The sequence below is a fragment of the Prorops nasuta genome, unplaced genomic scaffold (genome assembly GCF_024137725.1).
Source record: "Prorops nasuta isolate Cenicafe-Biocafe unplaced genomic scaffold, Cenicafe_Pnas_1.2 PNAS00005, whole genome shotgun sequence".
Taxonomy (NCBI): domain Eukaryota; kingdom Metazoa; phylum Arthropoda; class Insecta; order Hymenoptera; family Bethylidae; genus Prorops; species Prorops nasuta.
Window position 1 is genome coordinate 3,642,528 of NW_027116802.1, and position 57,564 is coordinate 3,700,091.

Genomic DNA, 57,564 nt, shown 5'->3' on the forward strand with positions numbered 1-57,564 from the left:
AAAAAGAAGGTGCGATTAAATCAGCCTCGTGGTATGCGCACGTGTGTCGTATATGTATGTACATACGAGTCGATCGAGAGGAGCAATTGGAAAAATGCTTGGAAAAGAAATCGACGAGCGACACGCGTGCCGCAGGAGTCACGTTGCGGGACTTCCGGGAGCGGCATTGGATTGCGTCAGCCGGTGAAACGACAAACAACAACGACGTTGCATGATCGTAATTGGTAAATAATATCGTGTCACTTTGGAAATGCAAAAACGCTGCTTTATACAAATCCCCGACCAGCTCGTCCGCCGGAAGGAAGTCCCTTCCTCGTTTTCCTCCTGATAAGCTTCTCTTGGCAAAATTTCCACGAATAATAAATCATTTCCGATACGGGCAGCTGTGAAACTACCTTATATTGTATAATGCAATATCATCATTGTTTTATCAGAATCGATAGAAACCGTCGCTCTTACCTGTTCTCGTTTTGTCTTTGCTCTGTATACAATAATCGATTTATTCAATTTATTAAACCATCTTTAATAATATTTTCTGAGAAATTACTAATGTATACTGAGAAAGAAGTTTAGTCATTAAAATAAATATCAAGTTAATTAAAAACAAATAGACAGACACCGGTATAGGCTGAAACCTTTGTAATTCCAATAAAACATATAAGTAAATGCATCTTATGGACAGGGTGTTTTTCTGTACCTCTGCTCTACATATTAATTTAGTCTCCTGAAACTTTAGAAATAGACAAATTTCATTTTCATGCAAAAAACATTTCCTGAAAATTTTACTTATTGCTCACTTAGTGGTATAGCTTTGCGAATTGGATTATTTTTAATATATTTTTGAAAGACAATAATAAAATTATATGTTTAAAGAAATAAATATTTCGTTGTAATCTTATTTTATTATTTTTCAATAGAAACACTACTTATAATCAATAATAATAATATTTCTAATCACATACAACAAACACGTGAAACCGATATAAAACTAATATTTTTGTAGAATTGAATAAGTAGTTTTTATTATTATTTAGTAGTAAAATAAGCAAATTTTTCTTTTCGTATATCTCATAAATGTAAGTATACTCCTTTGATTCAATTGATTGAATTTATATTTTACGCCAAAATATGAAAATTAGTTAGTGCAATATTGTGATTTATTGTTTTAAGATTTATATACAAAATTTCCTTGATTAAATTTATGCTTAAAAAATATATACGTTGTAAATCACTTTAATATAAAAAAAAGACATTCAGTATTTGATTAATTAATTCAATAATATATTATGTTTCATGAATTAGATATATGTTTGACCTGTTCCACTTTCTGAACTCTACGTTTCAAGCAGTATAAGAAGTGATGTTTTAACCAACGCTATTGATATCCTCTTGATCTATATAATTATTTCTTCTAACGAATATTTTAGTTAAATATAGAGAATATTTATTTCAAGGGATGGTTTTGCTGGTCAAGATAAATATTATCTTAAAACATATTAATAAAATTGTTACTACATATATAATTAAGAGATTTAATACATTACTAATGAGTTAATTTTGATAAATATATAGTCTATGCAAGTAGCTACAATATATGTGTATTAAATTCCTTTAATTTATACAACTAATTATACAGTTACTACCATGTACTACTAATATTATATCTAAAGTATAATACTGTTTATAAAATAACGTTTAATAAATCATATTTGTTATTTAGTTTGGCAAAATGTTATTAACTAAAAATTCTTAATTATTTAAATTAACAAAACTTAATCCAACATACCAACAGTACAATTATTAAATTTTTATCTTAATGTATCACTATATAGAACACTGTATATTATTCATGATAATCTATTTTCAATTAACTTTCCGGATACATTTAAATTGTACTGTTGTAATCAATTGCGACTTATATAAAGTAGATTTTTTGGAACAAGTCTCGTAAAACTTACGGTGAGATATTTTATTATTATTTATAATCGTTCCATATTTGACGAAGAGCTTCTTCATTGGTGTTCCGGATCCACAATGTATCAGCCAAAACCAAATAAACGTGGAATCGTGTCAAGAAATAATCGTATTTTTAGAGGAGTTTCAGAGGAGAGTGGAAATTTAAAGGTCTGGCGATTTTAGTCGAGGGCTGGAGCGTTGGCACCTGCGAGGATCAAAGTTGGAAGGTTTGTAAAAGGACGAGAAGAAAAAACAAGAAAGGGCCTGAAGGATGGGGATGAGAGAAAATAAAAAAGGGGGTGAAAAAGAAGAACTGGATGGAAAAAGGAGGTGAAAAAAAATCGGAGCCCTCCTCTCTCTCTCTCTCTCTCTCTCTCTCTCTAGATGGGGTAGACCGGCTCGTCCAGTCCTGCCATCCCGAACTTTATCTTGTTTCTTTCTCCACCATCTTTCTCCCTACATTTTCGAACCTTCCAATCTATCCTTCTCTCCCCCCCCCCCCCTCCCCCGCCGGTCTTCTACACTCTTTCTTCTTCGCCCTCGATCTCCTCCTAGTCGTTTCATTTTTTGAGGCGTTTCCTGCTACTGTCCGTCCCTGGACACCCGCAATTTATGCAATTTTTTTCACAATACGTAATCTTTGCGATCATATTACTTGCTCTTTTTCAACCTTCAATGACTCAATTGTACGGGTTAATAATTTAACAAAGTGCAAAACGTCTTGCAAATTCGAGAAATCGGAAGACTCGAACGTATGTGCGAATTGGCCTGAAGTTTTTGCTTTATGGAAGGATGAATGGATAAATTCAAGAGGCTCTCTCTCTCTCTCCAATTGGCCGTGAGAATCGTTTTCGACTCTCGCGCTTATTAGCGGTGACAATTAAAGGAAGCTACGTTGCAAAGAGAGAGAGAGAGAGAGAGAGAGAGAGAGAGAGAGACGCATCAAGCAATTCTTGAAAACAAATGACGGAATCGGTTTATTTCGACACGAATAATTCGTTAGCTGAATCATTAAGATCTGACAAGATACAGAAAAAATATCACCTGATCGATAACGCTATATTCTCGCCGATTCCCTGATAGTCTATATATTTACGATTATATATACCTATACGTGTATAATACACGTATAGAGACGATAGATAACGATCGATCGGCGAGTTATCCTTGTCCACGACCTGGCTTTAATAAAATCATTCAAGTTGCACCGACTACCAGCAGCAAAAACTTTCATGGGACTTGTCGTTTTCAAAGCGAACCGACTCGTTGGCCGTATGATTTAACTCAAGGCACGCGATACTTTATGTATCGCAATCTGCTAAGTACGAGATAATTTAAGGAAAAATTTTTTTAGTCTCCACCCTGCTGAAATCAAGAGAAAAATCGCTCGGCTTCATTACAGTATAGCAATTTAACGGTGCCTTAATAATTAAGAATCCACGACGTTAATAGCGCTCTTACATTAAATTCTTAATTGAGAAAGATTTTTTGCCTCAATTTCCTGAATAATAACCATTTATGAATTGTTTGTTCGTTCCTTTGCAAACGTTTCATCGATAGCGTCAATCTTGGTTTCACACCTTCTTCGTTATACGTGTCACCATTAATTTCACTTTATTATCATCGGCTCGTGCAATGGATAAATTTTTTTCAAAATCACTGCACGTGCGATTCTGCTGCTCTTTTTATTATTTCCCTGAAAAACATTGTAGCTCGCCAGTTTTTCGTCCATCGGTTCATTTCGTGCTTCAGTTTTAATTCTTGCAAATTACTGCAGACCTAATCATTTAGGTCATGAGTCATGCAATACCGCGCGCGTGAACGGTGAAAAATGTTTTGTGAATTAATGCTTGAACGAGTTTACGAATGCATGTCACTGCGAAGGGGGAATGCTGTCATAATTAATTTATCAGTCAATCGCCATACCTATTCTAACGTATACTTATTTTTGTCGAGAGAAAAGAGGTGCTATGATTTGAAAAGATTTCATGAATCTGAGCCTTTTGCTAGAGGATTTACTCTATAGAAGCTGCAGGTAGCTCCGAGTAGTCTCCCCTATCCACGAGAAGATATACATACACTTATATCGATCCGGCAGAGATTATTCCCTCGCAACAGGTTCCCCGTGCGATTTTTGTCTCTGCAAAACTCGTTCTGGCTTCGCTTAATTAAAGCAACGATTTCTCAGTGATATTAATAATTTAGCAATTTTAAATAATTGCACAACCTGTGATTGGTAAATCTTCCAATGAGATTGTGGAAACGATCTCGCATTTATAACACGACGAGAAATTAAATTGCCTTATTGATATACGTGAGCCGGGAAATCCTATAAAATAATGTAAAAAAATATATGGCAGCGGTAGGAGGGGGGAGAGTTGAAAGTTTGAAAAGCAGGGGGACAGGTAAGGGAGGAATTTTTGGAGGGTGAACGCAGTGGTATAATTTTTATTGGGAAATATCGAAGAATGAATAAGCGTTGTTGTTTAAAGTGGGAGATGGATTGGCGGGCATTGCGGCTTGGCGGCGTTTCATTCATGAAATCTTGCGACACGCTCGCGAAGCGGAGCGGCGTTACACGCTCGATTACATAAAAGCGTCCTGAACGAGCGGTCTCGCTTATAGGTGTGTTCGCGATCTTGCGAGTTGCCACGGTCTTTCGCGATATTTGTGGTAGTGATGGTAGATAGCAGCGGTGGTTACTGGCTGCGGCTCGCTACTCTTGCTTGCCAATGTAGTGGTGTATGTACTGGCGGCACAAGTAGGACAGCACTTTCCCTGACCAGCCCGTTCCTCCTGCCGCTGCTCACTACCCTGCTGCACTGTTCAATGCTCGATTCAACTTCTCCGCTGATCTGCACTCGATCCTGCTCTACCAACCGCGCTAGATCCTACACTCGCGAGATTTTTCCATACTGAAAATCTTCTCGTTCCACACGCGCACAAGTACATCCCGGCGTCCTGTCACTTTTACAAGATAAATACACACACACAAACGCGCGCACGGTGACTCTTTGCAAAAGCAATAACTCGCTATCAATTTTCATGTTTCTCCTTTGAGATTTAATTTACTCGTCATTCCAGTGGTTAAGTTGTTTTTAGATTTCTGGCAAAACACATTAGGCTGCTAGAAAAACCGTGAGATTAAATTTAGCCTTAGAACGGACATTCCCTTAATGACGTTTGCCAGATGGGATTCACCATTTAGATTTAGACGGTGAAACGACGAAATTAGCACTGAAATTGACTTTCCGTAGTCAGCCGGCCGTTTTCACTCACGTTTCCGCTCTGATTCGGCCCATTCGTAATCTCTCATATCGCAAATTTTGCACATAACTCTCCATTCTCGTTAGATTGCACTTTCATCGCTGTTTAATGATCATTCAGCTGCTCGCTACTATATGTGCAAATTGAACATTAGAGCCTCTTTCCTGGGTTTTTTTGCTCGAGAAAAATAGCTTCTTTCTGCTGTGGTCAATATGTGGTCGAAAATTGGTATTTTTCTCTATCGTAATTTATATAGGGGGACAAAATGAAATTTTTCATTTTTCCTCAATAAGTCAAACATTCTAATTGCGAGGAGTGATAGAATGTTCAAAAAAGATTTCTTTTACCAGAAGAGACAACGTACAGTGGAAAAATACTGCTTGCATTGTACAAATGCACTTTAATCTCCTTCGACTGGCTGCTTAATAATTATGTGTTATTTACAGTGACTGCAATGATGGGCCATTGTAAATTCATTGTAAGGAATGAGTCAGATATGTACAAGTATAGATGTAATTTGAGAGAGACATTATACTGTACTATGAACGTAGTAATTATTTTGCTTTTACCATTTAAATATCAAAGTCGAACATCGAACTGTCAATTGGTCTTAAAAAATTTAACCTTTCATCGCACACACACATATAACATGTCATATCCTAAAATGTAGTTACGCTAAAAGCAGGCTATTCCAATAACTTGAAACGGAAACAAAATTGTCTTGTTTTCTAAGCAATTCTCCAATTCTACATGCAAAATTTTACAAACAAATGAACATTTTGTGAGAAAGATGTGTGAATCAAAGGTATCAAAGTTTGACCAGAAATTGATTGATAAGATTGATAAAATGGAGCCTCGACTGCTTACTCGATATTTATCGAAAATGTTATTGGATTGGTGAGCATCGTAAAAGAAAACAATATTCAAATAATTATTTTTTTCCCTTTTTTGGAAAATTTTTCACTTTCTCTTCCATTAAAGGTTATAATCTTCTCTCGTCAATATTGCTCTCGATTTCTGATTTTCTGCTTCGGACAAATCGCTAAATAGCCGTTGCATCAGGATAGAAAATTTAATTATTTTACTTTTTTGCTCAGTTTTTATCGCGTATCACTGAAATCTGCTCCACCGGAGTAACAAGCCCCGCGTCGAGTGAAAGTTAGTAGTTTCATTTTCTTCTGAAAGATCGTATTGCGCTGACTTTTAATTTCTTATTTCAGCATTTACGAGCTCAGAATGTGTGGGTAAGAGATTGGATAACATGCTTTTTTATCAATATTTTTCATTATCGAATTATTCATATTTAAAGCAACAATAAAGTAACAGGTATTATTCCATTTGATATTCTGTATCAACATTGTAATATTTCTTGTCAGTCAGAGCGAGATCAATCGAATTGATTGGGAAATGGGCATCGAAAGAGACGCGAAGACTCGACAAAAGATGCGAAAGGAAATCATGTGTTTGAAGAAAGAAATTCAAGATGGCAGTAAAATCTTTCTTGAGACCAAACGAGCACGTCTGAGGAAACTTTATGAAAATGAGATGATCGAGCAGGAAGATTTTTTACGCCAATTGGGATATGGCTTCATTCCAACCCAACCCTAAGCCCTTTCCCTCGGATTTCACTTGTGTCCAATTATCCAATCTTTGACGAGTCCTCACAAATGTCTTATTTCAAACTAATTTAATCGTCAATCATAGTGTTGAAATAAAGTTGAATTAAAAGTTATAGTATAATAATTAAAGTCTAACTACAATTAAAGAAAAATGAAGGCAATATAAATATTAGAATTTAAATTCAAAGTTAGAATGCAATTATTCCCCTTCAGGCAGTTTATTTACCGTGAAACACATTTATGCATACATAGTAGTTCTTGGCGTAACATAAATAAAAATATGTAGTTGTATCTTACACGGCGACAATGATTCAAAATAGATTAGATTGATTTTATACGGTCTCTAAAACTTTGGTAATTAATAGTTTATACCAAATAGAATTTTGCGCTAAAGAGACACCTGCAAATTAATAGAAAATAAATTCTATGTACACTTTTTCCACTGAACTGCCCTCAATAATCGAATTTATGAAATCTTTCCACATATCAGATACTTTCTCGACAGTCAAAGAAATCTGTTTATCATCAAATTCAATCAATAATTTCGTTCTTCCACAGTATAAATATACGCTTGGAAAATTCCACGCATTACTTATATCGACCAGGTTCTCCATTCTTGTATTGAAAGTCGACCTGCTAGATTTATACCCGTCGATTTATGGACTATGCGATTCGTTATTGGACGGCATATATTACGGTACGGTGCTGTTACGTGTCAAATTAACATCCTAAAAGTCCATATACATACATACGAGTCCAACGCTTCAACAATCTTAAATACATCGTTTTTTTAATTAAAACGTATTTTCAATCAATTCTTTTAATTTGCATGTTACTTTTAAGCCTAAAACTTATCCACGATGTAACTCAAAATCGTAGTCGAAAATTTTCCAATTAACAAAGAAAATGTTAAAGTAAATTTTGCTGCGTGCCCTTAGTTGTATTGTCTAATCTTTTCATTCCCAGGAAAGATGATTAATCCTCAGGTGCATTTTAATGGTCACATAGTAATTTTACGTCTAAACTAATTTATTTATCCCAGGAATAAAAATATATGACCGTACAATTGAGGGGACACACACACAGCAAAATGTACTTGAAAATATCTTCGTGTACCTAATCATCAACAATTTTGCCGTATTCAGTTTAAATGAAAATGAATATATAAAAAGGTTTGTTTTTATCGCCTGCAATTTTACACTCAAAATGATATAATATATGCTACTTGTACTATAGTTTATTTAAATAAAGTGCACAAGCTAGGATACAATTTTCCATATTTTTCGTCTATATACTTATCCATTCTTACATTTGAGAAAGTGCAGGGAAACAGATGAAAAACAGTAGAAAAGCGTACAAAAATGTCACTTCAGCTTGCACTTGATGAAGAACTCTATAGTATACGTAATGTATGTTACGCTATATTGAATGTAAAAATGTAAGGTTCAAAAACCAAACCTAAAATATACGTGCGCTTTTTAAAAGCTTTGTAAAAACTAAGTTAAAATTTTAGCACATTAAAAAAAAAAAAGAAAAAATATTTTTTCAAAATCGCTACGAATTTATATTATTTGTGTGAAAATCATCATTAAATAATATTAAAATCGTTCATACTGTGCTAGTTATATGTAAGTACAGTCGCAAAACAAGAAACTATTGAAGGATGGACTTATACAAAACCTAAAGATAGAGTGTGACTAATTATGAATACGAGTCTGAAATATAATAGTTATTCGTGAAGACCGAGTCGTCTTCTATTCGTATTCATGAAAAATCTCGAAAGATTCTCATATTTACAGAAGAATAGTTAGTCGAGAAATGGAAAAAAATAAACAATAATATTCTGACATCCATAGGTTCGAAATTTCGAGTAACATTTTTGGTCGCTGGTTATAAATGTTTCTAATCGAAGCATGATTTAAATAGACTGGAGTACAGATGCTTGTAGCATTATTTCGTTTTATCATTCATGCCATTAGCTAAATTTTGAGAAGTGCACTTTGAGAATGTTGTAGCCTTTGTATAATTGTTGATGATAATTTTCTGGTAAAATTAGTGAATCTCCCACTGAATGACGCTGGTGTCACTTCCTCCCGTTGACACCAAACGCGAAACGTCTCGTAGGAAACATACGTTTGTGACGTGGCTAGAATGACCACCGTAGGCATGGAAGAGTGACTAAATGAATTAAACGAAAGAGAATTATTTAGCAGCGAAGAAACGGTATAGTAATGTTGAGACATAAAGTCATGGAAAATAATGGTTTCCTTTGCGTACCTTCGGTTGACAAGCAGGATACGAAAACAATTTAACTTTTCCAAAGTCATCACCGGTAGCCAATAGTTTTCCATTGCTGCTACGTGCGCAATTATTTATATCAGTACCATCTGCACCTTCTGGCCAAATACCAATAGTTTCGAAAGATATAACACAAGTGTGAGTATGCCACTCGACATCCCTAAGAGTCGATGATTGTGCTATTTGTCGACATACTCCTGGATTCCCTACAATGATCATTCAAAGATACATTTTCAGAAAAAATCGACGATTAACTTTGCGCTTATTAAGTTTAACAATTATTTCTACAAATACAGCGAAAAAATAATATTAACTTACAATATAAAAGCTCGTAGTCTCCACTGTTGCTTCTCAAATGCTGACCATCCGCTGACCAGTCCAGGTGAGTAACAAAACTCGAGTGGCCCTGAAATTGCAAATATTCAATGCTAATTTTCAAGCCTTTCTTTTCTTACTATTTAAGCTAATATGAGTGTCAATATGATCAGGGTGTTGATATTTTCGTGCAAAATTTTCTAGAGTGCGTGCTAGGTCTATCCAAAAAAAGAAAAGCTCTAATCAATTGTAAAATGATTCGATTCGAGTATTCGAGCTCTAGTGTGGCCAGAACGTAAGCCTTACTCTGTATCTTCGAATCCGCTTTGGCTAGAATGGACAGAATAAACTTTTTCAGTAACAATTGTAAACTCCTGCTGAATGAATCAATGCTATAGGGGAGAAAGAGGTGGGTTAAGTTCTTAATAATTACGAATTGAACGGTAAGAAAGCTTATATTTATATTTACCATGCAACGTCCAACTCGACTGTACTTGGTTGAACTTTCGTTTGCTTGATAAATATAAATATGATTGTCCCTCGAGCCAAGGGCCAAAAGTGAGCCATCCGGCGAGAACTGAACGACCTAAGGAGCAAACATTAAATCAATTCAATTAAAGTTAATATTTTTATAAAACAAACTCTTGCAATTATTGTCGTACTTGAATAGGTTCTGATCCATCGGTATGGTGAGTGTACAATTCCCTCGTGTGGCTATCAATAGCCAGCCATTTTCCAGAAACGCACCCCACCACCAATACACTACCGTCTGGAGAAAATCCTATACTCTGAGCTTGCTCCTATAAAATATTATAACTTTAATATACAATCTAAAATAAAAAACATAATTTTTTGTGTGCAGTGAGAAGATGGTGTACATACACCAATATCTTTACTCCAATCAACGGTGTGACTAAGGCTGTCCCACATTTGCAATAATCTGTCATGACCAGCCGTAGCAAATTGTGGTAAGTGAGGGTGAAATGCTAAGCCCCAAACTTCCTCCGTGTGTCCAAGTATAATTGGCGTGAATCCCAAGTCCAGGCTACCCACTAGAATGCAATTTCTCGTTGTACCAATTAACAACTGTGAACCTTTGCCTTCAGAGATCGTTCTAATGCCTCCAAAATGATCCTCGATCTGCAAATTTAAATTTAAAATTAATTTTAGTCTCACAACTTATTTTATACTGATATAATAAAAACTACTTACGTGAGCTTCCTCTCCAGTTAAATCGAGATTTCCATTGAAATGCAGAATCTTCCCATCTTTGCCACCACCAGAGACAATGTTGCCATTCTTCAGCACACAAATCGAGAAGATTGACCCCTCGTGGAGGTTCCTGACTAGTCTTGCAATTGTATTTGTACCTGAAAAAAGATTATGATCGATGATCTATGCGAAATTGCCCTTAATTGTCATTTAAACAAATATGTGGATAAAATAGATAATCTCACCTCTACCCCAAACAATGATATTCCCATTACTGTCACCAGTCAGAACATCTCCATTTTGATTAAAGGCCACACAGGTTACATATTTGGGCTTCTCTCTGCTTTCAAATACGCCTATTCGCTTGTAGAGCATTCCACCATTGTCCAAGGACCAAAAGGATACGTGTCCCTTTCCACAGGAGACGATCTGGTTCCGTTCCAGCGGATGCCACTCGGCGCATACCACCGTGTCGACAGAACACTGCAATTCGTGATCAACGCCCGTTAAATACCTCACTTCCGAACAAAACCATCATTCCCCCCCCCCCCCTCCCTCTCTACTACCAAACTATTTCCTACAAACTACAATATCAGAGAGAAATCATGCGATCAAGGATCAACGGTCTATCCCTATTTACAAAAATATTTGTTCAATATTGCTGAGGTAAAGAAAAATATAGCAAATATCGTAAGTTATGCTGCGACAAAATCCAAATATAAAAACTCGAGAAACATTGCGGCAGGATACACACCTTTGTTTCCGTGACCTTAGAACCACGATCACTCTTCTGCCAGTCCCAGATGGAGATGGTGTGATCCGCAGTCTCCTCCACAGCGCACAGATAAGTACCTCCATCGGCTTTCGAAAACGACAAACAGCAAATGGAACCATCGAATTCACCATTACCGATCACGCTCAAAGTCGTAAGACTTACAGAGTTCCATATTCTAATGTGAGGCTGCAAATAAGCGATGTCTTCGTTAAAGCGATCATTCTAATAATTTTACTTGACGAAAATTAACTTGCAACCGAGCCTTACCAGAGCTTCGCGCCGATCAGTTCCACAAGCCTGACCAGTGGCAACGACAAGCTTGTTAGGGTGAATGGCTATGCTAGAAAATAAATTAAAAATTCGGTTATGAATTAAGACAAACGGCGCTCTTATTTGCATGATTTAAAAGAAAATAATGAGTTATTTATCATTTCATTTAGAGTTAGGTTCTCTTCTTTGGTTCTCACCATTTGACATCGTCCGTGTGTCCTTGATAGTGTCTCTGGCTATGCTCCTCCTTGTTGTAAAGGACAACCACTGCAGCTACAAAATAGACAATTTCGCCGGTTGGAAGAAGGTGCAAATTGCTACGGCAATCCCTGCCACGGTAACCGTACACCCAGTCGATCTTCAGTTTCTTTTGAGGCGGCGTGCTGACTTTGTGCAGATCGTAAGAATCCATCATTGGCGTCGGTACGTGCAAGACCACCGGTCTTCCTCGCAAATACATACGAACCGTACCTTCTTCTTCATTGTACTGCATGTCTCTCGTGCTAAAAAATTGCAAGAAAAATATTATATACATCCCGATTTTACCCCCAATCACCTTTCCAACTCGTTAAATATATATATATATATATATAGGCAATCCAATTAAAGCATAAGTAAGTTTGTTTAGTAATAAAAAGTGCAACCAATTTCCCTTGCTCAGATATTTTCGACGAAATTGTCGTTCGACATGATCAACGATTTGCTTTAAACCACACCCACTTGTCTGTGAAAGCTTAACGAAGGAAGCCCAAAAACGAGTCTCATATACCTTGTAGATCGGGTGGTTTGACGAAACAATTGGCTTCTCTCGAGCCTGACCAAACTCGACGCGACGACGCGAGGGCAGCCGTAGTTGAAGTTTTACTGAGAGGATCGCTACAATTTAATTCTCCGAGGACGAGAGCTCGTTCGCGTGACTCATCCTCTTATGAACGCACCTTTACTATTCCTGCCTGCCTGCTACTCGTTCGACCGTGGTTCGCCAGTTACGTCATTGCCACTTATTTTTCTCTCCTCAACTTTTAAATCTCATTCTTAATGCAATCAAGCCCCTACATTTTGCAAACCAAATTTACGATTATGGTCATCGGACGAATTACGGTTGTCCATGAGGAATGTGGTTCAAATATTTCACGGATCGAAGAATTTCTACAAATACCGGCGGTATGCAACGCTAATATGCTAATGGTAAATATTAATTTGATTATAATATCGCGTGTATGCTTTAGGGAAATAAAAAAAAAACACGCATAGTGTGATAGGAATCACAGATATTTCCTCGAACCACTTCCGGTTTAACGAGGCAGACGATGAACCACCCGGCAAGCTGGATAACAAGAGGAATTCGCGATTCACTTTCTTTTACCAAATGACTATCGCTATAATACGCTAAACGAGCCGTTAACCACGTGGACTGGTTTCGTACCTGTTGCCTTGGCAATATATTTAAAGCCAGCGAGGTGTCATTATCTCGAATCATTTCTTTCAGCGCGTCATCCTATCCAACGTAAACCTCATTTACTTTATACGGAATTCCAATAGCGCTGTAAACCTGACTAAGAGACTTTCTTGTTAAAAAAAAATCCAATACAGCCATTAACACAGTTTTTCCCTAAATAATCGTTACTGGCGGTTTCTTACGTTCACTCCAGTTGAACACAGATCAGTCAAGGTTTTTATCGCATTTTATGTTGGCATAATTCAGTGTCATGCGACTCCCAGACAAATAAAATGAAGGCTCCTTAACACAATTTTTAGTTAATTATTGACATTGATTTTTTGTATAATGAGCAACAAAAGGGAATATAATTTCTATTGAATGATTGTTGGTTATCGAAATTATACAGATCATAGCAGCTACCGATGCTGGTAATTCCATGCTTTACAGACTGGTGTGGGCGACAAATTTAAAATTGAAATGCTGTTCAGGTTGCTCTCAGTTGGATCATATATGCACGCATTTATTGGCGCTGTGATAGAGGTACCTCACCTCTGGATTTCCCCGTTTGATTAGTATGCAGGTTTAAGAGTCAATAAAGGAAAGCTTGGACTGCGATAATTAATGATCAATCGTGCATAGGCAATTAATATATACGATGTTGAGAAGCTTCCCTGTTCTCCCACTCACCTGTTTAAAATATTCCAACTATAAGCCTTTGAGACTATTACGCACAAACTCCCCCTTATTATTATTATTATCTAATTAAATATCAGAAAATTATACCTATATATATTTTGAACAACTTAATTTACGTTGTGGAAAACGACCACGCTTCGAGGTTGAGAGCCGCTGGCGCAAAATACGTTTCGTATCTCATAGTCTATTTTATGTTAAATAATCGCCAGAGAAAGCAATAAAATACTTATTTACCCGTGTTTGACGTTGTTCAGCGTTGGTGGCTTGAAGAGGTTGAACAAGGACTTGGTGGAGGCTGACAATCTACAATAAATGAGAATGCTAACAGACAACGTGCCGTGCAAAACTCAAGCTCCTTTCTATCTTCTTTCCAATTATGAGCAAATATTAAGAGAACACATCTGTTTCGTTCAAAAATCAAGTCCAACCGTGTAAGCAACATTGAAAATTAGCGTGTAAAAAACGTTCGAAACAATAAAATGAACGAAGCCGTGCCATAAAGAACTAAAACTCTCCGCTTACCTGGTACCAGCTAGCTGGGAGTTGTTTGCCGGTGATTGTGGTGAGTTGGTGAAATCACCTGTAGAGGACCACCGTTTGGCCCTTCGCAAACTGCTCTGCGGCGGTACATTTGATCTTGGGGTGGTGGACCTTACGACCAAACACAACTTAAGATTTGCCAAAAAGCTCCAAATCTCCACGAATACAATCAAAAGAGAAATGTAAACACTGGATTCATTAAAGATACAAGAAATAAAATCGAATTTAACGTGCCAACACTAAGCAATTTATAATATCGAGGGAAATCATAGCAAGGAAATAAAGTGTCTTTGCAAACATATTTTCACATTCAACTAACTTGATTAACGACTGGGACAGCTTCTTCATCATTTGAAATAGCTCTAAGTGAACATCTTTATGCGTAGCAGAGATTTGCTAATTGAGTGAAAATATACTTTAGTATGTACCTTGAGACCGGAAGTGGCGTGGCTCTCGGACTTGGAGATGGCACCGGCGATACGCTACTACTACTGGGGCTGTCCGAGTGTAAGGAACCGGTTGATTGATAATGGACGGATCTCCTGAAACATGGGCGATAAAATTCCAATATTTGAAAGTCGAGGTTACTTGTAAATATTTATGAGTTTTAATATTTGTTATTTTGTTACCTTTGAGGAAGTTGGGATGGATGGGAGTAGCTGATTGGTCTCCTTGGACTGGCGTTGGAGTCCCTAACATCGTGCGAGGACGCCGTGCTTGAATTCCTGAGGTATGCAGCTCCCGTTGGCTGCCTGAGACGCACGTCTTTTTGGGGCAAAGAGTTTTGGCTACCTGAGAACAATGGAAACGCTTTTACCAATTCGCATTCCTTAAACTTATTCGTATTTCCTATACGCTTGACCCGATTTAGCAATTAATTTAACACACGATCCTTAGCCCTTTCAAACTTGACTTTTCGTTCTAGTGTACATATATAAAGCCTTTAACTTAAATTTCTTCAATCGACTAAGACACACGTGCACCATAGTATACTTTTGTAATTATAATTTTTACGAAATTTGCAATTGATTTCTTATATAAAGATGATTATGGAATAGTTTTAATATTGCTTTCTTACTTCTTAGAGGAACGTGCCCGTTCCTTAAAGGAGAGCTCACGATTCTTCTTTCATCTTCTCTCTTATCTTTTTTTTCCAATTGGGCGATACGTCTCAGTGCATCTGCCAAAGTTGCACGAAGACAAACTATTTCGTCCCTCTGAGCCAATGATTGTCTTTCCAAGTCCGCCACTCGGACCAGTAAGGTCCCAGTCTCGCACTCCAGCATCTCATCTGTAAATCATTACATTTATTTTCATTTTAACCTGCTCAAAATACTTCTTCAATACTACTATAAAATTCGCACGATATTTTCGTGCTTCTAGCCACCATTGATCCGAGTCTTTTATTATTGTACAACTGAGCCTTCGTGCGCCGTAAGCCGTTCAAAAATTGTCGCGCCTGAGTTAAAGAGTGGGCTAAGAGAAGTGAATAGCAGCTTTCGGAAATATTTCAAACTATTATTAACCAGGAGCAAAAGAAGATCGTGGGAACATATTTTTAGAACGTCCGGCTACTCCAATGAAGGACTTTCTTTGTACGAAAAAAGATTTCATTTATCGATGAATAAGAATTTGTTTATTTTATAATATATATTTTTTATTATTGGAACAAGTCAATAAGATTCAAATACTAAATATAAGAAAATAATTTTTCGAGAAGAAAGTAACCTGAACAAAAATTACAACGTTTTAAATAGAGGTTTAATTTGCCCCAAATATATATATATTTACGCTAATTTTTTTTTTTTTTGCAAATCCTGCAGCAAATAAACGATTGTTTATCAGCAGCATGGCCTTGAGATATTTCGCAAGAGTGTTTATATATAAGCAATAATAATGCGATTGAAATTGAAGACAGGAACGTAGCCATATTGCGGATACGATTTTTAGGATGAGACAATCTGGATGAAAAAATACTTACGCCATGCTTGTTCCGCCTCGTCAATCGTGTCCATCGTGTCTGGCGTGGACATTGCGATTGACCCGGAGGCTGACCCCGAGCAAAACTAATATGTTAATCAATCGAACTGTTCAGAAACGCGCGCACACATAATGTCACTGCTACATGGTCGCGAGTCATGATTTCTCTCATTTACCCTTCAAAATTTACCTCCTTTGTCGTTCCAATCACTCAACATTGACACCCACGGACTACCAATACTACAAAAATTCATACATTACTCTGCAATTGAACTGCTATTACTCCCAGGTTTCACTGCAATCACATTTCACCAATAAAAATAGATCCGGCCATTCATCAGTGTACTACCAGTCACAAAATTGGAATTTTTCAGGTGCAGCTCGCAATCGGACAAAGTGAGCAAACAAAGCCTGATTGCAATGGGAAAACAAGAACGAGAGAGTTAAGAGAAAAAGAGGAAATAAAAATTAAAAATTATCACAATTCATCGAATTGCACTGCACTGCCCGATCGAGGTAAACTTAAAAAATTGTCAAGCACTTTAGTTTGAAAACTGTATGAAAATGCTATTTCAGGCGATTGAAATTTGAAGAATTCTAAGGTCTTAAATGTTGTTCACTGATTCACCGAATCTTATCGGGCAAGATAAGGTCTTGTGTAGTTTTTCGTGAGGCTCTTCGAGTTATACCGGCAAGCACCAGTGGCGCGTTTTGATCAATTTCGCACAATTAATTGAAGATTCGAGCAATTAAGGGGCGAAAGTTGCACGTCGATAGTGAAATTGACCGGTGCGATTAAATCTGAAGCTACGCTTGGTGGATACGCTGAAATGCCGAGGGAAAAAGCGGAAAAACTCGTGGATGCGGCTACGCGAGGCGATACACGCAACTTCTCGTGCGCGTGGCATGGCTTGGCGTGGATTTCTCCATAGGCGTAGCAGCAACGGATTATGTAACGACAATTGTGTTGCGTATCTATACGACGAAAAACATGTGGTATTTGTCCTTATCTCTGCTCAATCCGTCTCTTTCTGTTCCCCTATTCCCTCTCCTCCGATTTGACCCTCCTAAAAAACGACCGAAAGATAACTGAGTTCCATCCTCACTTGCTTCTCCCTCCCTCTTTATCGATAGATAAAAATAGAAACTACCATTATTTTTAGTTTTATTTTTCTAACATTTCCATTCTTTTTTTCAATGTTGTTTACAGGAGTCAATAACCGTGGTATCCACTGATCGATTTCCTCGGTTATCCCTTTATCACAACTTTTTCTCCTCTATTATCTCACTCCGAGTATAAAGAAAAGTTCGAACGCTACCAACAATATAACTTTATACAAAATATGTTTTGCAATAATTTATCCTTAAAAGTGCATAGTTAAGAAGCTTATTGTTACAGTGAAAAAGATCTTTTCCATTGTAATAATAAATTAAAAGTATCGTTAAAATAAATTTGGATGCGTTAAAAAAATATTAAAGAAAAGATATATAATAAAATCAGATTTTTGAGAAGAGAGAGATAGCATTATTAGAAGTTATATTCAAACTATACACACACAATGATTCCCAAGTCGATAAGAGCGAGCTCGACCCTAATCAACGATCAAAACACAATTTACAGTCGCACATTGATACTTAATTCGCAAATCAAAACAAAAGTAGCACGATTCGTGAATAATAGAATTATGGATGAGAAAAGGATTTGGAAAATTTCGGAGTCAAATCATAAGACGGTAGAAAAGATCAAAAGGGATATTTCTGGTAGTGATGCAAAATGGCCGGAAAATTATTCACGATTGAGGAGAAACGTCGAGTTTGACATTTGATTTTTGGTGCTAGGAGCGACCGGCTTTGTTCGTTTCTATTGTACAAGAATCGCGTGTAACTACACGTGTGTTTTCAGTGCGAACGCTCTGACGCTACTGTCAGACGGCCCCCGAGTTCAGCTGCTTAGCCACGATCAATACGTTCGAGATACTCCAGATAATTCGACTACCCGGACCTTCCTACCATCAGATAATTTCTCCCAGTCAACTTTTATCCGTTTATCTAACCGCTTTCGATTCCCTTCAAATTCTAAATAAACTATAAGTTGCATCCAGACATCAATTAATTTTTACCCAATCTCTATCCTAACATCCCTACTCCTTATACTACGTATATAAACACTCGATAAATTGCCTACTCTTAATATGCCTCTAAATATTTTTCAAGCTATATTTCAAGATATCAAAGATTTCTCTATTTCGTAAGAATATTATTAATAGTTGAGTACTGTGAGAGTGATTAGCAAACGGAGGTGACAGAGAATTTTTAAGTAAATGAAATATTTATTAAATCCTTTTGGAGGTAATTTGAAGTTTTCACGTAAATTTCATGGGATATTAGACGCTACTAGACTATGGAAACTGCGACGTTCTAAACTTTGAGGTAAGCGATATATAATAAGAGCCCATAAAATACCACGAAGCGTTTAGTTTCGTATTATCAGCTACTATATCTTGATTTTAAAATCGAACATGGTCATGCTGATCAATCTTGGCTAAAAACAACGTTCGTTTATTAGAAATTCTGCTCTCTGTTTCCAGACAAAGAAACCTACAAAACAATAAGTGTTGGTATAAAAATAATTATTAAAAATTAATCGCACTATATAGGAATAATAGTTAAAGCACTAAAAGTAAATCTAATTCGTGAATTGATGCAACAGAGTTATAAGGATACAGCGAGATTCTCCGGCTATTCGTTTCTCGGGACGATCGGATTTAATGAAAGAACAGGATGAGCAGACACACCTTTGCCAGTGCGAGAAACCTTCAATAGCTTACATAATAAAAAAATATAAAGCAGTAAAACCGACACAGCACCAAGCACCGATACACTCAAATGGCTCCCCCCTCCCCTCTCCTCCCCATCCGCTGAATTTTCTTTCTTTCAATTTTTTTTAACGAAGTCCTTGAATTTCATTGGATCGAACAGAGGATCTTGCGTGATCCGCAAGCTAATCACTCGTAAAATCGCTCGGTATATTTGCGAAGCGCTATAGTAATATTATTATATACTGGTAATATTTATTATAATTCTATACATATATACAAAACATATTTTTCTCACTCATTTCTTCCTTTGAGCTTTCCAGATGCCCGTTTACGCGCATCGTCGACCCCTTGATTTTTTTCTCATGCTCCTTGCTCGAGGGCTCCGTCTCTAAACAAAACAAAAAATACATTTTTCTTACTACAAAGAATTCAAACTTTATTAAAAGCATTCGTTTAAGATTGTTTTTGATGGACAGCAGATTATTCTGGGTGACGAGGACAGAAAGTAGTCGCGACCTTGGCCAATGAGATTCAATGATGCTGCGTGCTCACTTTGCACACACAATACACACATGTTCGCTGTATACTATATATACATCTCTGCAGGATTGGTCAAGAAACTAGGCCACGTGCACCTCTCTTATTTACACCGATGAATTTAGCACAGGAGGAACAGTTTGCAGCGACGATAAAGCTAATCGATGAAACCGATTAGTTTAATGCCTCATAAAACAAAACAGAATTTCTGGAGTCGTTAATGTTAATTAGTTTAATTTCCTGATAGAGGTTTATTATTATTCGATAAGGACAATAATATACAGCAATCTGTAAGAAATTATTAATAGAGATTGCTGCTGTTTTGAAAAGGGAATTCTCCAGAAAGTATTTTCGTTTCACGACTTGTGTCGTGTGCGTGTACGAGGGTATGCATACAGATGAGAAAGAGGGTAAAATTGTATATGAGTCGCGCGAAACACAAAACCAGTAAGCATTGACCTGGTCAGAATAGCTCCTTATTGGTACATATAGCAAAGACCCCACGAAGCTTATTTTACGAGATATCGCCTGGTGGCTGCACACCGTAAAGGACGCCGTGCAAAACAGCCTTATATGAGAGACTGCGAGCCACGACACGGATAATTGGTTCACCACTCGCCTCTACACGCGTCTTGCACTTTTCTCACTTCTCTTATAGCACCACGCAATGCAGCTCCATGAATAAACATTATCTCGTAATAATCCTTTTCAGCTAAATAAATATGTCCCCTTCCCTCCCACTAATATATCGCTGTGATTATACAATATCTCTCCTTCTCTCCCATAAATAGCAATCGACTCTTAAACTAAATTTTAAACACGTTAAATTATTCGTGGTAAGATTGACTTTGTCGACTCAATGATAAAATTATCAGTAATTCAACATTCAAATATTCCTCCTTCGATTTACGAGTCGTGTCCAATTATTCGAGACTTTTTCAAGGAACATGAAATGTATTTAAAACTATAATTAAAATTTTCATTTCAATTAGTTGGCGCACATAATGGGCACTTTTCCGCTAAGCGTAAAGCTACTTGACAGCGTGATTTCCGTTAATATCGAACGAGGGTATGTTATAAATAACCCAATCAAGCCGCAATTAGCTTTTGTTCTATTTTCACGTTTTAATTTGCATACGCACACTCTTCCCTCAGCTCGTGAATTCCTCCTTTAATAATTTCTAATCATTTGCATTGTTAAATGTAATGAGAGGCTGGATATTACATAAAATTATAATTCAATGATTATATATAATCTATAAGCTCAAGTCAAATGTAAAGTGATTTATCAAAGGAAATTTTATCAATATGTACTCTGATAATTCGATATAGATTGGAATGCACTTGGTAGTATTTTTTTTTTTATTTCGGACAAGGAACAAAGACGTTATACTTGTGCCATTCCATTCCTGTACGGGGGAAACGCGTGATTAGAACATTGATGACCGGCGGGCAGACGTGGTTTTATATAGAGTTGACTGTGTGTGTGTGCATACTTGGTACAAAGTGCCATTAACTTTTAAGATGGAGTCATTGAAGTTTCCTTCTCGCAGCCTTTTATTAACTCTGAAATGGCACAGTCTTGGAAAATTCACAAAAGAAGTTATAAACGTGAGCATAAATTTTTACACAATGCTCTGATATTTTAATATCGTTTGCATAAGAATTATTTTAATTTGCACCTTATATTTACCGTGGGTTGCATTTAAAAAATGCACGTTCTCTTTTCGATATTTTATAATGGTTGAATGTAGATTATTTTACCGCCGTTTTCTTAAGAGAGGAATAATGTAAAATTCATCACTGAGAAGATCGGTTGCTCTCGCTAAATTCAAATGTTTTACGTTGGAGTTTTTAGTTTGTAGTTGTAGAGCGGATATTCCCACTCGACGTAGCTAGGAGACATCTACGCTCTCGACACAACTAACACGCTGGACATCGAGGTCAGTCAACTGCGGTGCGATGCATGCTGTGCATTCGCGTATGAGAGAATTATCATGTTATAACCTTTCACGCTGTTGGACCCAACTTGCCTTATCCATCCTTCGACAAATATTTTCAAAATACGATCAAATCGAACCATCTCATCATTTTTCTATTATCCTTAAAATTTAAGTGTGACTAAGCTGTGTTATTTCCTAATGTTATATATATACACTTTATATTATTCTATCTATTCGTTTACTTTGTAACTTTATTGTCAGCTGCTATCGAGAATATTCCTATAGCTAGAAAAACAGCTTTTATTTATATATAGGTATATGAAAAAATCGCAGGTACCGTTAATCCGCAAAAATGGCAAAGAAGATAAATTAGCACAAATACTGTTTAGGCAATCAGCCGGCTTTCTTATCGTTGCCGCGTTTGTACACGTTTGCAGAAATATTTCAACCGCCCCCGCAACGTTGCGGGTCCGTATTAGCAAACGTTTCCTGCTATAAACAGAAATTCAATAAACGCTAGGGGCTTTCCTATTCTCCGGCTTCTCTTCGCTCATTCCCCGTCTGATTCGTCGATCCATCGAGACCTTGAAAACGGAGGCAGTAAAAAGCGTGGCATTGAATCGTTACTTTTGGCAAAAGCGTGGTTGATAGCTTTCCGCGGCCTTGACACTTATCGCCCTGTCATTATACAAAAGTAATAATACCGGAGCACACATTTGCGCTTTCTCTCCTCCTACCCCACCCCACTATCACACTAAACCTCCCATTAAATATATCATCGCCAACACTTGTTCGAACGCGAGCTTCACTGCACGAAAGAATATCGATTAGCTTTTCTATGGAAAAAACAAAGAAATGAGAGAAAATAGCATTGAATATTCGATTCTTTTAGTCCCTCGGCCTTGATGCTTATCGCAACGAGATTGCAAAGTATCTTCCACTTCAGAATACTGATAAAGGAACGGAAGCTCGCGTTACCCGCATGGTCTTAATCCTGTTGGGTCGGATTTTCACGAGCTTGCTTGATTACAAAAAGCAGACCAACGACATTAAAATTAATTTACGAGTCGGAGCTGAAAACTGAATTTGTTTTGTCTACGCGACAGAAAATATGAGGGAGTGTTTATTGTTATTTTTAGTGTAAGATGATCAAAGTGGAAAGAGAGCCGAATGGAAGCGTTGAACATGAGGTCTTGAATTGCAAGAGTGAAAAAGGGGAGAGTAAAATGAGTTTAATGCGATGTTTTGTGTATACACTACATATACATGGTGTCTGGTTGTTTAATCGTGCAAAACTGATAAATTCTTGTGGAGCGTGTATGATTCTAAGAAAAGAAGTCTTACATTCTTTTCTTACTTAGCCTTTCATTAAAAAATGATTAAGTGTTAATAATTCTTTAATTAAAAATTTTCTATTGGTAGAAATTTCCAATGACACGCTCCTGTTGATTAATAATCGCTGACTCATAAAAAGACTATAATAGGAAGTTTCAAAGTAAGACATTTTTAATTCTTAATAACTTTTTAATTAATAGCTGAATAAAATAATGGCGTAAGAATTTGAACCCTAGACTGATTCACTCGATTTAAATTTAACAGTTTGATATGAGTTAATCGGACACCTTGTGTATGTTATATGAAAATGTTGCGTCTCCCCCGTGGGAAAAGAGATGTGGTATCTGCCGCGAAATAGTTTCATGGCACAGCCATAACGGTCATGCAAGAATTCCTTGCGGAGAGAGTTTAAGCCGATCGAGCCTTCACATTCACCTCCCAAATGGAACTCGTAAACGGTTCTCGTTACACGCGAATCGATTGGGCCTGTAAACTCTATGTTTATAACAGTGCGTAACAGCTATCTTCAAACCTCTTTAAAAGCGTAAACAGATACTTGTATGTACTATCGTAAATGTAGCTTCGATTTTAGACCAGACATTGCCTAGTCATTCCAGATCCTATCCAAGTTTTACAATAAAGCAAAAACAAACTCCGGTTTCAACACTCCCCTACCGTTAATAATTCAAAGAAATTTAATCCAAAGCTCCAGGATACTTCGAACAAATTGTCTTCACTCCATCGTCATGTTCAAATAAAAAAACAATTGTATACATATAGTGAACGTATAATTAGGATTAAAGTCGAAGGTAGCAATTAACAATGACTGTTTGAGAGCTTGCAGCATGTTTTTAACGATCTGTGCGAATGGTCTTGAAGATGACTCGATAAATATGTATGTTGCAGGAGCGTATACAGAATCACGTTCCTGAATACATTCACTGTTATCCTTGCAGCCTCATCTTTATTGGGATCAGACAGGAAAATGTCGCGTTAAGAATTTTAGCAGACGTTTTATTGCACAGGTTGAAAAGAATATTAAAGCAAACTTCTGCAAAAGTCCTTGGACTTGGCTACGATAACGTACTGACATTTAAAAAGTTTTGGTAGATCGGTGAAAAATATCATTCTCCCACGTTACATCCATCATTATACTTTTTCTCGTCATTGTTTCAATTGTAAATCGCATGGTGCATTACTCAGCTCGTTTACCCAAAGTCCCAGCCTCCAATCTCTCTGGGAATACAGGTGGAAAACAGGAAAACAAGGACTCGAGGCAGAAGATTTCTCGTTACGATTAAACCGGGAGTGGGAGATTTCGTTTTAACGGTGTGGTGTAATTACACGGGTAATTCGAGAATTTCAATGTGTATATTTTCAGATGGAAGAAAGTAATTAAATGATTGACCAGGAGCCAAATACTACCCGCAGTTTTAGATAGTATATATTGCACGCAACGTATTTCTGTCACTGAGAGGCAGAAAGCTTCGCACGGTCCAATTCGTTCGCCGAAGAAATACGCATCGGTGCATACGAGGCACTTGAGTGGGCTCGCATAACCACGCTGGGTTTCCGCAAATATAAAAATACCCACGTAATATAGAAACATCAATAGTCAGGTGCACGATCCGATATTAATCGTCCAACAAAGGTCTTTTTATTTTGTATCAAACATCACGTAATTTTCCCACTTATCAAGTTTATATTTAGCCATCTGTTAAGCCATTCATCGTATCTTTTTCTATCTCCGCATATCCAGGTGCAAAAGGTTCTGTTTCATAAAAGAGGGAATGATTTGGGAAGAGCGAATGTGGAAAGCTAAAAGTTTTGATCACCCAAAGATTATAAAAGGTTAAGTGAGATTGTTTGATGATGCTTTTTTTGCTGTTTTGAGGAATAATCGATAGAAGCTGATCGACATTGTATAGTTTAGTGTGGGAAATAAAGTGGCGTAGAGGAACGTGGAGCGGTTTCACAAACAGTAAACAGTCAGGTACGTACCTTGTTTGCGAGGGAACGTGCTCGAATCGTATCCGGTACGACAAGCCTACTTCACGAAAGCACCACAGACTGTCGACAGAAGGTCGGATACTATAGCTATACTATTCGATACCGAGTTATATCCGGTATACACTTGATGCCCTCAAGCCACGCACGCTAATATACTCGCTGCCAATCTTCAGCTCTTCCACAAAAATTTACATACAATCTAACGCGCTTCGTTGGAATCCGTGCTAGACGCCGCTGTTTCCGCTTTGTGGGCGTCCCTGAAGGAAGCTCCTAAGGATAATGCAAGGGTCGAGGACGAATTAAAGATAGAAACACGAGAAAAGCTCACTTAATCACCGATTGTCAAGAGATTACCGGTCTCTCAGTGAGGTGAAGAAGGAAATTCCAGAAGGAATTGTTGGTTCTTATGGAAGAAAGTTCGGAATGGTTCGGAAGGACAATTTGAACGCTGTCTGTATAAGAACGAGGGTTGCAGGAATTGGCTAAAAGGTTTAGGATAAAGGTAGTTTGATCGGGAGGATGAGAATTTGCGAATTATTCACCGGCACCGTGTTAGAGGAGAAGCGTAGGAGAGCGCCACTAGAACCGAGCGCTAAAGAACTCAGGCAGGCACTGCTGACGGTGAGGTGGTCTCGCGGTGAGCTGAACTGAGCTGAGGCCAACAGGTGAGCCATGCCAGCCAGCCAGCCAGCAGCTTAAATCCAGTGACGTACCACTCGAGTGGTATCCTGCCGAGGGCAACAGGTGTGACGCGCCTCAATAGCGAATCCACACTCGCCAACCTACCAACTCGCAGCCCACCTCAAAATTATTCTCCCTTTCTTCATCTATATATACCATCTATACATTTCATCTCCCCTGAAATCAAATATTACCTATTAAATTCACACCAAGCGATGTACGCTACTGCCTTCCTGTCTCGCATAAAATACCAAATTACTGTTATTAAAATAAAAGAAAGATTATTGCTTTTGCTAAATTCTCTTTTCTTATCAAATAACAAATACTGAAATGTAGTATCTATATTTAACAATAACAGCACATTCCTGATTTGTGTCTAGCATAATCAACAAGATGTCATAACAAAAATGATGATTTTCTATTCAAACGACGAACGGAGAATGCAAACCGGTTTTTAGCGCGACGATCCTCCTGAATCCGGAAGAAGAAAAATGAAAAATATACAGATACACATGCTATATTTGCAAGAGCGTTGAATTCGACTTATCTTCACGGTTGAACTTCTTCGGTTGGGACGTGAGGAAATTGATGATAAATTAAAAATTTATGTTCTCTTAATCAATGCGAACGATTGATTTAATTAGCGTTGACTCATTGATTACCGAACGATTGCAATCATAATTTGTTAAATGGGATCGTTAGGTATTATTGAATGTAGGTTAAATTCTAGCCATTCTAGCCCTCAACTATCCACTTCCTTTGGCGCACGCCAACTTTCTTCCCTGGAGTAAAAGTCCCGAGAGTCGAGAGCCATTGTGCATGGCAACTCGATTTTGCAACGTTCATTCAAACAGACGGTTTTGCATCTTAAAAGCCTAATAGCAGCTTCTTCGTATTTCCGTTTTCCACCTATTTTCCAACCTATTAAAGTTTTTCACCTAGTATTCATAATTTCTCTTGCATAAGTGCTGTAACGCCATTAACTTGAACAAACAGATCCTATTATACAACAGAGAGAAAGAGAGAGAGAGAGAAAGAGAGAGAGAGAGAAACATTACTCTAATTTTTATTTGACGATACGTCATACAAGGCTAGGTGAGTTAAAAATACTCGCGTTACTTCTTATTTATTTCATTACACGTATATATAAATATTATTTTGTAATTCGATATTGATCTTGAAATCTAATACAAACCTGTTCGCTATTGAAAAAATCGAACGACGAATGGTGAAGTCCAGAATTTTCAGCATAATTCTATGTGAATTAAAAATTGATTGTAATTTGAAACTAATTTTAAAAATTTGTTCAAATTTTTTTACCGACAGAAGTTATCGAACCGATGCAGTGAGAGAGCTGCGTTTGGCGATAATATGCCTAGGTGGCGTCGTCTTTCGCTTTTTTATATTCGCTTTGCTGTGTCGGTTCAATAACTCTCAAATTTCGCTATTTATTTCTAATAGATAATCCCAAATGTGAATGCCACGAATGTTATTAAATTAAAAATTCACGTAAAGTTTACGCTTAAAACTTAATTATGAGAGGATATGAAAATCCTGTGTTAAATTATAATCATGTGTTGTTTATTCAAGGGTATTTATATTTAAGTGGAATAAATATTTAGAGAAAAAGAAGAAATCAAATGTGAAAATTATGCGCTCAATATATTTATATTTTTCGTTTAATATTGAATGCAGTTCATGCTAGTAGATTTGTATCACTGTTCACACAAGCTGCGGTGTCCGAGTGGTTAAGGAGTTGGACTCGAAATCCAATGGGCTTTGCCCGCACAGGTTCGAATCCTGTCCGCAGCGATCTTTTTTCATAAACTAGTTTTAATTCGTATCCTTTCTTTTACAAATTATTATTCATTCTGAGTAATTTATATTTAAAAAAAAGTTAATAAACTTTTAATTAACTCAATTTAATTACGAATGCTTATTAGAAAGAGATATTGCTTGCAATTGTAATTATCTTACGCGTTGCGGACAATAGAATATAACTTGAATAAGATAATACTGATTCTGAGAAACAGTGAAGAATAATAACACAAAATAAATAAGGTAAGATATGTTGTAATAAGCAAAATTGTTTATTTCGGTAAATTCAATACGAATTAAAATACATAATGATGATGGTGATGATTAAGCAGAAGATAACAAATTATTTATGTAGCTTAATGGCAAACATAAAGCAGCACTCTTGCTTCTGCTCGTTCCACAGTTTCCATTTCAAATCGTACGCTCGCTGAAAGCATAGATCAAAAGAAGGAATTCATTAACGAATTAAAAGGGTTTAATTAGTACGAATCATTCGATTTTATTATACTCACAACGGGGAATTGCCTTGATATCGGTAATTGTATAGTGTAGACTTGTTGTTGTCCCGGAACAGCAGGACATACTGTAGACAGGCAAGCATTAGTTTCCATTCCAATGAATGGTAGATCGATCACTTCGCTGGCCCAGTATGCTCGACTCTCTAACTGTTGGCCCTCAAAATCTGAAAATACAAAAAATGTTCGCTCAATAAAAATTCAGTTCATTTCAAACAAATGCGATGGTTTCTATAGACATTTAAAGCTCCAAAGACAATACTCACTCGCTGTATAATTAAAGCTGATACTAGCATCGTTTCCCCTCTTTAATCGACACGGTTTACCCTCGGCAGCTTCTTTGCACGGCTGAACGTCCACGCTGTGAACTGTGCAGTATGAAACTGCATTTGCTGTATAAACATAAAATATTAAATCAATATTCAACAAAGCTCGGACGTTGATTTTCTCCTTTAAATGTTTATTAGCGCAAAGCACAGATTCGATCAGAAGTTCATATGTCATCTACTGTATATATAATAGTCACGATAAATGAGCGATAAAGACGTTGTCGCACGTGCTGTTTATTGCCAAACAAGATTCAACTAATTCTTGAATAAAATTTCTTGCGAACTGAAAAGATGAAAATAGATCTCCTCTCAAGAGAATATAGAATAAAGAAGCTGAGAAGCAAATTAGATTTAGAAGAAAAAGGAAAAAGTATGTCTTGCTGCAAGAATTAGATGAGGATATGTTTATGAGGGAAGGCGGGGGGCGGGGGGGGGGGAGGGGGGGAGATAAAAAGGATTTGCGGAAAGAAAATTTTGCCAAAGGTAAAAGAGAGAGAGAGAGAGAAATAGAGAGATGCAAAATCTTTACTCGGAAGAGTTGGCCTATGAAAAAAAGGTAGATGAAGAAAGAGGAAGGGGAAATGAGAAGGTCCGAAGCTAAATAGAGAGATATAAAATACTCACGATCGGATTTGGGACACTCATTGAACTTTATTTGTTCCCCATAGACAGCGGCCAATAATAGAGCTGCGAAGACGAGTAGACTGTTGCGGATCATCGTGGTTGTGCGGTTGAGAGCCAAGTGAAAGAGGCCCATGCAACGTGAGGGTCTCTCCAGGAAACAGATAAGAGGAGAGGCGAGATGGGGATGGGAGGAGCTGGAAGGGAGGTCGAGAGGAGAGGGGGTCATAGGTCAATTGAGATAGTGTTTTCCTTCTCGTAACGGAAACCGTGACTGCACGTAGTACGTCTCTCATCTCTTCTATCCCGGGAATTTCGCCGATCGAGTAGGACTCGCCTATCCCGCTTACCTATATAGATATATGCAGTACACCTAGCGAGATCCACTATTTTTCCTCTGGCTCTCTATCGATCTCGTTCATCGATCGCATCTCCATTCAACTCGGCTCAAAACTTTGGCCCGATCTTTCCCAACTTCCAATCAGAACTTTTATTTTTACCAACATCTCTCTGTAATCTTGTGCGGTAACTAGCGCGTTGATCCTTCATACTTTATCATTCTCTCTATACTTCTTATATAGTTATATTATCGTAGCCTTCATCGATCCTATCGACCAATCACAATTAAGCCACGAAGCCCGCACCCTTCGCTCTCATCTCTTTTGAAAAGTTCTTTTGCAAGAAGTAAGCACAACTTTCGTGACGAGGTAGGGAAGAGGGAGTGCTGAGTATTTCGAGCACGATAAAATAATGATTGACGAAATAAAATAAATGTCCAGCTAAAAATAAACTTGGAAAGTCGTGGGTGTTAATTTTGCTCGTCATAATCCGAACACGTGGACTGTAAACAGAGCATTCTATTGGCTCGCGCGATAAGGATCCTTCTCACTTTTCGTTCACAATCCGAGAGTATTTCTACTCGTTCATTATCTTCGGTTTTAGCTATGTGTTTGTATCGATTTGTGACAATCGCGACGTGTAAAATGATTCATTACCGTCGGCCAACCAACGTCCAGCTTATGATTATCGCTTATAACCAAGTTTCTGAATCGGACAGCACTGACCCGACAGCAGTGCTAATAAAATCCTGTCTATTTCTTATCCATAAATACGCGTGCGTGTATATATTTTAGTGCATTCGTCACGAAGCTTTCAGGAATATTGACAAGTTTTCCAGATTATAAGAGATAATAATGCTTGCATTAGCGATATTTACTCTTCCGGGCAATAGGGTGCGTTTCGATAAAAATTGTATCCCTGATAATCAGTTTAATATACTTTTCCACCCTCTCACGTGAATTTCACTATAGACACAGATAAGGCTTGCCGCCCCCTATCTCCCCGGAGTATCGAACCACAACAGTTATTTCAATGGCACGAATGAAAGAGCGTATATAATTGAACCAAAACATTGTTATTACTCTTGCTACAATAATTATTGCACCTAAAAATGGAGCGCATATATAACAATGATGTATTGACGATACATTATCCAACCTGCCAGATTATGTTTCTTGACACGCCGATACTGTCAGACTCGCTGTCTCGGTATATCAGCGTATGACTATATTTTCCATTAATACGTATTACTTCCTGACATTTCATTCCAGAAATTATAATTCTGCTTAATAAATTATCATTATCCGTGCACTTTGATTATAAACCAAATAATTCTTGTGAAAATGCAAACAATTGTATTTAACAATTTATATGAAGATTTGAGTTTCTCGAAACTATTTCTCATCATCCTTTTATGAAACAGTTTGTGAATCTAAATGAGAAACAGGGAGGAACCGGAAACATTATTTCTTCTCTACTTTACGGGGTCAAAATAGGTCTCTAGAAAGATTTCATTCATTCTTTGATAGAGTTCCAATGGCGCTAAAAGGGTTCGACGACCTATAATTTGACTGTAGGGAGTTATATGCGATCGGCATGACACACAATCAAAACTAGGGCTTGGTAAACAAAAAATAATTGGTCACAATTGTTAAATTGTGCATTTCCTGATAAAAATAACCGGCCCTTTCGGAAGTGTCTCTTCGAGGTCGATTTCGTCGAAATGTTAAATCTCGCCTTGTTATAGCTATTGCATTAAACAGGATGATAGTCCGTCCTAATTACTCATGTTATTTGTGAATTACGCCTATTAAAGCGTTCATTGATGCCCTTATTTAGGTGTCCATGTACCAGTATTTTTTCCCTTCGCCCCACATCTACCTTTACGTAACAATTTCTCGGTATAAACTGTTTTTTGTATTTTTTCTACATGCTACCGTCACACGCTTCATTGAACAGAATATATAAATTGTAAAAAAAAATATTTGCTTTGAACAGTCCAAACCTCCATCCGTATAATATATTGATATGGAATTAGGGAGATCTGTTTCTAGCAAGCATAAATTTTTAGACATTAAAAAAGTGGCTTTGGCGAAATTCGATAAGAGGTATTACCAGAGGCTGGTAAGTGTCATTAAGATCGATTGTGGATAATCATAAGCAAAATAATTATTGTGCAAGAATGGAAGTCAACTAGAGAGTCTCACCGAGGTCAGGGGCCATAATAACAGATCGGTTTGGAGGCTGTCAAGCACCGCGGCGTTGCATGCGTACGCCGCAGATTACTACGTCATTATTCAATTGAACACGCTTGATTAACCAAGAACTTTGTCGGCAAAGCGCACGAAGAGCCGAAATTTTGTTAGCTTCTTTTTGTGTCAAAAAATAACTCTGTGAATCAGTGATTATATACGTAATAGTGAGGTACGCAAAAATCATACGTAAAGTATCTCTCAAAATCTCCGATCGAGATTTTATTAAGTAGGAGAATTAATAAAAACATAATACATAGTATAATCGCATTCTTAATATACTATTAGCTATAGCCTGCTCCCGAGTCGAAATTTAACCTATAAACCCGAATAAACTATTAAATTAGCTCCCTGAAAGTTAATTAGGTGCTTGTTGCTCCATTCCTTTCTTTTCATATCTATTACGAAGAATTGGGCATAAATTTTCTGAAATCAAATTGATCCCTGAACGTGAGACTTTTTTAATAACAACATTATTCGTTGAGCATTCTTAAAATTTTTGAATGATAGGAGTCTAAGCAGCAGTTATTAAATAATGGTTTTAGTTATAATCGTAAAATGAAATGAGTATGTCTGCAGGTATTTTGGGGCAATATTGAAATACATGGTAGGTTGATTCTTATAGAGATATTGTATACATGTTAATGCCACTTTCCAATTATAAGGGCACATTTTTAAATAATTTGTTTCCATTTGAACGCCCTGTATATAAAGAATCAAACTTAGACTCAATGTAACTTTTTTAATCTGGAGCAGAAAAGTGGTCAAAAATAGGTTGTTTTGTAAAACATTGTGCCATGTGGGTACGTGCCATACCTGCTGTTTTTAACCGAGTATGATTCAAAATTCTGCTCGTATATTTATACTTTACTTAACCTTCAATTACTGCCATGGTTTAGCTGCTTAGATGCAATCAAATCCTGGGAATATTTGAACTCAAAGTCTATGGAGATAGGTCGAATTTATGGATTTTAAAGAATATATAATTACATGGTTTAAAAAAATGTTTAGATCTGGCGCTCATATAGAATAAAGAGGAGTCCATTATATTGCTTGATTTCTAAGAGTATATTAATTAAAATTATCGTACGGGAGTTGCAATAGCAATTAAAAAATGGTAAACATTAGCGGCGAGTTTTACAAAGATCTGCTAAACGCGATTGTATTTGCTGGTAGACAACGCTTATGCGTTTCTTTGGCAAAAATAGTTTAACGATTGTCTTTAATACGAGTTAATTAGGCTATCGGTTTAATTAATCGTTAAGTATTTGAGCCCATGTGAGCTTTACGTACAAAGATTAGCAACCAACTGCTCCTAACATCCGTCTTTGCGACGATCGAATACCTAAATCGTTCTTGAGTCACGCAAACAGATTCTCCTCTGTACAAATGTAGTTGATAGTCGAGTCCTTAGATTATACCGATAAATGCTTGAGATATTTTTAAACGTATATACATTTTGATTAAAGATCCATAGCTTTGGTGGGCTGACGCCTGATCCGAGCCTTTATCTAACCTAAATTATCGATATCGCTTCTTATCACTACCCTAGTAAATGCAAAAGGTACAACTTTTCTTAGCATTAAAAGTCTACTTGTCCTAATTTAAAAGTCCATCAACTTAATTAAGTAACAAGCTAATTTAAACAAATTTGTATAAATATAACGTGTATATATAGCAAAGTATATATATATATATATAACGTATTACCGTTCGCTATAAATTTACATATAAATATTGCTTATAGAAAATTTAGAGTATAATTAATTTAATATGTAGGTCATTGTTTAGTTATACAAAGTGCTCGAGAATACCCAAGTGCTTTGAGCTCTACTGTATTTTCTCTTACGCGCGAGCTGCAATATAAAAATATTTATTTCCGAGCACAAGTCGAATTCCGGACATTTGGTAGAGTTGACTATTGAGGGGAAAGTTTTTTAATCAGACAGAAGCATCCTGGTTTTTATTTCTTTTGGATCCTCACACGACGTACACCGGATCCTTGCAGACTGATATCCTAGCTTCCTGCAGGATCCTCAGCCTCGGTCCCAGGGGAACTCCCATTTTTTGAAGCCTCTCCTCGCTTAAGTAAGGCAACTCCACCATTCCGACTTTTTCCTTCTCGAAAGCTGTCGCATACTTCTGTCGAGCACAATAATGAGAAACAAATTAAAAAAGTCTGCGAAAAAAATCCAATCAAATCCAACGAAAGACGAGAGGATAAGATGTTTACTATTTTACAGTCTTGAAACGCTTGAAAATTGCATTGGCGCACCAGTATAATTTAGATTCTTGGAAATTAAGAGCGACATGATGATCATTTCCAATTCTATATCCTGAAAAGTCGAACGGTGGAGGAACGAGCAAGATGAAGGGGAACCGCTTGAAACGAGCATAACAGTATCAGAGTATAGCGGAAAAACATCTGGATTAAATCAGACTGGATTTAATGCAAGGGGATGAGAAGTGACGATCGAGTGAAGAGATAACGTTGAGCATTAATGCTATATAAATTGGATTAATTAGAAGCCAAGAATTGGATTCTTTTTGATCGAAAGCTGATTGTAATACGAGGAGAATTGGCTCTGAGAATGGGGAGGATCTCTTTTCCGCAAGATAGTCGATACGTACCTCATAGCCCAGTTCCCTTAGGAAGAGTCTGATTAAGGGTGGTTCAGTGCCGAAAAACTTGGTCAGCTTCTTGACCCTCGAGGGATTCGACAGGGCTGGCAATTCCGAATCCTTGATCAGCGGTTGCGATTGCGATCTCACCATCGCCATACTCGTCTGTGTCCTCAGTGCAGCGATCTCTCCCCTTATATTCTCCATTTCCTGTGAAGGCGAAATTGCTAGAACCCTCGAAACGCCAGCTGTTTCCTCTTTAATGGATCATAAAAGCATCCACTTACCTGTATCATGAGGTGTTGGGTTCTCATTTCCGAGCTGAGATGCGCCACGGACCTGGCTAATGTCACCACGTGAGACTCCAAACGCTGAAAACGCTTGTTGACACTCTACACAAAAGAGGAAGAAAATATTACCAAAGAACAGAACAACTCCACCCTATGCATAATTCACTAAAGAGCTCAGCAGTAACTTTTTACACGATTTCTATTACACGAATAATTTTTACGAAGTTTCTTGCTTCTCTTTTTCAATTTTAATCATTATGCCTTCCTCTTAATGCGTTTTGAAAGTCCATGCCGAAGTAGCTTTTTTCGACAATGGACAATTACACCTGAAGTCCTTTTTGCACACGTACCTTGATGTCTTTGGCTTTCTTCATTCTATCATCAATCATGTGAGATCTACGCTTATCATGGTGCCTCGTGATGGGTCTCGAGGAGACAGAGGACGTTGGTAGGGAAGAGACAGAGCCATAACTCGCCAGGCCTCTAGTCTTTCGTCGCTTTTTCACGCTACCGCCCAAAAACTTTAATACCTAAGATTTCACAATTTCAATCGATAAATCTCAAGAAATAAACGAGAGTTCTTTGAATCTCTGGAATTTCGTCGACTTACCTCGCTGTACATATTTTCCAATCCTTCCAACTGTTTCCTAATCGTTCTGGCATCTGTTGTGCTCAGATCGGAGTCACTCCTATCCAACACAGAGTCCAGATCCAAACCGGTCGTGGTCGAGGTTAGATCGGCAGCATCCACTCCAAACACTGTAAAAGTGACACTTGTAAAGTTAATAACTCTCATTCGGTACACCACATATATATGTTACTAGACTGTTTTACTTACGGTGAGAAAACTTTTTAGCAGCTTCCTTTTTGGAAGTAGAGAGTCCGCGATGTTTCGACCCACCAGGGAATCCCCGTTTATCCACACTTTTTCCATACTCGCAATAATTCGGCTTAGACCCGTAAGGTAAACTGCAATTAAATCGAGTGTTTCGGTCAATTACTTGGAGCAAAAAGAGAATCAATATGCTCGAAATGGTGCAAAGTCCGACTATTGATTAGCCCACGACTATCGAGTAAATTTGGCTGAGGGTGAGGAGTGGAAGTCGGTGGGTCTGGATGGAAAATCGGCAGTGGCCCGAGGCAATGACCGGAAGTAACATCGGTTGCAAGAAGGACGGACCTGTTTGAAGTCACTTTACCTCGCCGAGTATCGATTTCTGGTGGCTCGTGGGCTTCCATGGGGTGACAGAGGTGGCAAAGGCGGCGTCACGGATGATACACTTTCGGATAGAGTGGAATGTGCCATTGCTGGAACATCCCGTGGCTCCAAAATACTCCGAAGTTCAGACTCCATTATATCAACCCACTCCGACTCTTGACCTAAACACAAACATGTAAACTTATTAATTCCCGCTACTTCATTAATATTATATGACAAACTTTATCGCACTTTGCTTTTAATAAAACTCATTACTTTTGTTCCTAATCGTATTGCCTTGATCTTGTAAAATATTTGAGCCGCAAGTATATTTAAAAGGACGATCAATGAATAAATGGCCTATGACCCAAATGGCGAAACATTGATTCCGCACGGTAAAAGCTATTTACTCTGTTTCGTTTGCTCGGAACTTCATTATTTCCCAGATAGACAGCAATGGAGAATTTCCTCCGAGCCTCGCTTTCGCATTGTTCGATAGATATGTAATCGAGACTAAAGTACTTCTGCCCACCAAACTCCCCCCACCCCCCCCCCCTAGCTCCTTCTCCCCTCGCATTAATGCTATTGGCTTTTTATTTAACGCTATATACAAGGCTAATTGCTCAGCGATGACTGGCCAATGAAGCATTCAGTCAATATCTACGCCAACTACTCAAATCCACTTGTTCGACTTAAATTCAAAACCCAACCCCATTCGTGTCTATCAAGTTTTGCGTTGTTTGAACGTTCATATGTTTTTCCGTTTGACGCACAGGAGTGAAATAGCGGAGAGCGATATAGTCCATTGCTAGTTTGGTTTGCACATTACAGTGTACCAACCTTGTTGATTTTGGTCTTCTGGTGGAGGACGTCGGCCACTGGAATAGACCGCAGATCCCCTCCCCGAGTCCACGTTTGATGAACTTTGTCCAGCTTTATCGTAATCCGAGCCGGAGCCTTGGTTCTGAATCTTCAGCCTAGCCATTCCGTGCTCGAGCTCTTCCTTCCTGCTGTCCAATTTCGAGGACTCCTTCGCCGAGTACTGATTGGTCTCGAGCCTCTTCAGGCTTTCCCCGACCGTGGACTTTGGCGTGGAGGTGATCCTCGAACTCTCACCCCCTTCCGTTTCCTTCGTTACCTTACCAACGAAATGGCCTTCCTGATCCCTCTTTTGCAACTCCTCGATCCTCTTTTGCACCGAATTACTACTCGAATCCTTCATATCCAGACCCTGCCAAAGAAAAAAATTATCGCTTAACTTTGTTAAAATCCTTCCTTTCTCAAAATCGTACAGTTTCACTCGAATCACTGACGAATCTCTGCAGTAATTTGCTATAACTTTACCTGCTGATCCCCTTTGGGAGATTCCTCCCTCTTCGAGGACCTCGCATTTTCTTCTCTCCTGATTCCAAAACTGGTTTCCGGCCTGTATTCATCCTTCCGCTGGGAACCACACCTTCCAAAGTCCCCCCTGCTATCTTCAACAGTGATCTCGTACTTCTCCTTATCCACCGGTTCCACACTCAAGTTCTTCAAGGTTTCCATGGGATTTCGAGTCTCCAGCAGTCTTTCGTCCTCGTAGCAGAGCTGAGGTTGCGAGGCTGCCTTTTCGATGCCCTTTGCCGAGTTTCTCCTCTGAAATTCGCCCTCCTGACCTTCGGGCTTCATGTAAACTTGGGGAACACCGTATCTGGGTCTATTCTGAGCGTAATGATAGAAAATCTCCTGCCTCTCGACACGAAGCTCCTGGCTCTGCCTTGAGGTACTCGGAAGGTCTATCTGTGACCTTGACATGGCCTGTCTAGCTTGCTGGTACTGTTGATAAGAGACGCTGTTTATGTGTTGCGGATTTCTGTTAGCTGCCATCTGTTGCTGATGCATCTGTTGAATCAATTGACGCTGGTGCATGTTCTGTGCGTGTTGTTGGGCGAACCTTGGACTCTGGTGGTGTTGGCTTTGGTGCAATACTTGCTGAGGACTTTGGTAAGATTGAGTGCTCTGCGGAGGATTACCAGGCTGGTATGGCTGGATTCCTTGGATGCCCGAGATGCTGGGCTTCTGCTGAACAGGTGCTCCTTGACCCTGCTGTTATTAATGTCGATATACTCCAGCAAATTATTATTATGTGGTCTACAAAACCTTTATTAATTTCCTAGATATTATATCCACATGTTTTACAGATTGTACCTGTGTCTGCCCGTGATTCTGATGCAAGGTCTGGTGCATTTGTTGTGGCATAGTCGTACTCGGTGGCTGGACAACGTATTCCCTTGACGCACCAGGCATTTGCTGGGAACCAGCAGGCGATTGTGCAAAACCAGACAATTGGGTCTGATGGACAGTTTGAACCCCTCCCGGAGGAGTATGATGAGTTACGTGAAGTTGAGCACCTTGCCCGGGCAAATTTGGCTGCAACTGGGTCGACTGAAGCTGACCTGGTAACGGCACACTCGGTTGATTTGACTGGTAACTGTATGCTTGGCCATATTGCCCTGAAACTGCAGTGTTACTTCAGTATAAAAACACAACACAGAAGTAGCTAAAGAAGAAAAACTCTCTCGTGACGAGAGAGATTCTAAATTGCAGCAAAAACCTGTTGCAAGCCCGAAGAGCCAAATTGCACTTGCGCCTTACATCGTTACGTTGTTACGGTACAAATTGACCGAATGCTTGGGAAAAACTTTGTACTTGGCTAGAATTTCGAAACTCTCCTGGATTATGAATGACAATGCATGGGAACTGACTCTGCGGTTATGGCTCTTGCACAACTTCCTTCGAGTCATTATCCCAATACGGTTATTTTGATATCGCTTGGAAAAAGCATATGGTGAATTTTCAAATTTTATAAGAATTAGTTACCATAGGTATTTTTAGGATATTGCTGCATGTTAATGGATGGGTCCTGGGCTCGTGGTTTTCCATAAATTCCATCCTTCTTCTTAGTCTCTTCGTCGTCGGTGGATCTACTGGACTTCCGTAGCTCCTCCGTTACATTATTGAGGCTGGTTTCCGGTTCGGGTTCGGGGTCTTTACGACTTGGCCCGAAACGACTGGATATCATGTCCTTGATGGTGTGATAGGTCCTGGATAATGATTTCGTCCTTTCCTCGTCGATCTTCGTTGCCCTCGGCAGCGCTCCACCCGAACTGGATCTGCCATGCGGAAAATTAGTGCTCGTTCCAAGCAATCCACGAGCCCACTTTTTTCCACTAAGCAATACTTACGAATAAACCTCTTGCGACTGGTAATTCCTTTGGCCGTCCAGTCTCGTATCGTGCATCTGAGATCCCTGAAAATATCCGTTGCATTTTATCAACGAGTCACCAAAGTGAGAATCTATAAAAGCTGCAAAGTTTTTTTTTCTCCAACATTATCGATGCAACTCCCCCTTTAAACGTCGCCGAAGCTACCACCTTCTAATTTTGAGTCTACCGGGTAACGTTATTCCGTAAGCTATGTTGCCAATTTCCGTGCAAAATCGATGTGATCAACTTTATATCGTCGTCCATGCCGCTAAATTATTTTCAACCATAGAGAAAGTCTTGAAAACTTCATTATCGAACATTTTGTCGCTTATTGCAATTTTTAATATTACCCTGTAATATTAAAGAATTTTTGTATCGATATAAGTATTAAAATGTTAAATACCTATTTTACGAGAGAAATTTTATTCATAGATTATGATAGGTGCTCGATACGATATGCGCGGAGTCCTTTAGCGATGGAATTTTACGTAAGCCGAATTCTCCGTAGGACGGGAGTGGGTGGGGTGGGGGTGGGGGTTGAGGGCTGAGATAAATAGGAGAAGAGAGAGAGAAAATATTCTTCGCAATGGAATGAGTTTACCGTTAGACGATTTACCGAATTTCCTCGAAACGTCTCTCTTTCTGTACTCGAGACTGAATTTAAGATACACGGAAAATTTGAAACTTGTCCTGGCCATATCCTCACAATTCCTTACGAGAAATAAAGAGCCTGGAATAGGAATGTTTCGTTTGGGCCTAGGGATGCGGAGAGTATAGTCGCATGCTAGACTGAGTAAACCGAGCAAGAGAAACAAAGTCGAGAGGAAGAGAAAATTGGAGCAAAGTAAGCATTATCGATATAAGCTTGTAAAAAGAAAAGCAGCGCAAAAAGTTGAGGCTCTTCGAAAATTCATAGAAAAAATGAGCCGATTATGGTTTCTATTATAGAAAGAAAAAGAGAAAGAAAAGATAGTGGAAAATAAGCGAAAGTCACGCGTCATGCATACGGAAGAAGTTTCTGACTTATGGCTGCGAAAGGATCGCCCACTCGAAAGATAAAAAATGAATTTGCTCGGGTGGCAACACGAGTACATACGAAGAGAGAAATATGGATACGCTCGTGCGCGTATACACGCATAAATACGCGAAGGGCCGATACCCATAGCCGCTATTCGTCTTGCAGATTATGCTTGAGCTCCCCTCGAATTTCGATTTCGTCCCTCGCGCTGCCTTGTTGAGCAAATGATTCGGATATTCCGCTAATGGACCATTCCAGCCAAATAGTTGAATTCATTTCTTCTTTTTCCCCTTTTTATTTTATGACACGCTCGCTTCTCCAACTGCACGCTTCGCTAAATAATCCTACTAGGGGACTCCGTTTGCTAAAGATTTTAAAGCCGAGAGAATGCTTTCCCATAGTTTCTGTTTTAACGCTACACCTACCAATTGCTACTCATCCCACTACCTCTCTCAATTATGTTACATTCGAACTTTTCTTTCTACTCTCGTTCCAAAATAAAAAAATGTATTTTTTGTTTGTTTATTAACGACTGCAAAAGATTGGCGAAGTAATAATGATAAGTGCGTAAGGTATTGGCTGATATTTTGTTTTTAAAACGATTCTAGCTTTTGTGAGCCAAGATGTGTAAGAATCGAAGGTTCGAGTGCTGGACCAATAACCGCCTCCGACCCAGTATAACTGTGTAAATCTTGCACTATTAAGATATCGTACAGAAATTCATACTATACGTATTGCGTTTACTTAGCTCGAATTACCCAAGTAACTGTTAGATTTAACCATCCCCTCTTTTCCTATCCGTTTTAATGGTCCTCGATACTATACATAATGCTATAACTCCGTTATCATATTATACAAGAGCTATCTCTGTATAACATTATTGCCAGGAGTTTATTATGCCTTGATATCAGAACAATTAATGTGAAAAAAATTGCGGTAGCTGTTGTAAAAATAACACGGGTCATGGGAGTGTTCCGAGTAAACTAAATATTCATTTTATTGTCGATTCATTGAAAATGGAGTCATTGGATTAATTAGTAGGACGATATTGCGTTATGTGAACTTTATACTTGATATTAATTCGATGTGCTTTTGAAAAATCTGCAATTGTTGAATTTATTTTTAGTTCATAAATGCGAAGCCTCGAATCGCAACGAAAACTCTTGTATCGTTCATATGTTTTGGGTGAGATAAAAAGTACGAATTTACCGTTGCAGATAATTTTTAGTAGTGAAACAAGAGGTACGAAATATTTATATAATTGGAGAAGGACAAAAATATATATATACATATCAAAAGGAGAGGCATATTCGCTGGGAAATTTGTACCAGAGAAAGGATAATATCTGAATACGAAACGATCATTTCCACAAATTTGTTCTGTCGAATTTTTACTACCACACGGTTGCCAATGATTCTCGAATGCTTTAAAAACATACGCTACTCCTCTTTTTATAGAAAATACAAAGATTATTATCAGCACCGCATTTCCACCTACACTCGCTGAATTCCTAAAAGGAGTTTATTATCGAATTTGCTATAATCCTGGCTTTTTCACCTGCACACGATTCTCATCATCGATTTATCGACGATAAACTATATAAATCTTGATAGAAAATAGCAAAATTGTTCTCAATACGGTTTTCGCGAAACGGAAGAAAAGAGATTATTGAGCGTTTATAGTTGGGATTGAGCGGATGTGTAAATTTATTCGGTGCCGTATCCTACGGAAGAAGGGAGACGTAGAGTAAGAAGCAAAAGGTGTGCACACATCCGGATTGAAGTCTACTGCAATTCTCGCGAATTGCGCGAGGCTTTTCCATGGAGTCCTCATGGACAGCGGCGGCCCTTGTGGGATTGGAATAAACACAGTAGACACGTGCGAGTCTCGCGCATAGAATGTACGCGTGGGTGTGCAAGGAACGTGCCGCAGCGCACCGCCGTGAGCGTATCGCTGCCAAACGAAAGACTTTGCCAGGATGGTGAATATTAATTAAACAATGGAAAGTCGCTGGTAACAGAAAGCTTCTCAGCCCTTTTGCGAGTTGCAACAGTACTCGTGTGTGCTCTCAAGATTATGCTATTACCCTAAATACACGCTTGGCACAAAATGTCTTCCTTGTCCAAGATTCAATTATCCAAAGAACACATTTGCTACTCCCCAATCTCCTCTTCACCTTTTTAGAGCCAGCAATCTTGAAACAACGTTACTTTAATTATACATCGATGTATTTCTTTATCAAATACCATATTGGTCTATCGGGAAATGGACTTTTCCTTCGGTCTCTTTACCTCTTGAACCCAGGCCTGCTGCTTGATAGGAGCATCCGGCGCGATCGCCACTCTTCCGGCAGCTCTCTGCTTATATTCGTGAAGAATGGGAATCTTGGAATTTTTATCGGTAGACGATAACACCACTTCGCGCTCAATCTGAAAAAAAGAAGAAAAATGTGAAGAAAACTCGCTTCGATTCACGATATAAAACAACGTTGTATCGACTTTTCAGTTTCTGATAAAAAGTACGGATAAACGGAGCCCGAGGTAGAGGGATGAAAGTGGCCCGACACAACTCTCTTCTTGGCCTCTTGGGATATGTGAAAAGTATAGAAACGAGTCATTATTCTTCAAATGTGCTTCATTTAAAAAATATATGTTATTATTGTATTATACTGTAAACAGAAAAAAATATTAGGTATAGGATGTTATTAAAAAATAGCATTCAACGGTAATATTTCGAGAGAGTTTTAGTTGACGAGTATATCATAAGTTCATAATCGCTAAATGAGAACCGGAGGACCGTACGTGTTCTCAATAAAATGCAATAAGTGCGTGTTGCCTTTTTAGTATACGAGAGTAAGTCATTGCGAAGAGGAAGAGGTACGTCACTGAGCCAATTCTTCTCTCGGACTTCCTTTATATCTTCATTCGAGCGACGAAATTCCGGACTCGATTTTCTCGCGAAACTCTTACATTCTTTTTCCTTCTAAACCATTTGTCATCGGATTACACTATTTCTTTACTAGGATTTAGTAATAATTTCCTGGAGTTTAATCGAAATAACTTATTTGCGATATTTTTTCTCGACAATAAGAGTACAGTTTTTTATTTTTATTATTACTCGTTCTACTATTTGCAATTATGGTGTACGATGAGCGCTGGAAGGAACTAACAAGTCGCGGTTGAAAAGGAGTCAGCGTGCCGAAACGGCCAACTCCAACGCAGCAGAAAATAAATGTATCTAAAAGTAAGCGCTACAGTGAATTAACGTAATAATTATGCATACGGGATTTTATTATAAGCGAGGATTTTGCTTGTTTGAACGGCTTCAAAAAGTTTTCTTCGTGCCGTCATAGTATATACTTTTCACCATTGCTCCCGTCAGACACCCTTTTGAGCTTGAAGTTTGAGAGTTATGAGCTTGCAGAAGCTATAGCAGTAGGCCGTCATTAGAGAATTGTTGCAAAACTTATTAGAAAACGCAGTTATACTTGCTAATTATTTTCACGCGCAGTTGATGTTACCTACGTTGGGATTTAATTAGGCGAATTCTTCCGAGCCTCCTATATATATTGCTCGATGCAAAATAACTGTAAGAAACGCTCGGAATCCTCAATGCAAGTCGCTCAATTATTTTCACGCATAGTCGACGACGATGTTCATGATATAATTGGCAAGAGTTTTTCAAAACCATTCACTCATGATTATTTCAAGTTTAATCGACACGCTTTCGTTTAAAATTTTATTCTGTCTGTTTAGAGATGGGAAATTATTATTGATCTCTTTTGCTCTCCGTGTGGCCCAGTACGTTGGGCGTTCCAGATTGGTCAGGAAAAGTGATGTATCTAAGTGAATATCGCCAGCCGCCACTTCCGGTAAACGGTACGTACGTATGATGCCTCCTTTGTCCTCGCGAAGAACTCTGAGAAACTTCCCAAGAGCGTAACGAGTGTACAACGAACCTCTTACCGAAGATTTCACCGAAGACCAACGCACCTGAGAGGCGTTTAATGCTTTTCGCGAATTCTTGTGGAAACTATGCTACGCGTGAAATAGTCCGAACGCATCGACATAAGCTCACATGATTAAAGATCAAGTAAGAAATTCCCCCATTACCGTTATAACGCTTATAGGAAACAAATCCTGAAAATATCATTGCGAACAAAAATAATGTTATTGCTCTCTCTCTCTCTCTCTCTTATATCAGAAACAAAAAGAACTCGACAATCAGTTTTTAGTTTGATTCTTTTAAAGTGTGGGGTAAAGCTACTAAGAGTTGGACCCGCTTCCATTTGCGAGAGAAACTTTGTTGAACTATATTCTTCTGGGACTTGACATGTGGCGATTTTCTTTAAAGCAAAAAAATAATCCTACATTCATGCAAAAAATGAAACATTCGAAAAGAACATATCTACTTTAATTTCTTCTGATACATATGCCTCGTACACCAAAGTTTTTCCTTTCGTACTCTTTGGGGACTTGCTTCATAATGTATTAGCTATTGTGACTTTTATGAAGGCGAAAAAGTAGATGTATCAGCATAACCATTACTCTTCTGATGGTTAACTTTGGCAAAAGTTGAACATCGAATCAAATTCTTTGCTAAAATTTAACCGAAAAATTGAATAAATGGTAAAAGGAAAAAATTATTGGTGTGTAAGGAGGAATGAAATATAATATAATAAAAGTATAACCTGGATAATTAATCGTATTATCTCACAATGGGAGGAATTATATGTCTGTGGGTATGGAGCCACGCGAGTTGTGAAATTTCTCCCATTGAAGTTTGATCAATTTCTTGCTGAATAGGTGAAAAAAGTGAATAATGTGAGAAAGCAGCATGGCACGGTAAACTCATTAACAAGAGAGCCTCGCGGTTGAGTTGCTCATCAGGCGTTCGTGCGAACGTGCATACATCTTCTTCTGGAATTATTGCGTGGCTTTTCGCGACGGTCTCTCCATTTACGACCGTCCAGGGAAACTTTAAGCGTACACACGCGTTTCTAATGAATTTTACTACCGTCAATAATAAAAGACCCATTTTGCTCGCTTCACTTTACCGTACTTTATGAAAATAATAAATGCCCCGCAAACTTGAAATTTTTCTCTTCGTTTAATCCAATCTCTTCTCCTTTCCTACGAAAATTATTAGCATATAAAGCTCCTTTTTAATAATAAGCATAAATTTGCCTTCTGTAATCATATAGCATAACTTTAAACGAAACTATTGAGATAAGAGATTGTCAGGTTATTAATACGATTTCTTCCAACTAGTCGCGAAGGAGTTAAGTTCCGGTGGATGGTGACTCATAACAGGGAGGAAAAGGCTAGGTGATAGAGAGGTGGAGGTAGTGGCGGGGGCGGGGGAGGGGGGGTGTAGCCCATACTGACCGGAAACTTGCTGCTGTGAGTTTGCAGATTGGCGGGTTGTTGAGTCTGACTGGAAGTCTGCTCATCGCCGTAGAGCGGCGGCATCCTGTATTCGGGGGCAAATCCCGTGGAGAAGGTCAGATCGGAAGTGCGCAGCTGCCGAAGCTGGGGCTCCTTGGAAGGAGCGTTCCTCTCCGGACCGGAAGTGAATTGCGCAGCCTCGGCTACCGGTATTCTTCGTTCGGTTGTACCGTTGCCGTTTCCGACACCAAATCCTCCTCCACTAACGCCGTTCTCCAAATTCTTCTGATTATTCGGTACCGGCTTCGGGGCTGGCACTGATTTGTAAAGGCCTTCTTCATCTGAAACCAATTCGAAATCGTTTATAATTCAAATAACTCCCTTGAAACTTTTTCATCCAACAACATCATTTCTCTTTATCCTTCCTCGAAAACCTTTTTTTATCCAAACTGTCGTAACCTTCACTTAACACCTTTCTATACCAGGTATGTTTTACAACCATTTACCTCGACTGTCTCCCATTAATCTTTTTAGCACCCAATGAGATTAACAAGTTTTACATTGCAGAAAACAAGTTCCGAAAAATACAAGTTTTAGAATCGAATTGTAGTAAGGCAATGTCGTAAATTATTATTACTCTGCTACGAAAAAGTGGTTACATGAATAAATTGAGATATAGTGTATTTAAAGTTAAATGACGAATTAGAATACATTTTGCAGATTGGTGCAGGAACAATAAGGCTATAGAATGGGAAAGTTTGGCGAGGACAAAGACGAAAGAATTCGCGTTGTTTTCCAGTCGACGAAGTTTTGTGGTATACCTTGGCAGTGATTCTGTCGCCTCAGACGATTCTCCTGCTTGACTTTGCGAACGGTGGTTGCCATCGCGTGTTGGCTAACCATCTCTGAAGAATCCTTCCTTAAACGCACCGGTTCCCTCTTTTCAAGATTCCAACCCTGCCAACCTCCAATTTTTGATTCACCTCGCATCCAACTTTTTCACATTCGATAATCGTCTCGCTCCTTTTATCTCTCCAATCCCTCATCATTCTCTTCCTACGCTTCTCTATCCCTTTTCTCTTTCCACCAACTATATAACTATCTTACAGCAATTTTATCCAATTTTGCATTCCATCCCTCTCTCGGCTCTCTTATTTTACCTTAACGCTTTCCCCTTGATTCTCTTTATTCCATTTTATTCCACATCTCGTCGTTATATCTTGGCTACTTTACCCGAGCATATTTTCACTTCACAAAACTTAGCCACCGAGCACAGAATCTCACAATTTTTGCTGCTTTTCAACCGGTCGATTAAGCGAGACATTTAGCCAGCGTTTTTCTATATTTAACCGGTGGGCATTTCCATAACGAGTTGCTCGAGTACTGAACTTTTTTTCTTCTTCTTTTCTAAACTGTTCCGAGCTCTTCGTTTGGCTACAGTGTTCACCGGCGAGTCTTTCAAGGTACGCACACCGGTCGTACGAGTAACAAAGTCAATTAGACGTTTCTTCCTGCGACTTTCTTCTCAGAAGCGGCACACACACGTGTCGAGTGAGCGGGAATGCAACGAAGCATGTATAGAGGAGTTTTCCTCATCTACTTCCTTCTCTCTCCGTCTGTCTTTCCTCTCCCTCATCACCAAGAAAATCCTCTTGCAAATTTATTACGTGCCTCTCCACGGCCTAATAACACAATTTCAGTTGCGACCCTTTTTCCCTCGTAACCTCTGATTCCTCTATCAGTATATGGCAGTGCAACGCACAACTATATATATATATATAGATACACGTACATACTATCACACAAGTACAACAATATTTTCTTCTTACTTTTTTGTTAAAAATCAAGCTTACGCTGAGCGAAACGTTTACGCATCGATGATTTCGTAGCAGCGAATCTTCACAGGTTTTTCAAACACGATATACAGGCGTCTCTTGCGTTAGATTTTAAATTCTGACGTGTTTGGTGAAAAGCAAGGAGCGTACTGGCATCTGGCAAGGTTCCTCAGCTCACTGAAAGAACTTAAACTTTCCATTGACTGAACGTCTGGTTCCGCCATTCTGAGTTCACTTCCGGTATCGTCCCACCATACGACGAGGGGTAAGACAGTGGAAACAAGGAACGCATAATCTACGCGATCGACCGAGTGTCAAGCTTTACATGCTTGTAAACCTTATCTGGTCGTCAGGATCTCTAATCCTTGTGGTACCAAGAGAAACGAATTGATTTAAAACCGCAGCTCCAGTCATCCAGCATCTATCACTAAGCCGATACACGTGCTTAACTTTTGGAATTTTACACAATTCCGGTCGTTTATCGACGAGGAACATTTGTTACGGTGTTATACTGGTACCAATGATATCGTTGGAGCATGAAGTTTAGCACGAACTTGATAATCGATCGAGGATAACGAGGACTGACGAAGCAACAGTTGAGAGAACGATGATTATAGTTATACGCAGCGAGAGAAGCGTCCAGCGTGAAAGTATCGCAAAGCGCTAGTAAATAGACGGTGTGTGAGTGGTACTGATTCTGGGACTACCACGTTACTTGCTCCGTCAAGTTTCGATTAACGACTGTCGATCTACCCAGAAAAGAGTGAGATCGGTGTATGGTGCTAATTAAAATAAGACAGGAGGAAGAAAGAGAGAGAGAGAGAGTGAGAGGAGGGGTAATGAGAAGGGGAGTTTAGAAAAAGAGTAATGGGGTGGGGGAAAGGATAGGCGCCAGTGCTCGAAATCTTCTGTTTCCCTGTCTCCCCGAACCTTTTTCCCATTTAACGTTAACTCGTTCTTCCAGCAGTTTCAACCTCCATCCAGTCACGAACATGCTCATGAACTTGATCGTCTTTTCCGATCGCCTTAATCAATCAGGCTAGCCGCGATAATGCCAATCGTGAGAAAAATCGTTAAATCTAAGAGAACACGTAAGTCTGATTTGCCCATTTCCCATCCCATTTTGACCAATTCGTTTCGAAAAAAATCCGTCCATTTATATCACGAGAACCGGAAGAAAAGGTAATTTTGGACACGTGATGAAATTTCATCAAGAGTCTATGGAAAATGGAGAATATTGCATTTTGAGAAGCAGAAAGCCGTTGTTAATTTGACAAAGTCTAATTAACGAGTTGACCAATCAGGAAACTGGTTAGCCCATGTTTACATTCTAGTTATCGTATAAACTTATCTCGATGTCTGCTGCAGGACTAATGAAGCGAGCAAATCCTTTGGCGGATTATACAATCGGGCAGCCTTTGTTTCGAAGACCTTCGATGATCCGTACACACGATTAGCGAGTGATAACACGCGGCCCATTAGTTCAGGGCAACATCGAAAGCTGGTTCAATCATCCTTTCGCTCGGTCCTGGGATACAACCAATAACCTGGGATTTTCACCAAAATTTTCCTCATCCCGATGATATTGAAAATTTCCCCAGTATCCTCGGGCACATACTGTGCAATTTCACGCAAACTCTTAAATCGCATTTAACAACTCTCCCGGAACAATTTGCTTATGGCAACGGGGGTCATTGGCCGAAAATATTTAATGACTGTGTCGTTATTCGATTATCCCTATCGATTAATCCACCCACGTTCGATCTCCTCGAGCGTCATCCATTCTTTTTCATTCTATCCCCGCACATTTTCATCCAGCAGGCTCCGTTCATTTTATCCTAATTGACCAAATCCAATCGTGGGCGTGATTACAGCTCAGATTCCAGAATCACATTTGAATGCTTCGTTGATTGTAAGAAAACGATTCTATCGACTTGCGCTCAGACTGGATTTCTTCAATTTCTTCGACCTCTCCATTATAGGTTTTACCTCACGAAAAATTCTCGGAACATTATCTTCATTCTGATAGATCGGTTAATTGCACTAAGAATCTAATTTAGGACTTTTTCTTCGAGTTTATTTGTCTATTAGTTTAACTAAAAAATTGTGGAATTGAAAATTGCAATTCTTCCTTTTCCTTGTGATGATTGCGGAGCTTAAAATGGAAGAGCTTGATATGATTTTAATAAGTGGATGTTGTAGGAGTAAAAGATTGGCTCCACTTGTTTTTCTTGGGTTCACCTGCAGTTCAAGCTGAGCTAGCGAGGGAAGCACGCATGGTTGAGCGCGTTAACAGTATAGTGAAGAGGAAAGGTATATACGGAGAAGGGGAGAAAAGAAGCAAGAAAGAGAATCTAAAAGAGAGAAGAACGACACATGCAGCGACTAAAACTAGCAGCTAGTCTCTTTCTTTTTTCTCCTCAACGTATTTTCTCACAAGCTTCGTCCTCTGTCAACAATACTGTCCTTTAAATGACCCCGAAACTTGCCATCTTAAGTTACTTTAATCCTACCTACTTCTACCGAAAAACTCTCGCTTCCGTCCTTCCTCTTCCGGCTAAACCCTTAAAACTACGCTCGTAGCATACCTCGATTTATTTGCGCAAAACTCATGCCTTGTCAAACTGCTTTCCACCCTCGTACTTTCATCTTCATCGTGACCATAAAAAAATACTTACCCCATCAATTGTTCTTAAAACAACCACTTTCCTTTAAATACATACCATACAAAAAGCTATTTCTATTGCATAGGACCCACTGCAAACCTTGTATAAATTTATCAGCCATTGGATTAATTTGAAATTTCATTGCTACTGAGCTCTGCGTTGTTCCATAGTTCGAAGAAATCTCCTGTCTTATATGTGCCCTCAGTCGGTGTACCTGCATGCTACAAACGTTCTTTGAATAGCGTCTAGTTTTTGCCAGCACAGACTAGTTTTATCCAGGGATTTCATTCCATTGCCCTTCGTCCTTGTCGCCATCTCCCTGGTGCACAGCAAATCGTTCCCCATCATATTAAATTTACGAAAAAATCAACGTTAGACAGAATTTTTTTCCTCCACTGACCATATGATTATATACATAATGTAGTGTATTGAAACAGGAAATACCTTATTGAAACTTTCCATAGCTTATCCATATTTCCCCCCTCATCTTTTAATTATATCTTTCCAATTAGCACAAATGTAGACTTTTAGCGAAAAATCCAATTTTACTTGTCAGAATTTGCTGCACAATTATTGCTGTTTCTTTATTTATATCGTACCAGGCGGAAATTTTCAACAACTGAACAATTTCTGTTGCTCATCATTCGATAAGTGAGATGGCACAGAAGAAAATTCTATTCAAGACAACTTCTCTCAGTATCGCATCGATCTCTCAGCTACACTTTGCCTCCTTCATTTCCGGTTTACACATATCGTTCATCGAATCAGGCTGAGTCGTCGTCACACTCCCTGCTTTGCCCCACTTCACCCCGCTTTTGCTCTACTCTGCTCAACCTATCCGATCCCTTACAGCTTCTTCTTCTTTGTCTCTCACACGCTAATAAAAGATACTTTATAAATTTAATAAACACATTGACTCGGCTGAATCTGATCTCGCTAATATATATGCTGGCATGATACATAAATCAAACACTTTTTCCTCTTTTTCGATTCCTTCCAATTCCATCGAAGCTCACTTTAAATCTTACATTAAAACTCCTTTCTGACTGGCAGATTCTTCAATCAATGTTTTTTTTCGTCTGATAATTATAGCAGGTCGAAAGCGTGCTCGTAACGCAAAAACATTGGAACGATACAAAAAGTGTATTTGTTTGTGTTTCTTGACCAATGCGAGTTTGGAAAGTATAGTACGCCAGCTGATTGAATATGCAGAGCAGAGTCAGCAACCTGCTGACTTACATATCTTTCTCAACTGAGCTAGCGGAACGCGCTGACAGGTTGGTCCCTTTATTCCTAGTTGCCCGGTCGATAAACAGTTCATTCAAGCATAGTACAGTTAGCTCGAACGCGCGATAAACGACAGATGCCGAACAGCCACAGCTGGACCGTTGAAACGGAACGATTCGAGCTTTGGGTCCAATTGACCGTAACACACACAAAATCATCTCTACGAAACGAAGGATGTTCAAAAAATTCGTATTTCAATCTGCCCCATCCCCCCCCCCCCCCCTGACTGACTCATTCATTTGACAATCTCCTCAACTGCCACTTACCATTAATCAATTTCATCAATATTCATTTATTATTTCAATATAATTTATTTAAGTCCTTAAATTGGACAGAACTTTCATTAAATCAAAAGGTACGTACTTCGGTATTTTATTTAGTAGAGATGAAAGCGACACGAAAACCTATGGCAGATTTATTCTCCTTGTCCTAGGAAAAATTTAATTAGCTCCACGGGAGATTCAAATCTATCCTCTAAATTTAGTGACTTTAACTAAAGTTATACCGATGTACGCATAAAATTTGCATTATTATAATTCGTAAAAAAAAGAACTCGTCTAATGAAAAAAAGACCACTTTCAGGCTTTTATATCTCTATTACTTTCTTCCTGTTGATCGCTTAAAACTTTTTACTGCTTTTTCATTTAACTTACAGCAATAGCTCGTGTATACAAATACATATTATATACTGTATCAGTTTTAATATGGAATTTATGCCAGTGGCTCATATGCATAATGATCCACTAGCACAAATTCCATATTCCGGAATTCAAACAACCGAGTTTACAACGTTATTTGACGCATTTGTCGATATTATTCAACGAATATAACAAATCGATATAAAATATTTTATTCAATTGTTAATAAAGCCATATAATAATTAGTGAGAGTTTCACACATAGATCTAGGCACGATTTTGAAAGTACGTCTCTGTTATAAAAAAAAATAATAATAATTCGCGTAATCCTGTATATGAAGTGTCGGGTTTTTCTTTTGTTCCTTATTCGTGGAATTGGCAAAGACCGATCATTATCCATCTGCATTCGGTAAGCATTTTCCTCCATCACCATCGTACCGTACTCATTCGTTAAAGAGGGAGACGAAGACGCGAATAGCCAATTGTCTTTAACCCCCTCTGCCATATTATTTCATCATGGGAAAGTTTTGCAATCGATATTACATGATTTCCCACTCGATTTTAATATTTATCGTTCCACACACACACACACACACATACACACACGATGTTACCTGCCTCGATTATTTATATTAATTATTTCTAGGGAAATGTGTTGAAAATTATAGTGCATAGAGTTAGATTGTAGCTGTGTAGACGTTTGGAGAGTTGGGGTGTATAAATCGCTATTGCTACGATGCTCACCTATCTCACAGACTCACCGGTGTCCCCAGGTGGGGGGAAGGGGGTTCGTTGTAGAAGTGAGAGGGGCTAACGCAGGAAACAGCGACGAGCGGAGGAGGAGGCGGCTGCACGGCGGATTTTCCTGCGGCAGGTGGAGGCGTGCGACTGGCTCTCATAAAAAAGTCAAGAAGCTACCCAGCAGCCCTTCAAGCCCATTTTCATTCGACGCACACACTCAGACCAGATGTGGAATTCTTAATTTTACATACCGTCCTCCGCCTATTCTAATCCCCGCACTCAAAATTCCTCACATTCCATGGTATTTTTTTTTCAACCATCTCCCCTTTCCTCTCACACTCCACCAATCAGTTTGAAATCACTTCAGATTTTTCCTCCTCCCCTCGCTATAACACCTTCCATCGAACGCTTCCAATCTCACTTTCACGCCTCCCTCTCACTCAGGCACACTTTAATAAACAAATCCGGTCCTCCATCTCGACGGCACAAAAACACCAAATCTTCAATGAGGATTTTCGGACGGAGGAGAAATCAATGGAGTGTCCCGCTCGTTAAGCACCTTCGCTTTTGGAGAACTCGCCAAAGTTTTCCAGCACGACAAAATGTCTCCTCGCGAGGAGATCATCAGTCATGTGTGCGCGTATGGTAAGTTCGAGATCGATCCTGCGGGATCCAGGATCGATTTTCAGATATTTTCGGGAATAGTCAGCGAGGAACTTTGTGGATCGACGCGATACTGTCAGGGGCAGATCGATTGAGGGACTGAGAGGCTGGTTAAGGATTTGGAAAGGAACTTGCGGCCTTCGGAGACGCAGCGCGCTTGGTGCCTCAGGTGAGACGGGTGCCAGGTGGGCGTCGGAGCCGGCTCGAACCCCTTACCCCACCACGTCCCCGACCATCCTCTCCTCGTTCTTCCTTCTTCCCCTCTACCTATCCTCGTACGTGCCCCCTTCCCGATGATCTTGGAATCCGCTCCTAAGAACGCTCCTTGGGTTCGACGATCTCTTCGTCTTCATTACCAACCGATCTACAACCTGATGCTCTCTCAATAATTCTATCCCGACAAAACTCTTCCAATTCTCTTCGCATGGAATCAGAATTCTCTATACATATACGAACGACGAACTCATTGCTCGCCCCCTAAACTTTTTCAATCCTCATTTTATCTTTACCTCTTTCAGAGGATCTACCCCCTGTTTTACCGACGGAGATTGGCTTTTTCAGATCCTCGTCTAGCCAATACGAATGTTTTATTATCAACTTTTATCTCGTTTTACTTTGGTTTATTATTGGTGTCGTTATATTTAATATTGTCCAAAGAGACTTGGAATTAGCATTTGTTGGTATGGTATAATGAAAGAATTGTGCAAAGTTGAGCAGTGATTAAGAAAAAGTAAAGTAAATAGCTGCTAGGTCGACGTTTTATTCTCCGGAAACTACGGTATGATGGGAAGAAGGAATTTGGAGGATTCGAAGAACGCCATATCGTTGGCTCTCGTACGAGATTTATGATCAGGCGAGTCCTTCTTCCTCCAAATTTCTTAATTATATGATCGGTTTTTTAGGAATCTGTATTATCGATTTACATATTTCCGCCTCTCGAAAAAGTATCCGGTATAAGTTATTGAATCACAGTAAAATCTCAAATGAAGAAAACTCACTTTCCGTGGTGGGCTCGGCTGGTCGCTTCTGAAAGCAAAAAGTCAAAAGAGTCAGGTGAAAAATATTGCTAAAAGAGTAGATAAAATTTATAGGAAGCATATTGGCTCACCTGATAATTCCCCGGGGGCTGATTCACGTTCTTCGTCTGCATTTTCTGCAAAAAAAGATCTTCAGCGTCAATTAAGTTTGGCGCGTCGAAGGTATATGCATGCATTTACAGGAGTAAATAAAGCGAGCGAGTGGGATATTTTGGTCTAATTAAGTAATCCCGTTTAATTAAGGAATAAGTTTGGGGGGGGGTGGAGGACAAGCGAACGATTTAATAAAAATTTCAAAGGAAAGGAGTAAAAAAATAAAGCTGCATCGCGGATAAACAGAAGTGGCGATCCGAAGAGACGTAGCTACCTTCGCTTCCGTGACCCGAGGCAATTATATGATGGAGCACTTTCTCACGAGATACCCCGCTCTAATTATATGTCTAGCTTGCTCCTGAAAGCTACGGCCTTATTGCCGAATGTATGCTCCATCGCGCACAGCTCGTTCTAGCTCCGAGAAAAAAATCTAATGCCTACTCCCAACTCGGTACTTATAACAACCGAATTGCCGTTCTGCGCTTTTGCAAAAATATTTATGGCCCGGAATCCACGTACCTGCGCCCTTAAAAACCACAGTAGAAAAAAAACCATGCAGCAGAACGATACAACGCACTGAACACAGGAGGAAGAAAGAGAAAAAGAGAGTTCAAAGCTGTAAATTCCCCTCGAAAAGCCTTTTTTCCCATTCGAAAAACCCGAGTATATTCCCTGCTTTTTTCTCTCGTGAAAATTACGCGATATTTCATTCCCGTTAACCAAATACACTAGGATTTTCTAGATTTAACGAGCTATGACCATCATGATCGAGTAAATTGGTAATTCAACGCGAGTTTCATGTTCCTTGCCATTTATTTGTTAATAATTATGGACACCGTAATATTACATGTAGATAAATGCCAGAGTTATTAACGATAAACGTATTATGCATGCTAAAATATTGTCTGTACCGGGCCCTCTTGGCCCCTTTTCAACTCGCGACAATTTATTATCCAGCACAGGCTAAAATTACGGAATTTCAGCCTCGAATCCGAACCATTCGCACAGTTATCATGAATTATAAGTTTGCCAGCTAACTTTGTGTATAGCACGGTTGAATAATAATATTATGGCTTGTTCCTATCAAGCAATCACGAGAAGTCCAACAGCTCTAGAATTTATATATTATATTTGTTACTACAATTTGAACTAATTTGTTATCGTGCAGTTTCCCCTTCATTTTTATTCAATTCAAATGGTATAAAAATGTATGTTTTTCCGAGAAAAGGTAGGATTGGCCATTAGCTGGTAGAAAACCAAGGAAATTGTGTTAAATTTGCCGATCAATCGAAACGACGCTATGGATCGAGAAATATTGAAGGAGTATCGAGAAATTGACGGCATTGAAGAAATGTGTACTGCTGACGATTTTTGGTAAGCGGTTATTGAGTTTCGACCTCTCGAGGCCGGTATCTGCTTCTGGATTCTGAATATTGGGAGCAAAGTTTCGTGGAAGAATCCTCCGGGGCATTCCAGAGCCATCAATCGAAGCGATGCGTGATACGATCAACGATAAGGAAACCCGCCAGAATTCGAAGAGTTTCGCTGGAAATTTTGGGGAGAACAGGAGCTCGAATATCTGCTTCTATTTTCCATAGTTTTCAAGAACCACGCGTATATCCAGCTATATAGACGTTGAACGATCTTCTCCAAGATTCATTGAAATTCCATTCACGCTCTGCTAACGACGATCCTCGCGGTGAAATAATTTCATTTTGTCAAATCTCTATACCTTCTTAATTTGATTTTGCATATTGATAGAAGAAAAACATGTCGTAAAGTGACAATCTAATAAATATCGAGAATTTTTCGCACAGAGAGCCACAAATGTACGAGACATTACAAATCTATTTATATTATGCTGGTATAGAATCGAAATACCGTGCGTCAATTCCTTTTTTTTAACGGTATTTTGAATAATTCTACGAGCGAATGCGTACGAGCACTTTGCTAAAATCTGTTACAATACGAATTATCGTATCTCACCATTTTTTCCACGCAAAAATCGACACATTTTCCTTTATACGTTATTCCTTAACATTATAGATAGTTTCACGTATAAAATACACCTATTTGATCAATTTCAATAACAGCAGATGGTCGTTGAATCTTACTGATAACAGTCCGCATAAATTAAAGCAATCAAGTAGATTAATTAAAACAATATTGGTTGCTCTCTCAGCAGTCACGTTACTTTGAATTACACGTAATTAATTAATTAAAGGCCCACTGTAATTAGGAACTAGTTATTGACCACATTGCATTTGCATTAGTTTTTATTCAAGGACGCACACCGTCCTCGCCATTCTCCTCCAAGAGTAGCTAATTAATTAACGCGTTCGCTAACTTTAACGTCACACCAACACCATCAAGAAGAAAACTTTACTCTTGATTAAACAAACAAGCAGGATCGATAAAAAATATGCAAAACGGCCTTTCATAATTCAGTAAACGATTTTAAACAGTTTATTTTACTTTTGCTTATTTTATACGATTGACAAAAGCACAAAGCTTCGAAAAACCAAATCTGCGTATTAAATAATAAAGGATTATATATTTAGTGGAGGCAAGAAGAGCAAGAGAGATAGATATAGCTAGATAGAGACAAAGAGAAATAAGTTGCTTCTATTAAAAATGCTTAGTTAATTGAGCGAGGTTAAGCTTTAATTAAAAAAAAAATGGTATAGCGAATGGACTATATAAAAAGTCACTCACGTTTTATGAAAATGATTGCATGCAGCATGGCCCAGACTTGGATTTTGCCAAGTGTAACCCGTGTAACGTAGCCGGAAGGATGGCGAAACGCGTTATAACCGACCGGCTTCGCCGGACACGATGGACAACGATGTAAACTGGACGAAACTTTTCTTTCTTTCTTCCTTCCTTCCTCCCGCTTCCTCCCCGGGAGAATTAAGACCCTCGGTTAGCCCTCGTGGGCCCCATAGAGTACAGCAGACTGGCCTGGCCCAACCCCGCCCCAGCCCAGGCCCTTTCCTGCCTTCCCCACCTAAAACATCCCCTCCACGCTCTCCCATCCCTCTTTTCTCCTCACCGCTCATCCTCTTCCGCCAGACAGAATCGAGAGCACGCAAGGCTATTCACCACTTTCGCACAACGTCTTTTCGTTCCCATTAAAGTCTCGTTTCCTAATTCACTTTTAATATCCTTGTCACGTCAACACGACCATTTTCTGCAAATGTAAAATTTCATGAAAATCCGTCAAGTCCAAGGTAAACCAGAAAAATTCACCTTTCTATTTATCATTAAAATAAGAAGC

The 57,564-nt window shown here is 38.7% G+C and overlaps 3 protein-coding genes and 1 non-coding gene across 6 annotated transcripts; 1 reads left to right on the plus strand and 3 right to left on the minus strand.

Moving 5' to 3' along the window:
* Positions 1–7,041: 7,041 nt before the first annotated feature.
* Positions 7,042–25,664, minus strand: LOC136773543 (echinoderm microtubule-associated protein-like 2). 3 transcript variants are annotated; one of them, XM_066727290.1, is made up of 18 exons: positions 25,005–25,664; positions 19,484–19,576; positions 15,468–15,680; positions 15,019–15,181; positions 14,818–14,931; positions 14,372–14,500; positions 14,084–14,152; positions 11,910–12,215; positions 11,710–11,782; positions 11,422–11,628; positions 10,913–11,150; positions 10,668–10,825; positions 10,338–10,595; positions 10,118–10,255; positions 9,925–10,041; positions 9,459–9,546; positions 9,120–9,346; positions 7,042–9,020 (listed from the first exon to the last, which is right to left on the minus strand). In XM_066727290.1, exons 2-18 carry the CDS (start codon positions 19,524–19,526, stop codon positions 8,895–8,897), a joined length of 2,667 nt encoding a protein of 888 aa, XP_066583387.1. In that variant the 5' UTR covers positions 19,527–19,576; positions 25,005–25,664; the 3' UTR covers positions 7,042–8,894. The 3 variants fall into 3 exon arrangements, with proteins under 3 accessions (XP_066583387.1, XP_066583385.1, XP_066583386.1); XM_066727288.1 differs by lacking the exons at positions 19,484–19,576; positions 25,005–25,664 and adding exons at positions 9,762–9,785; positions 16,371–16,509; XM_066727289.1 differs by lacking the exons at positions 19,484–19,576; positions 25,005–25,664 and adding an exon at positions 16,371–16,509.
* Positions 25,665–27,424: 1,760 nt separating this feature from the next.
* On the plus strand, positions 27,425–27,506 carry TRNAS-CGA (transfer RNA serine (anticodon CGA)). Its single transcript has one exon. It is a non-coding gene; the product is annotated as a tRNA-Ser (tRNA).
* A 255-nt stretch (positions 27,507–27,761) lies between these two features.
* Positions 27,762–29,221, minus strand: LOC136773459 (MD-2-related lipid-recognition protein-like). The gene is made up of 4 exons (XM_066727155.1): positions 28,981–29,221; positions 28,294–28,419; positions 28,025–28,194; positions 27,762–27,939 (listed from the first exon to the last, which is right to left on the minus strand). Exons 1-4 carry the CDS (start codon positions 29,204–29,206, stop codon positions 27,856–27,858), a joined length of 606 nt encoding a protein of 201 aa, XP_066583252.1. The 5' UTR covers positions 29,207–29,221; the 3' UTR covers positions 27,762–27,855.
* A 4,327-nt stretch (positions 29,222–33,548) lies between these two features.
* LOC136773511 (mediator of RNA polymerase II transcription subunit 12-like) lies at positions 33,549–46,231 on the minus strand. Its single transcript, XM_066727244.1, has 15 exons — positions 46,150–46,231; positions 45,329–45,669; positions 42,233–42,370; positions 38,903–38,967; positions 38,538–38,830; positions 37,866–38,170; positions 37,023–37,760; positions 36,519–36,909; positions 35,680–35,854; positions 35,319–35,449; positions 35,091–35,239; positions 34,831–35,010; positions 34,478–34,582; positions 34,200–34,400; positions 33,549–33,710 (listed from the first exon to the last, which is right to left on the minus strand). The coding sequence occupies exons 1-15, from the start codon at positions 46,229–46,231 to the stop codon at positions 33,549–33,551; spliced, it is 3,456 nt and encodes a 1,151-aa protein (XP_066583341.1).
* Positions 46,232–57,564: the final 11,333 nt, after the last annotated feature.

Coding starts and splice junctions, on each gene's coding strand:
- LOC136773543 (XM_066727288.1), bottom strand. CDS start 16,422: ATGTCCACGCCAGACACGATGGACACGATTGACGAGGCGGAACAAGCA. Junction 11,629..11,709: donor CTGATCGGCGCGAAGCTCTG/GTAAGGCTCGGT, acceptor GCTTATTTGCAG/CCTCACATTAGAATATGGAA. Junction 9,547..9,761: donor AGCGGATTCGAAGATACAGA/GTAAGGCTTACG, acceptor TTGCAATTTCAG/GGCCACTCGAGTTTTGTTAC.
- LOC136773459 (XM_066727155.1), bottom strand. CDS start 29,206: ATGACCCCCTCTCCTCTCGACCTCCCTTCCAGCTCCTCCCATCCCCAT. Junction 28,195..28,293: donor CAGCTTTAATTATACAGCGA/GTGAGTATTGTC, acceptor TTGTATTTTCAG/ATTTTGAGGGCCAACAGTTA. Junction 27,940..28,024: donor TATCAAGGCAATTCCCCGTT/GTGAGTATAATA, acceptor CTATGCTTTCAG/CGAGCGTACGATTTGAAATG.
- LOC136773511 (XM_066727244.1), bottom strand. CDS start 46,231: ATGGTTAGCCAACACGCGATGGCAACCACCGTTCGCAAAGTCAAGCAG. Junction 38,968..42,232: donor AGCAGGCCTGGGTTCAAGAG/GTAAAGAGACCG, acceptor GGATATTTTCAG/GGATCTCAGATGCACGATAC. Junction 34,401..34,477: donor CCCAACACCTCATGATACAG/GTAAGTGGATGC, acceptor TCGCCTTCACAG/GAAATGGAGAATATAAGGGG.